This window comes from Cygnus atratus, chromosome 3 (genome assembly GCF_013377495.2).
Source record: "Cygnus atratus isolate AKBS03 ecotype Queensland, Australia chromosome 3, CAtr_DNAZoo_HiC_assembly, whole genome shotgun sequence".
Classification (NCBI taxonomy): Eukaryota; Metazoa; Chordata; class Aves; order Anseriformes; family Anatidae; genus Cygnus; species Cygnus atratus.
In genome coordinates, this window is record NC_066364.1 from 9796802 (window position 1) to 9868890 (window position 72089).

At 38.4% G+C, this 72089-nt stretch overlaps 1 long non-coding RNA gene and 1 other non-coding gene across 3 annotated transcripts; one reads left to right on the top strand and one right to left on the bottom strand.

The window, feature by feature from the left end:
• Window positions 1-13660: 13660 nt before the first annotated feature.
• On the top strand, window positions 13661-13744 carry TRNAF-GAA (transfer RNA phenylalanine (anticodon GAA)). The gene is given in 2 exon segments: window positions 13661-13697; window positions 13709-13744. It is a non-coding gene; the product is annotated as a tRNA-Phe (tRNA).
• Window positions 13745-26775: 13031 nt separating this feature from the next.
• LOC118254709 (uncharacterized) lies at window positions 26776-49729 on the bottom strand. Of its 2 annotated transcripts, XR_004780739.2 has the most exons (4): window positions 49652-49729; window positions 49129-49192; window positions 30838-30989; window positions 26776-28581 (listed from the first exon to the last, which is right to left on the bottom strand). It is a non-coding gene; the product is annotated as an uncharacterized LOC118254709 (long non-coding RNA). The 2 variants fall into 2 exon arrangements; XR_004780738.1 differs by lacking the exons at window positions 49129-49192; window positions 49652-49729 and adding an exon at window positions 42340-42731.
• Window positions 49730-72089: the final 22360 nt, after the last annotated feature.

A 72089-nucleotide genomic window follows, 5' to 3' on the forward strand; every position in this document is an offset into this window, starting at 1 on the left:
GACAGCCATGGGGCATGCCCTCAGTAACATGCTTTAACTTTTGGTTAGCTCTGAGGTGGGTCCCTTTCTGCTGAACTGCTATCCAGCCACTCATCTCCTAGCCTGTGCCTGCGTCTGGCATTGCTCTGTCCCAGGTACAGAAGACAGTACTTACTTCTGCTGTTGTTGAAGACAGTAGTTACTTCTGAGTACTAACTCCATGCTGTTGCTGGTTGCCTAATGCTCCAATCTATCTAGATCCTTCTGCAAGGCCTCTCATCCCTCCAGAGAGTCAACGTCAACTCCCAGTTTAGTGTCATCAGCAAACTTGCTAAGGATGCATTCAATTCCTGCATCCATAATATCGATAAAAATGTTGAACAGGACTGGGCCTAGAACTGAGCCCTAGAGAGCACTGCCACTGACTGCCAATGTAAATTTATTACCTGTTTTTTTAAATTCAGAATGCAAACATTTATTAAACAGGTCTTTATTTATTTATTTATTATTTATTTATTTCCTTTTCTAACAATGGATCAATAACACCATTAATTTTCTTCTTGTTTCTCAGAAAGCCCTTTTTTCACATTGCCCTAACACTACCCATCACATTTCCTCTTCACAGTGTCAATTTTCTCCGGCTTCCAACATAATATATGTAAGTATAAAATCATTATTCTTGCTACACCTGTTATATAGGTATTGTTACTGCTGCTTTCATTGCTAAGCATTTTAGTTCTTTTAAACAAGCTTCCTCTTTTTTTCAGTTGTGGGATTATACTGTTTGGGGTTTGCAGTAAACAGTTTTTAATTACCATTCACATTTTTCTGATTAAATTTTTCCTCCCAGATGACTTGATTCGTAATTGTTTTCAGCTTCATGAAATCGATCCTTTTAAAGCACAAAGGGTATGCTCACACACACACGCATGCAGACATTAATACATGCCTATATGTGTGTGAGCATTTCAGAGTGCGTGCGGGTGTGTTTGTGTATGTGTATTGTACAGCCTTACACAGATGGTTAGGATTTTATTATGTTTATACAAAGCAGCTATAATCAAGTCACAAACAATTGAGCTGAACCACAAGTGCTGGGAAATTCCTCTACAAACTTGATGCCTAACACAGAGCTGCCTCGCACTGTCTGCAACCCTCTCTGACTTAGGCAATCAATGTGTATGACATCCTGCAATGCTCAGTACATTCAGTACTGGCAGCGTACAACCACCAGCCAGCATTTCTCAGCCTTCTGACGTCCCCCACAAGAAACCCTTCATCATTCTCCATGCACTGAAGATGGCTGCTGCTTATTCTGTTTGGTGATAGCAACCAATGCTGCTGCTTCTGCTTGCTCTGCTGTCACACCAATCCATAAGCAACCAAAAGCATGTCTGCAATCAGCTACCGTAAAACAAAGCTGCATTGTTGTTTTTTTGTTGTTGTTGTTGTCTGTTTGTTTGTTTTTTACAATTAATGACATTAACCCCTTTTCTCCCACCCAGTTATACTCTGACTCCTTTGCTTGTTGCCTAAATTCTTGATGTTACTGTGTGGAACAGTTGAAAACTTTTAAAATGAATATACATTAACCTTAATTCATTACATAGGTCATAATATGTAAGTAGTGTGAGACAGTATTAGAAATAAACCAAGATCACAATATAGATAGCAGCATAGCAGAATATAAATTCAAATTACAGATTTCTCCATTACTGAATTATAACCATTTTAATAGTAAGTAAGATGATCGGAAAATATTGAAGAAGTTTAAATAAGCAGGGGATTTCCATGAGCAGAGATTGGAAATGGAATTTAATCAAACCTGACCAAAAGCTGTACATTCTATGGTGTCAGATAGATTAATTTTGTATTAAAAATTAGAAATAGATATGTCTGCCTTATGCATATAAGGGTAATTTAGCATTAGTGGTATCTGATTTTCCTGTATACAGTGGTATGCAAGTTTTTAATCTTTGATGAACTAGTAAAAGAAATGTTGGGCTCATAGCTGCTGTTTATTTTTGCATAGTTTCTATACATAAGGGAGCTTCAGCTGTTACCTAAAATCTGCTTTAAAACCCAGGGAGAGAAATGCAACCTTCCCCCTGGAAGGATTCAGTGTCATTTTAGGCACTGAATTATGTCTCACCTGGCCTCCATCTGCCTCTTCAGAAGGGAGCAAAGTTTCCACAAATCCTGAGACATTTCTCCCAGCTCCACTCAGGTATCTTAGATATTTTGAGGCACCTCAAATGTCCTTGGGTGCTTACATTTAGGGAACAGAATCCCACTCACAGCCTCTAACTTAGGATTGGGTAGGCAGGGTTTCTTTCTTAACAGGTTGGCCATCTGCTATGAGTTTTCAAGGTAAACAGCTTCACATTGAAACATTTATTCTCTCTTTTTTTTTTTTCTTAGCTGTAGTCATTCTCCTTTGTAATTGATCTGATGGTATATTTTATACATTTCATATTAGTGCCATATATGAATTCATGTCTTACCTATATTGTACTGATCTTAATTTTCTTATCAATTCTTGGGTTTCAGATCTAAGGCAAAACTTTGATCTTAGTGTTTCTAAGGCATCATTCTGTTTCCTGCCTTCCCTTCTTCCATTCGCTCAATGCCTCCTTCATTTTGAGATTCCTTCTTTTCCTTCTGCAGCAGTGCATGTCTGACACGCATCCGCTTTTCTGCACTAAAAGTGAACAAATGTTTCATTAAAATTCAAGACAGCCTTGCAAAGATTGAAAGTGGGATGGACAAGACAAAATATTCAACTCTCCTTCTCATGCAATAGCAACATCTCCACACTGTCTACACTGAGACCTGACAACCTGTGAGTGCCTTCAGCTCTTTCTTCCAGGCTGTTTTCTCATTGTGCTCAGAATACTCAGCATTTTCCTTGAGCTATGCAGAACACTGCCTGATCCTGATTCTGAGCATTTCATAAAGCTAATTTCTCATATCTGTCTTATTTGTTTGCCTGGTCATCAGTTATACTTTCTTGAATAATAATAAATGATGAAAAATGATAATGATAAGTGATAAATTCTCTGAAATATCACACTCTTTTTAATGTCTAATTGTTGAAATAGTTTCCAACCCTGATTATTCTCTGCATTATAACTAGTACTTGTCCTCCCAAACCAGAAGTTTTTTCATTTTACAAGTCAAGAAAGGGAACTGAGGACCACAATTACTCATCAGAGGAACTGCATATATGTCAGATGTGCTTTTAGCCCACTGTGATTTTGAACTAAAATGTTTATTGAAAGACTATATTTTTATAGATGTTAGTTTACTCAGAAGCAAATGTAGCCATGTTAAATGTACCTTTGCAGTATAATCTTCTTGGTGAGGGGCCAGGTAAAGATCAGTAGATTAATTGAAATGTGTTGTCTTGGGATCACTCAATAGTCATCAGAAAAAGATGAAGGAATCTCCAGGGAGGTTTAATTCCACTCATTTCAGGATGGAATTAAACAACTTTCTGCCGTGTCTACTTCCCTACAGGGAGCGTGCAGCTCTGGATGTCAGACACTCAGCATTTCGACAGCTGAAGTTAAGTGGAAAGAATTCCATCCTATACATTAAAGAGAGGAATCCCCTTTTCTATATGTCATTATAAATGACCACAAAGAAAAATTATGTCTAGCCTCTGCCTTTGTTAAGAACTTGATTTACAACAGCCCTTAGGACATTATCTGCTGATTATTCCGAGAGACTAATCAAGTAAAGTTTAACTAAATTTATGGTACACCATATCACATCTCCACTGTTACTGCTGTGGAGAAGACTGCGCCTTAATCTCCTCTTTAAACACAGTTTTCTTTAGGGCTCTTCTGATGCTGTAATGTCTATAAAACCAACTAGTAAATGAGGATGTATTTACCATAATGAATATGTACCAGCATACACAGTGGTTAAAATTACTGTTTTCATTAACTATACCAAACATCAAGATATTATATTTAAACTTTCAGATTTAATGTCACCAGGCACAGTGTATGCTCTGAAATGGACCTGTGTTAGCATACACTGATGTCGTGAACCATAATTCGGGCTTTTGGGAGCTGCTGGTAAAGCAGATTTTGTCACGATTAGTAGTAATCATGAGCTGGAATCAGCACGGGGAACTACCACACCTTTCACAGAATCACAGAATGCTTGAGGTTGGAAGGGATCTTTGAAGCTCCTCTGGTCCAACCCCCCTGCTCAGGCAGGAACACCCAGAGCAGGGTGCCCAGGACCACATCCAGGCAGCTTTTCTTGAAAGCAAAACTGACTGAATGCTCCCAGTCCCTGAAGCTGAGCTTTATCAGAACACAAAGCATTAAATGAGGAAAAGATGTTAAATGGTAAAAAAAGTTCAAAATAAATCTTACCTGAAATCCATTGTTGACCAACATGTCAAGTTCTTTCCTCCCATCTTGCTCTCTGACTTCAGCATTTCCCTGGTTCAAATGAACCACACCTCTTTCTTTGAGAAAGACTCATTCTTCATTAAACTCTGCAGTGTATTTATTCCTGTCTCCTCTGTAGTCACCACTTTGCTCTGCCTCTGGAAGGTCTCACCTGTCTCAGCTCACAGCTGCATGAACAAAGCAAAGGGGTTGCCTTCCTAGCAGAGGAAAATGTTAACACTGGATAAAACAGGGAGCAAACATTGTTATAGCACTGACACTAACAAGTTGTGAAATTCAAGTGGTGCCATACTGCTCCTCAGACCCCACAGAATGCTCTCAGCAGCATTTGTTTTAAGTGAGCAGAATTTGTACCTGCACTTCTACATTATGTTGTTCATAACATAATGCTCCTCTCTTGCTAAACACCAGCTTGCTCCTCATCATTTCAGAAGGGCAGGTTAGCGCTATACATGTTGTAAAGTTCAGAACTGGATGCAAAATGACAGGTTATGTGCCTAGACCTAAACATCTGTACCTATAAGCCTCTCTGCTTGCCTTTCTCTGTAAGCCTTCCTCTGCTTCATCTCCCAAGGGCACCTTAGAGGTTATTTCTTGTTGTATGCCAGCTACTATCTACCTCTCCAAAGTCTATTTTCCCATAAGTTGATCAGAAGATCCCATAAGAGAGATACCATGTTCTAGAGTGACATTCTGCTTGAAGAACAGATCAGAAGCTCCAAAAGTAATAAAAACACAGTGAATTGGATGAAATTTTAATCAAATCAAGCATTTCTGCATGTTTTCTAGAAGGAGAGCACTACATTACAAATTTATGGAGTAAGTGGCTGCTCCATCTGTGCTTCATCCTAGTCTTTAAGAATATTTGAATAGCTACAATGGATACACTTGTCATTTGTCTAAATTGAAGGGTAGTATTAGTCATGTTTTTGCCATTGAACTACTCTGTCATCTTGTGCAATTCATTTCACGCTCTGAACTTGTTTCCAAGCTTTTCTTTCTTTATTACTTTTTTTCTGCTTATGTAGAGATCTGGCTTTTGATTTCTGTTTGAGCAATGCTTGGTACATTTTGGCCCTGATGTTGGGTGGGTCTCTTATAAGCTACTGGAATATTGTCATCCACATCATCATGTCATACAGGCTGGTTTCTGACCTCATGTCCCACAACATGATTGGAGGCCAATGTGGACTCTGAAAGGAGTTAGACATTGCCCTGACATACATGAACATTACTCGCCCAGAAATCTCTGGGAGTTTTGTGTACAGCTGAGGGCAGAGTTCGGACCATAAAGTTTAAGTACAAGCATCTGGGCACAATTTTCTCCAGTGAGCAGGATTCCAAGTTTCTGTAACATCTGCTGTGGGAACTATAAGTACTTTATATTAATGTTTTACACTGTGTTAGCTATAATCGCCTTTTTTTATGGGAAAAATATAGTCATCTCCACCTGGTGATTCCAGTGATGTGGACACCTGTCTGCTAGGAATTGGACTGAGACCATAAATGCTTCTCACACAAACAATTGAAAGGCTATGAGATGGTAATGGCCTTAGGTTATGATTTTCAAGAAACCCATGCATGCTGTTTTGTTTTGCTTTGCTTTCCTTTTTCCAGCAGAACATCATTTTCAGATAAGCTCCCATTTCTTTGTAGGGATTCAGCTAGTTCTATCACTTCATATTTTGGAAAACGGTTTGGCTAAGAGATAACGAATGAACTCACACATAGGAAAGAATCCTTTAACAGTGCTGCTTGTACGTAACCCCCACAGAAACCAGAACAATACCGTATAACCTGTTGTTGTTCTTTTAATTCATTTCCTACTCCTATATTCAGTAACTTTATAGTTACTGAAAATGTTGTAATGTTTTCCAACAATGTCAGTCGTTCTTTTATCTGTTTATGGTTTCTTGTTGTTTGTTGTCAGTCTTGTGTATGTATATGGCTGAGGCTGTACAGGGAGAAAACAAGAAGGGCCAAAGACCACCTTGAGCTCAATCTCACTACTGCTGCTAAGGAAAACAAAAAATGTTTTTATAAATACATAAACAAGAAAAGGAGGACTAAGGAGAATCTCCATCCTTTATTGGATGTGGGGGGAAACATAATGATAAGAGATGAGGAAAAAGCTGAGGTACTTAATGTCTTCTTTACCTCAGTCTTTAGCAGCAAGACCAGTTGTTCTCCAGGTACTCAGCCCCTGAGCTGGTAGATAGGGACAGGGCGCAGAATGAAGCTCTCATAATTCATGAGGAAATGGTTAGTGACCTGATACTCCGCTTGGATGTATGCAAGTCTATGGGCTGGAGCGTATTGAGGGAGATGGTGGAAGTGCTTGCCAAGCCACTTTCCATCATTTCTCAGCAGTCCTGGCTATCAAAGGAGGTCCCAGTTGACTGGCAGCTAGAAAATGTGATGCCCATCTACAAGAAGAGCTGGAAGGAGGATCCAGGGAACTACAGGCCTGTCAGTCTGACCTCAGTGCCAGGGAAGCTCATGGAGCAGATTATCTTGAGTGTCATCATGCAGCACTTACAGGACAACCAGGTGATCAGGCCCAGCCAGCATGGGTTTATCAAAGGCAAGTCCTGCTTGACAAACCTGATCTCCTTCTAAAGGTGACGCACTCAGTGAATGAGGGAAAGGCTGTGGGTGTGGTCTACCTTGATTTCAGTAAGGCTTTTGACACCGTTTCTCACAGCATTCTTCTGGAGAAGCTGGCTGCTCATGGCTTGGATGGGTGTACGTGTCATTGGATTAAAAACTGGCTGGGTGGCCAGGCCCAAAGAGTTGTGGTGAAGTGGGTTAAATCCAGTTGGAGGCTGGTCACTAGTGGTGTCCCCCAAGGCTCAGTACTGGGGCCAGTTCTCTTTAATATCTTTATCAATGATCTGGACGAGGGGATCAAGTGCACTCCCAGTAAGTTTGCAGACGACACCAAGTTAGGCACGAGTGTTAATCTGCTCAAGGGTAGGAAGGCTCTGCAGAGGGATCTGGATAGGCTGGACCGATGGGCCAAGGCCAACTGTATGAAGTTCAACAAGGCCAAGTGCTGGGCCCTGCACCTGGGGCACAACAACTTCATGCAATGTTACAGGCTGGGGGAAGAGTGGCTGGAAAGGTGCCCAGAGGAAAGGGACCTGGGGGTATTGGTCGATAGCTGTCTGAATATGAGCCAGCAGTATGCTCAGGTGGCCAAGAAGGCCAACAGCTTCCTGGCTTGTATCAGAAATAGAGTTGCCAGCAAGAAGGACTAGGGAAGTGATTGTCCCTCTGTACTCGGCTCTGGTGAGGCCACACCGCAAGAAAGACATCGAGGCTTGGAGCATGTCCAGAGAAGGGCAACAAAGCTGGTGAAGGTTCTAGAGAACAAGTCTTATGAGGAGTGATTGAGGGAACTGGGGATATTTAGCCTTGAAAAAAAAAGGAGGCTCAGGGGAGACCTTATCACACTTTACAATTACCTTAAAAGAGGTTTTAGAGGGGAAGAGGTCAGTCTCTTCTCCCAAGCACCAAGTGATAAGAAGAAATGGCCTCAAGTTACACCAGGGGAATTTTAGGTTGGATATTAGGAAAAATTTCTTCACTGAAAGGATTGTGAGGCACTAAAACAGGCTGCCCAGGGAAGAAGTTGAGCCATCATCCCTGGAGGTGTTCAAAAGATAAGTGGGTATGATGTTTAAGCACATGGTTTAGTGGTAGACTTGGCAGTGCTAGGTTAACGGCTAGACATGATGATCTTAGGGGCCTTTTCTAACTTAAATGATTCTATGATTCTGTGGTCCTAATTGAAAAGGAGTCTTTGACTACTTTTCATAATTAAAGCTAATTTTTCTTATATAAGCAATCAATAGTGAAAAGAAGCAGATTCAAATAGCCCACACTCAGATGTATGCTGCCATTTGTGGACTGTTATCAGTACTTGAGTCATGTAGTTTAAAAGAAGCTGGAATAAATCTGCACTGTTACTTTTTTACTGTGGTTATGAAATATCATTATAATAAAACATAAGCTTTAGTTGAACTATAGATGGAGATATACAGAGTTATGTATATATTTTAACTGGATACATTATATCTGGATATATTTTAAGTAAAAATAAATCCTGCAAGAATCTTCCTATTGGAGGAGGAATATTTTACCTCTCCTACTCTGATGCTTACTTTAATTTGAAAACTATCCAAAAGGCATAATTTTCAGCTTCATTTTTTATTTAGTTCTTACTGTCTGGCCTGTGGAACATGGATGAAGGAAAAGTAAACTTTAGTGGATATTGTTCCATAATTTCCCATTTTTCTGTGATACCCTGTGTTGATAACCAATATACAATTCCCTATTAAAAGGAAGAATATATTTATGGAAATCAATGGGAATTCAGTCTGTTTCAGTACAAGAGTAAATCAAGCCCTAGATTAGTCAATCTATCAGTCTACAGTACCCTGATACAGTACCAGCATCAACAGAAAGGGTTCCTGAATGTAAAAAGTGAGGATATATAAGTATTAAGCATATAAAGATAATCTGTAAAATGGAATGTATGCATAAATTCCGGCATCCTATTAGAAAGCCATGCAGGAATCTTTATACCATAAGTAAAGAAGAACCACTGTGCAACCTTCATCTCCCCTGAATGAACCCCAGTATGAGCCTCCTGAAGATAAACTGAACATGCTAAAAAAAATTGGTGTTCAAGGGCATGCCATGTGTCTGCAAAATCCTGGGAAGAAATTTCTCTCTTCCTTTTCATTTGTAACTCTCAGGTCACAACACCTAAATGACTTGTAATATTGCCTACTTGAATGAACATCAATGCATTATGAGAGGTTTTTAATCATGAGCTATGTGTTTGAAAAGTTGCAAAGCCCAGTGGCAGAAGTACTTTTAATATTTGCCTCTGAGTCAGGGGTTAGCAGGCAGGCTACCAATATAGATGAAAAAGGGTGGTTTGCTAAAGAGAACTTAGAGCCAATATGGGAATACAATTTTCCTCTGCTTGTGATTTTCTTCCTGCCGATTCCAGCTCCATGCACTGACATAGATTAATGAATGCATGTTTTTGCTGGATAAGCAGGTAGGGAAGTCACAGACAAAAAATTCCACAAAACCTTTATTTTTACCATACTTGAGTTGTTGCTAAGGAGTAAGTTTTCTTGCATGCAAAGTAAAATGAAACTGAATAGATTCAAATTCTCCTGCTTAAACTGCATGTTATTAACACTGGCTAAGAAAAGTCCTAATTTTCTGGCACATTCAAGCAATATGCCTTCAAAAGGAAAAATTAATAACTTGCATCTTACCACAAGAATGGACTGTAAGTGGTATTGCCAATCAACAGCTTTAAGCTCTTTGGTTGTTTGGATGTGAATGGCCTACGAGAATCTTTCTGGATTCACCAGCATTGTGGGAACCTTCCATTTACACTTGGCTTGGGAAGTGTGAATTCTTATTTTGCAAAGAGCCTGGGGATGCTGCCAAAGCTAATATTCTGGGGTCCATATGTGTTAAGTGACCGGCAATTCTGGAATACAGCATCAAGAAGTCAAATGGGGAAGCCTCTCAGAGACACTTCAGCCAAGTAAAGGAATTTGAGTTTTGTCAAGAATAATGTAAAAGGAGAGAAGTGGCCAAGAACAGATCATTTGAATTTGGGGAAAATTTAATACAAGAAAACTTTTGACCAGACTATGTGCATTACAAGCTGACTTTTTACAGCAATTGTCTGTGTTGTTCTAAGTGACCTGCACTTGTTTTAACATTGATTGTGTAATATGAAAAGTCACTGCACTCAGGATTGTGACCTCTGAGACCACAAGAAGACACATTTGCTACTAAATATTTTCTGCATAGATTGGAAAGGCTATGTGCCAGCTAGTGCAAAAATCCTGCCAGTGATATAGAGATATAGCACCAAATATTTACAGATGATAGTTACCCATTCATTCTGTATTAAGGATATAAATCATCATTGTGTACTTTCTAATATTTTACCAAAATCTAGATAGCACTAAACATATATATATATACTTTTTCCTTTCACAGTTGTCCACCAAAGTTCTAGAAGTTGTCTCATACATAATTCAAGTGCTTAAAGTTGGATATATTCCTAACTCCGCTGTTCTGAAGTGTTGATGTGAAGGCGTGCAATGATGTATAAGTTTCCAAACATTGCTAAACACATATTCTAAAATATCTTTGAGATATGAATATAATTGAGTTCATAGAAGTGGCCAAAACTGGGAGAAATGTATCTAGCCTGTAGCATGCAAATAGCAGCTCTGATGAATATCCTTAAAACAGGACGTAAATGATTCCATCTCTTTTACATAGCAGTTAATTGATTTACATGTAATATAACGTGGGTTATTTTCAAGGAAGCTTCATGATAATAACCGCTGTAGTTATCACTGCTTTCCTGGTTTCCAGGAAAGGTGAACTGTTCTTAGAAAAACACTGACAAATATTAACACTGTGCCTGAGATCATTTCATGAAATAATGTTGATAAAAGCAGAGCAAATTAAGAATACAGTTGGCGATCAGGAAGGAATAACCATTAATTCAAATTTTCTGCAAATAAGGATATTGTACAAGTGTATTTGAAATGAAGAGGTACTTGAACCTGAAACAGATGTTTGTGAATCCTTTTTTACCGTATCAACAAATCCTGCTTATCTAAGTTCTTCCAGGTTATGAATAAAAAAGTTCACGAATACTTCAAATCATAAATCAGTAACTGTCAAATAATATTAATGAACATATATTGGGCATGAATTGTCATGGTCTAGTTGCAATCTGATTGTGTTAAGTAAACAGGAACAAAGGAAATCAGAGTTTGAAGAACAGTTCGGTGTAAGTACTAGTTCTAAACATAAATCATCTGTTCCCAGTCACTGGTACATGGCAGTGAACAAAAATAGGATATACATGTGCAATTTGTTAAAATGCTGTTAAATACAAATACAAAAGATTGTTTTTTCCATATTTTTTTTCATTAAATGAAAACAACAATTAGAAAAAAAAAATTTTGATTTTATTCATATTTAATGGCCTACCACATTACCTTTGTGCATAACCCATCACAAAATTTGGGAGCATGTAGGCTACTTTGAAATACTGTCATGTGAACTATCTATTAGGTAATCTGATAAATGTCAGTCCAGCATCCTTATGCTAAGTATTCTTTAGACTCTCTTAGTTGAATGAGTGGGACTGCTTTTATTGTGTAATGCTATCTAATGTCAGTAAATACATTCACAATAAAGTCATCCAAGTCCTAGTAAATGGTGGTCTGATTAGTCTGATTTATACCTAGGTTCTCAAATAGGAAGGCAAACTAGCTTTTAATGAAATTACACCAGAACGTGCCAGATATTCACCCTTTCCTTTAGCCAATGTTCTCTTTTTGGATATAACTTATATTCTTTTATCAGAAGAATGTCTATAAATGCCCAACAACTCTTGCTAAAAATGGGTGTTATCGTCACTCACTATCCTATGATACTGCTGTCTTAGCAAGAGCCTCTTATTTATTTTATATGATTAGCTTGGAATTTTATTCTTGAAGGATGGGGCCTAACCACAGTCTCTTCTATCTTAGTTAAATTGTCTTATATACTGGAAAATGAGCTTTCCCTTTGAAATACATGGAGCAAGCAAATAAAAGTTGCCTTCAGCTTTGTTAAATGCCACATGGCTTAAAACATCCAGGAATATTAAGCAAGGGAATATTAGTCAAGAAGAATGATCATGTAGAAGGATCATTCACCCTGCATTTATGAAACCAAGGTTCAATGCCCAATGTAGGGCTCCTATTACAGGTCTAATCCATCAGGGAGTTAGTTTGCTAAGTACCTCTGAGGATACAGATCTTAGTCTATATTCCTCCTCTTTAATGAGGCATTTATGCAGGCTTGTTAGCTGCTGCAGCCTCTCTCTCTAGTTGATGGACAGAAACAGACAACTCCTTGGGTGCTTTAACTCACTGAAAAATGGAATGACTTGGGAAGAGGAACCCCAGGAAGTAACTGAGGCCAGCTGAATGAGATAGAAGGAACCCAAGATCCTGTACCTCACTTCTGTATTTAAAAAAGATGTAAATAACTTGTGTATGTGTACTTTATAGGGAATTTGTGAAGATAAACACCATAAATGTGGCAAGACCCTGCGATCCTGTTATATCGGGTCCAGTAGAAATACTTAGAAACTGAACCCACTGTAACTGTTTCCTAGTTGTAAGAGATTCTTCTTTGTGGAAGAACAGCTCACATGTTATAGGAACCATGGCAATGTGGTTAAACTTGATACACTACCTCTTTGCAGCTCTCAGATCAGAACTTTTTGATTCAATAATTGTATCCAGAAGAAAACTGGACACCCAAGGCAATAGGTTGTGGTTTGTTCTTTGTCATTTTCTATTTCTTTCTTGAAATAAACTACCATCTCCTAGTTCGTTAATGACTGATCATAATTTTTTTCAGACTTGAGGCCATCTAAAGCTACTCATGCACAGTTGCCAAACAGGTAAAAGCAGATCTATAAGGATCTTGTGACCTTATCAGCCATTTCTGCTTCTGTATTTCATATGTTTCTGTTTAAATCTCAGTCTTCGTTTTACCTTCCTTAGAATGTATCATATGTTCTTTCACTGTGACTCACAGACCAAACTGACATGCCAGGATGCAACAGGACATGATGTGCCAAGCTGTGGAACACAACAGATTACAAAAGTGGTACAGAAATATGGCAGGGAAAACAAACAAACAAACAAAAAGCAAAGCACTTTTTTTTTTTTCAAAGTAAATGAAATATCTATGAAATATTGGTTGTTGCCCAGAGAGGTTGTGGAGTCTCCTTCTCTGGAGATATTCAAAACCCACCTGGATGCCATCCTGTGTAATGTGCTCTAGGTGATTCTGCTCGGCAGGGGGGTTGGACTGGGTGATCTTCAGAGGTCCCTTCCAACCTTTCCCATTCTGTGATTCTGTGATTCTACGAAATGTCCTGCCCCATTCCCCCTCATCTCCCCTTGTATGGCCTATCTTTCTATCTGAACATATGAAATAAAGAAAGAGCTGGAACAAGCCTCTCTGAAAAAGTGTTTAATCACTATTTACAATCACTTTACAATTTACATTTACAATTTACATTTACAATCACATTACAATCACTATTTACAATGAAAGATATTTATCTGGAACAGAATAGGGTTTAGAGACTTATTTCCCACTGTCCAACACATAAACTGGGCAGGGCTGAAGTAGCTCAGCTGGGCGAGCATTAGACTGAAGATCGACTGAAGATCTAAAGGTCCCTGGTTCAATCCCGGGCTTCAGCAGTCTTTCCCAATAGTTTTGTGGGGTTTTTTTGACCTGGACAAGCTTGAGAAGTGGGCCCACGGGAACCCAGTGAGGTTCAACAAGTCCAAATGCAAGGTGCTGTACCTGTGCCAGGGCAATCCCAGACATGAGTACATATTGAGAGAAGAACTTGTTGAGAGCAGCCCTGCAGAGAAGGACTTGGGGATTCTGGTAGATGAAAGGCTCAACATGAGCCAGCAGTGCAGGCTTGCAGCCCAGAAGGCCAACTGCATCCTGGGCTGCAAGAGCAGAGGGGTGGCCAGCAGGTGGAGGGAGGTGATTGTCCCCCTCTGCACTGCCCTTGTGAGGCCCCACTTGGGGCACTGCGTCCAGGTCTGGGGCCCCCAGCACAAGAAGGATGTGGGGCTGTTAGAAAGGGTCCACGGGAGGGCCACAATCAGAGGGCTGGAGCACCTCTCCTGTGACAAAGGCTGAGAGAGCTGGGGCTGTTCAGCCTGGAGAAGAGAAGGTTCTGGGGAGACCTTGTTGAGGCCTTTCAGTACTTAAATGGGTCTTGTAAAAAAGATGGAGAGTGACTTTGCTCAGTCAGATAATGACAGGACAAGGGGAAATGGTTTAAAACTAAAAGAGGGGGTATTTAGATTAGAGATTAGGAGAAAATTCTTCACTCAGAGAGAGTGGTGAGACAGTGGAACAGGTTGCCTGGATAGGTTGTGGATGCCCCAACCCTGGAGGTGTTCAAGGGCAGACTGGATGGGGCCTTGGGCAACCTGGTGTAGTGGGTGGCATCCCTGCCCGTGGTAGGGGGGTTGGAACTGAATGATCTTTGAGGTCCCTTCCAACCCGAGCCATTCTATCATTCTATGATTCTATGAAAAAACAGGTAGCAACCTAAACAGTTACTACTGACAGGCTAAATGTGAACCAGTGATCCAAAGGAGAAAAGTTCTGTAGGCAATCGCTACTTATGTCCTGAATTATGCAGACTGATTTGATCACTGAAACTGGCTGCTCATTTTCCCTGTGTAAGTCAAGGTTCTACAAAATCTAGATGAGTCTTAATTGTTGCATACAGTTGTGGACAAGGTGTCCAGCTCTTAAAATGTTCATTTCCCCCAATGTACAGAAAAAATCTACTTTAATTCTCTTTAGCAAATACATACTTAGGACATATAAATTTTGTTCCCTAGCCTCTATACCCTTTCATTCATCACCTGTTTCCCTACTTCTTCCTGCTCTCACATCTTTCTCATTCATTTATTTAATCCTCTTTTTAGCTTATACCTGACTTCTTGCTATTTGTTTTCCCTTTCTCATAAAATTAGGTCCTGGTTGCTTTCCTGTATTCTCTATTGCATCTTTGGAAATTCCTCCGTCGCTGTTACCTGGCAGTTCTGATCTCAGCTCTGCCTCTGATCTCTGCACACAGTTTCTGTTTCCTATCTTCCTCCTGATTACTTAGCAACACCTTCAGTTAAGCTGGCTCGTGTCCTAGGTTCCTTTTATGAGCATCTGGGAACAAGCTGAAGAGCTAATGTCATATAACCAGGCATTTTCAGCATAACATTCATAAATGCTAGGTTTTGGGGATTTCTTCTAGGTAGGTCCCACATAAAAAGTAGTTTGTTCATGTGTACAAACCTCATTTTGCTTATGTGCCATATTTGGATCCTCTTCAGTGTTAAGTAGTGCCTGAATTTGAGAAGATTGGTATGTACAGCATAAATGCATTATAGTTATTCAATCTGCTCTAGCACATGGCTACCTGTCCTTAGATTGGTTTTCTCAACAAAAGGGACCTATAAGACAAGGGTGAACATTACTATTAATTAACTAATTAGTCTGTCCTGTTTCACAATGTACATATGGCCCACATTAAATGAACTTAAACTTCATTTCCTAATAAAACTCTCTCACTGCATCAAAACTAACAGCTCATCAAACTAATAGTACAAAAATGTGCTCAAGCAGTTGGACAAATGCTGAAAGAAAATTCATTACAAATGTGAGATTAAATTAATAAATGAAAGATTGCAAGAATGCACTGGAAAAATTTTGTTATTGATTTCTGGCAATAGGATTTCATCCATCTTTAAGTGTTACATGTTTGCACAGCATGATAACATTTGAACATCTTCATTGTTATGAACAGTGATGACAAAATGTCTAGAGGGCATGAAGGACTGTCTGGGTCTCATCTCTTCTAAAACTGTTGAATGGTATCTGTGGGTTTCTGTTGAATAGTTATGGCCTGAAAAGATTGTTTGTTGCAATGGATTTATTATTATTATTTATTATTATTATTTATTTATTTACTGGTTTTTTGAGGATCATGACTCACTAGATGGAGTCTAGTGAGAATGGAGTCTGAAGCGAAAAAGGGTTTGGAACACTCCTGAAAAACAGTAAAATGGTAGATAAGCCATATTTTCTCTGCATGATCCTTCCTTTGCTAGACCCTTTGACGGTGAAATTTCTTTGTCTCTTTGTTCTTGTCCTCTACTTTGTCCTATGGGAACACAACAAACATGGTATTATACAAAAAATAAAAAATGAATTTTACCCCTTGAAAGAACTATAGAGTGGTGTGTACATTGGTTTCACTGCAAGAACCAATGCCTTGAAATTAGGCAATAGCGAGACAGTTGAGATGAACATGTCAGTTGCACCAGGGAAGCTAGCTATGGACATGTTACTAAGAGAAATATGTATGGCAAAGCTGTCAGATCCATATTACTCTATTTTCATACCATTGAAAATGGGGTAGCCACATCCAGTCTACGTAATGGGAATGGTCCCTGACCCATGCAAACTCCTCAGCAATGCTCTGGGAATTGTTTAAAAGATCTCTTTAGCCCAAATGTCTTTAACAATTTAACCATAGAGATGGTCAAGATTATACTTCTAGGAATGGTCCCTGGCAGAAGAAGGAACCAGAAAAACATTACTGGCATAGCTTTGGCTTTGTTTGTACCAAATACTATGACAAAATGCTCATCTCAAATGAAGGCAGAAGTCCAATAAAAATTGTGGGTGCTGTTAAATGTCAACTCAGAATGTCCTCTTTGGTTGTTTGTTTTAGGTTAGATGTTGGGGTTTTTCACTAACTTTGATACTAACTTTTTGCTCCTGTTTTGCTATGTCTTAGCAGTTTTGGATAGTATATGACAGTTTAAGACATAAAGACACATGTCACACATGCCCAGTGTTCATTGTCTAAAACTCAGACAATATGGTCCCAACTAGTTCCTTAAATGCTGTGGGTGGCAAAAGTAAACATCTTTGGAAGACAATCCCTTCTTAAGATAGATATCTAAATTTGGTGTATGAACCATCCTATGGAGGTATCCACTGCTTTTGATTGGCCTCAGTGGGAGACTAAACAACAAGACAAGATTAGCCATTTTTCTTTTACACAGCAAAAAGTTAGACAAGGCAAACTGTATTTTTAACTTAAGCTAGTTGTTTAGGTATTTCCAGAGGGCAATTAATTGTTTGTTTGTTTTTTGTTTGTTTGTTTGTTTTTGTTTGATTTTTGTTTGTGTATACTATTGGTATATTTAGAGTTCACCATTTGTTTTGGCTTTGAGGGCTTTGGACCAGAGAATCATAGAATCACTGAGGTGGGAAATCATCAGGTCCAACCCTTCTGTTCAAAGCAGGGTCAGCTAGACCAGGATGCTTAGGACCATGTCTGATTGGATTTTTAATATATCCAAGGATGGAGATTCCACACACATACACACACTAAAAAAAGGAATCCTGTTCCATTGTTCAACTGAAGGTTTTTTTCTTACATTGAAACAGAATTTTATGTATTTCAAACTGTGCCCTTTTCATCCTGCTCTGTCACTGGACACCACTGGAAAGAGCCTGGCACCATCTTCTTAACTGTCCTCCATGAGGCATTTATATACAGAGATAAGATCCTGCTGACCCTTCTCTTCTTCAGGCTGAACAATACCAACTCTCTCAGTCTCTCCTCTTACATCTGATGCTCTTATCCTTTAATCATCTTTGTGACCTTTTGCTGGAGTTGCTCCAGGATGTCCTTGTCTCTCTTGTACATTGGTTTTCTAGTCTTTATTGTCATTTTGCTATGCTGAGGGATGGACCTTCCAGACTAATGTGCTGGACACTTCTACTCCATCCAGTCACAAAAATCTGACTATTATTGCAGATATCCATCCTAAATAATATCCTTTTGTACGTCCAATATAAGTACTTCTCTTCCATTGCTTATATCCTTCAAAAATTTGTGCCTATCACCTAAGGTAGGTGGTGAAGCTGAACCTTGAAAGTAGGTACTAGAGTTCAAGCAATTTAATCTAAAATACACTTAAAGCCTCTGTGTCCTTGCCTACTTTTGGATTCAAAGTACTAATACCTTCTAAAAACGCATCTGTGATCTTAGTTGAACAAAACTCTTAACAAAGAAGGATAAGAAAATAAGGTGTAATTCTTAATGCTTACTTGTGACTGATTAATAAACCTATGCAATGGAGGAAGGCTCAGAGCAGATGGTCAAGAGCAATGTGCTCATCATATATGTATATATCCCAATATAAAGGGGATCAGAAGGTGGTCTCTGTTTTAGATAGATGGGGGCTGTGTAGATCAGCTGACCATATCAGTTGAGTGGATTGACTCGTTGTGTAAATGTTTGTTCCTGAGTTAATAAAATGAGTGCAAATGTCTTCCTGAGTCAGCCAGTTCAGCACAGGGGTGGAAGCGTACACGTCTCAGCCCAACACAGAGCATAAAAACTGAACAAAAGACCTTTGAAGAGAGCAACAAGCCTGAGATGATTTCAACCCATGTATTCCTTCACAGTGACTGGGGATGCTCAGTGTCAGAATGGTGAGCATTATACAAACACAGTTAATGAGAATCATGTTTGCATTGTGATTCAGCTATATGTTGCTGTTAAGAGTAATTTGTAGTTGTGATTTTAGTACATTGCTGTACCACCCTGCTAAATCAAAATCCCATATAGTGTCAAAATACCTTCAGATAAGTAAAGTAGGTGTTAAACATTAACCTATGTACATAGGGAGTACCTAAAAGAACCTGGTCAGAGAGTGTTGGATTTTGACACTACTTCAATATATGTTTGATATTACAGTGCTAGAAAAACACAATTAGTATTCAAGTTTCAGTTTGCTTGATCTTTGATGAGTATTTGGAATGAAAAGTAAATATTCTAGTGGTTCTCCATGACTGTAGTTCAACAACTGATATCATAAACAGCTGCATAACAACTGATGCCATCTATGCAATATATGATGACATTGGCTTAGCAAAGTTTGACATATACCATTCCATTACAAATGTATGGCTTCATCAAACAAAATCGTGTATCTTTCCTTAGTTAACTCCTTCTCCAGAAGTTAAGAATGCTTCTACAAAGGAAACAGTGGGTGGTTTTTAGGAGAAGTTGATGTAAACATGGTAACAAAAGGAAGGGCCAGCAAGCAGATGGTCTTCTGGCTTCTCATTTTAGAGCTACTGTAGCAGGTGTTGAAAAAGCTTTCCATCTTCCTGATGCAAAAATGGGGGGAAAACAACTCTTTTGGAAAACCACAGAAAAGAGTAATGACTGCATATTCTGTCATATATCAGTGGGAAACATTCAAAAAATGCAATTCCTTTCATGGAATTGATTAATATTTCAAACAAATGTGTACCAGGCAAAGGAGATGTGGCTATTCACAGTGGCCATAAATTACTGCAGATTACTCAGGAGAAAGGTCTGGGAAATGAACACCACTTTTCATGAGGGTCAGGATGCTGTCATGAAAATAGTTTGTATTTACATTCTAGCATTTTCATAACATCAGACCAAGCCATTTCAGAGTAAGCGTTCTTCTGATTTCACTGGATTGCAGCCCTTTGTTTTCCTTAGAGGCCTCCCTGCCACTCACAACAATACAAGTGTATGTACAGAAACACACACACACAGATAGGCAAACACAAAACCACATTGCATCCAATTGTTAGAGAACATTTAAAATTATCTGTTGTGAAAAAGCTACGAATATTAAAATGAAAAAATAGTTAATTCCTTTCTTTCTCCTGTTTTTATGTTTACTTGGAAAAAGGGGAAGCACACACAGAGGCTGGGAAAAGACGGAAAATGTTAAGAGCTATCATTCAAAGAGTTCTCCCTTACTGATTTTTTTTCAAGTCTAAAAGCCAGCTGAGATTCTAAATCTCTCCTCTGTCTTTCTTCTGCAAAACACCACTTTACAGTCATAACCTCCCTTTCTGAGATCTCACACACACTCATGAGGTCAGCTGGCTGGAGAGAAGACACAGTTCCTTCATTTTATTGACTCCATAAATAGTCAAATAAGAATGATTGTGCTCAAGTTTCAGGGAACATCTAGTTCACACCAGGTTGGCTCAGTGGATTACCATTATAAATCACATCCTTTACTATTCTTCATCATATTATTTCTATGGTTAATCTTGTAATTTGTAATTTGAGTATCTATCTTGATCAGAAATTAATATCTGAATAGAAAGGATACTGTTCATCTGGTGGTATAAATGACTGATGCATCAACTTCATTAGTATATTGATTACAGAAAAATCAAAACAAAAACAAAAACAACAGTATACTATACTTATTCTGATTACTCGATTTCACTTACTTCTGCTCATTAGATATTCAGAAATAATCTCAGATTTTGAAAGGTCTGGATTTGCATATCCAATTTGAAAAACTCACTTTTGATCTTCTGGACAAGTTGATTTATTTGATGCTTTTGTTAACTGCAATTGAGGTACTGCTGACTAAGGCCTCAACAAGATGTTCTATTTTTTATAATTAAATGAAATTGATTAAATAAATTTCAATTAAATTAATCTGAGACATCAAAATTTGTAGTCATGTCTAAGATCTTTTTGAAATGAGCATCATAATCCTCAGAACTAATACTACTTTACTTTTCTTTACATAGGAGAATATACTCCACATATCAAACTCAAAATAAGGACTAATCAGGATTTTATTTTCTTAGTATAAATCATGAATATTTAATATGAAGAGTGTGGCATTTTAGAAATGTAAATAAATCTGATGCAAATACAGGAACAAAAGTCCAAACAAGTAACAAAATACTTCCGCATTTAGAAACCTCAAGTACTAATAGCCTGTGAGGGAGAAGAGGACGAGCTTCCATTAGATTTATCTCTTGGTCATGATCATACACACATAGAATAATTTTGCCTGGAAAGAACCTCTGGAGACCTCTGATGCAAAACCCTGTTAAAAGCAGATCAGGATGCTCAGGGCTTTTTCTAGTCAAGCGTCAGTATCTCCAGGGATGGAGATTCCACAGACTCTTTGGACAACCTGGTACAGTGTTTGACCACCCTTAGGGTGAAAAACTGTTTCCTAATTTGAAGGATATAAACAATGGATGAGAAATACTCATTTACAGTTACAATGTGGGATGTATCTGAAAAAAATATTTAAGATGATCATCTGCAAGAACCGATGGTTGTGATTAGGTGGCTTAAAAGCCTCCAACCTAATAAGAGGGACGCTCTATCTCTTAGCACAGCAAAATGAATTGGACAGTAAAGACTAGATCCAGTGCTTTCTGAAGGCAGTGGAAAAATACATTAGAAATAACAGTATTAGAACTGTAAGGAGGAAATATTCTTGGCTCTAAGGTCAACTGGCATATCACAGCTCAGCATGGACCCTTACAGCTAAATATTCAAATCCCACCCACATCTGGTGGTGTCATCAGACTTCCAATTTTGAATGTTTCCTGGCCCACAGCAACCCCAAACTATACCCGGATATCGTTTGGGAAAATGCCATCTGGCCGAGGACTATGTGAACAGCTTAACAATAAGGATGCTTGCATGTCAGTGCTTGAACTGATGTCCTAGATCTGTTTCGTCTGCTGATATAGCCAAAGAATCCAGTGGAGTATCTTAAGAATTTTTCCTACCTCCCCCAGGTGTTTAAATCCAGAAACATTTAGTAACAGAGTTTAACGAATGTAAGTCATAAAGACCTCAAAGTAGAAATCAAAATCTATGTCCCACAAACAAACAACTTCTGTCCTTCTGCCAGCAAAAGTAAATAAATAAATCAATAAATAAATCAGAAAGAATGTTCCAAACACCTACAAATCAGTATTTTATTGGATGAAGTAGAAAAAATGTGTTTCAGTGAAGTAAAGAGTGTATTAGTAACAGGCTTTATCTTCCATCAGAGAACAACTAGTTGGAGCGTCCCTGAAGGAAAGAGAGACATCTATGTGGCGGTCAAAATCCAAAACATGTTCAGATTTACAGGCGGGAAAAAGAGAGCATCTTTAACTCCAGTCTGGAACTAACCAACAATCTGTGAAGTTGCATCATCTTCTTCCTGCGCAATGCACCACTAACCATAAGAACAGCTGTACTGGGTCACATCAAAGGTCCATCTAGTCCAAAACCTTTTCTCTGACACTGGCCAGTAGCAGAAATGTTAATAAAGAGGAATGGACAAAAATCAAAAGCAGGGATCTGAACAGCCATGAACTTTGAAATCCAAATCCTCAGTCAAGTCTTAAATTATTCAAAGAACTTCTATCCCTAAAACAGGTCCAATCCCTTCCCACCATCACAAACCCTCTAAAACCCTCACACTAGATTCAGTGTGCATCAGTGTGTGTGTCTGGAAAGAGGCAGGAAGCAGAGAGGAATTCCACAGCTTGAACTCCATGCTTTGTAATAAACTCTGCTTTTAAAACATTGTGGAGTTGGCCCAAGAGAGTTGTATCATTCTGCTGCTTGTTTCAATAATCTATTAAAGACATACACATATTTGCATACTCTCTCATTCTCCATCTTTTCATTTTCTGACCAGCTGAATAAATGTTGATAACATGGTAAATACCCCTGTTTTTAAAATAGCTCCATACCTCAAGGATGTGCATTTATAAGATTGTTGGACTTCTTCATGACATAATACAAAATCTTCTGCCAAAGGATGGACTTTATTCGAAGGCCAAATTTTAACTGGAAACACCCTTGTTTTTTAGCAGCAGAATGCCACACACTGTGTGTGGGAAGACTCTTGTCCAAGTCAGCCTTGCAAGGATTACTGAAATCCAAATGCTGTTCACAAAGAACTGCACCTGAAAATACTCTGATCACTTGTATAGTCGTGGATTAGTTTGGTTAAAAATACACATAGGCCTTCATCCTCCGCATAGCTGGGGTACATAGCAGAAACAGGAAGCCAGCAGTATGTAGATTCTTCCAACCTGGTGTTTCTGGTGCTGTAATTTACATTATAACCATCGTTGCAGAGCTTTGTTTTCAAAGTTCACACCTGTAAATTGAATCTGAGTGTGCCCAATTTGCTCACTTCTGCCAGTAACGAACCTCAGTCTTAACTTGAAGAACAAGTTGTCTTCTCTGAATAAACCAACAAAGCACCAATTTAGCAATGAGAACCTTTCCCATGCAAGCAAAAGAAAGCTCGAGCCCAAGTGTATGGAGGTGAAAAGCTAATGCTTCTTACTTCCCCCATCACATTGTATACTTCTGTTCTTTTTATTCTTACGGTAAGAAAAGATCTCTTTTGACAACACCCAGAATAATTGCTTGCATGCAAATGAAAACACTGTTTGGCCAGATACCTTCCTTTGCAGTTTCAAAGATAACATGGGCCTTATAATCTTTCCTTGAAAGGGAAAGAGAAAGAATTCCTCTATTTCAGACTCAGTTATGACCACAATGTTTTGCACCTGCAGCAATAAAAGAACCTAAGAAAGCCATTTTTTGCCTAAGAAAGCAGCTCCTACCGCAGCAAAGGGAGGGATGATCTGCTCATGCGAGTGAGTGAGGAGCCTACAGGCATGGGCAGGGGCAGATCTTACTCTTCTTACCCCAGATGGCCCAAAAATATTGGGCAGAGGATCAAAAAGAGCATGTGACAGTGTCTTTTTCCACAGAAAGAGCTAACACCACCTCCTTGTGAGCAGAAATAAGCTTTCAGTCCCCTAATTGTCACATACACATATGATGGTGTGTGTTTGTGTGTACTTCTGTATTTGTTTGTGGTCCAGAGGATGTCTTAGCAATGAAGTTTCAACTCTTTTCTCATCAAAAGACACCTGCCAACAGCTTCCCCTCTCACTATTTCCATTCTCCTGCAGCTTTCAGGCTTAGGAGATGGGCAACCAGACATCAGAAAGCATTTCAACAAAATGTTTACTCTTGTAAAAAAAAATCTAGCAGGAAGCAGTGCATTTTTATGTAATGCCCATGAACTCAAATCAATGAAAATTTCAGTTCCTCTATAAACATTTCAGCCAGCTCTGAGCAATATACAGCTGACACTTTCTTTGCTCCAGGAAGCACTAACCAGCAACAAAGGTTTCAGTCCAACCCATGACGTTAGCAGAACAACAGAGTGCCATGCCATCCAGTTGACTTCTGAAGGTCCGCTTCTGACCACCCCTGGCAGGGCAGGTGGCACTGATGCTGCTTTCGTTGCACAGACAGAAACTTCAGCAGTCACCAGAGGTAAAGTTTGGAGCCAGCAGGCAGAGAAAAAGGACTTCTGCTGAAGAGGTCTAGGCAAAGCCCCGGTGGTTCTCTTTGAGTCTCTAAAAGTTTACTTTTCCCCATATTTCGGAATTTTCAGTAGAAGCTAAAGTTTTTCAGCCCTGTCCTTTACAACTCCATAAAAACAGTGGGGGATCGACTCAGCTTAATGTATATGAAGGGAGCGGGGCTTGCTTTCCAACCTGGCAGTGTCTCTCCTTTGCTTGCTGAAGCCAAGCACGCTGCCAGCAGGCCCCAGGTGTGCGCCACATGAGCAGGTGAAGAAAATAAAATATGTTTATGTGTACTGCGATGACAGTTCTGAATCCACAGAAAGTGTAATACATGACAAGGAGTGCGGCTATCCCAAGATACCAACATTTTGCATGTGCACAAACAGGCAGAAATCCAAAGGCACTATGCGTTCACCTCCTTGGAAAATTCCCTGGACTTTTGCTCTTTTGAATGGATTTTTTTTTTCAAGTTGATTTGTTTGAATTGTATCGTATGAACATCACACGGAGCCATTATCTGCTAATGTACATTTTAGCAAATTAAAAAGAGTGATTTAAAATATATATGTTAGATATGGTAGAAGTACAACAACCAGAAGACCTTACCCTTTCAAAGTCTCTTCAGTATTTACATGACTCTATGACCAGACAGAAAGAAAGAGGTAAAGATGTTTTACATGTGGCTTGAGGAGATGTGGTCTCATATATTAGACCTGAAGATATTTTTATACACTAAACTCCTTCAGTTTGGTACATGCTGAAACTTTCTGTTAAAGTTAACACACAAAAATCACGAATACATCATCCAGCTCATTCAGATTCCAAAACTGAGGTTTGGAGCTAAAGATAAACCTTTCTTCTTTCATCTAAAGGATACTGTCTAAATATATAAGTGTACAGTCATACACCTGCTTGATCTAATGCCTCTTTCCAGCATGCTTGTTGACATGGGGGGCACAGGAGGACAGGAAAGAAAGCAAGATAGAGTGAGAAAGAGCATGTGTATGTATATGCTTTTCTCCTATCTAGCCAGGGCATAAACTTTAACCAGAAGAATAGGATCGTGCTAGGTTTAAGTTGAACAACAGAAAGCAAATCTGGCCTCCTGAGATTTTATTACCATCTTCGTTTTTTTTTAAAAAAGGACAGTCCTTTAAATTGCAATCTACAAAGTAAATAAAGTATATATCTAGAAGTCTATCTGTTTTAGAAACATGAAACAGTCCTAAGTTCAGGTTGGGAGGTAGAGAGATGGTGGCTTACAACCAAAGGAGTTACTAGCTACATTCTGTTTCCTGAATGTGCATTGACTGCTCTGCTCAGTGGATTGTTACCAGCTTCAGCATTTTTTAAATATTTCCCATTAGCCTTTATTTGATATTTTATGCTTCCCCTCATAAAACCTTTAAACAGATTAATTGTGCCTGTGATGTTTGTTTCTTAGTACAGCTGCTCTTCCTTCCAGTTTGTTTTATAATTGTGATGTCTCAAAGATATCCTCATAAAACCGACGGGTGGATCTGCAAACAACCAGAGTTTTATCAGAGAGGAAATCCAGATTAAAGTTATTGGAGAAAACATTTGAGTAATGCTCCATGTTACCAAAAAAAAAAAAGCTAAATATAAATATTTATTTTATCTCCATACATACTGCTAATCCTGTAGTTTATATTATTCAGAATATGCAAATATACAGTTCTGGTAAAGTAGGATGTCTTAGAACAAGTAATGAATCCAACCTTGGGAGTCTGCGAGTAATACAAATTGGTTTAGGGGCTGTCATGCTGTACCTTCAACAAGTGCTATATTTCAGGATTCTTTTGGTTATTAGTTGGAAAGGATGGGTGAGGCTTCTGACCAAAGCAATTGCTAACTATAAAACCAGATCAAATAAAGGCTTCAGTATGAAAGAGCACCTTTAAAGTCCATTTGTGAGATACACTGTTCAGCTGTTAAATGTCTTGTAAGTTTTCCAAGAACTTTGGTGAGCTTTCTTAATAAAATCTATATTATTTTAATTGAAGATTAATGATAGGCTTATTAAAAAATCAAAAACTTGGAGAGGCTTTCTGTGATTATGAGCAAGGGTCATCACACTACATTACTTTGGAATGTTTTTATAAGCTCTGTCAGTAGAACTACACTTTAAAAAAAATCTATAGACCAACTTCTTCAAGTCTGTTTTTCATTTTTAAAGGATATAATCTATTTTTTTCTCTTTCGTTTACAAGTATTTGCACAAAAGCAAAATATCATCCAGCCATGTAACACCATTGGGTCTAATTTCATTATCTTTTGTAACTGAACAACCATGGTCAAACTGATATCACTACACAGGTGTAAGACAGGGAAGATTTTGCCTGCAGACAAGCACCGGATTGTATAGAGCAAATGGAGACAGCATGTATGGAGGGAAAACAGACCCTGATCTTCCATTTGGTGGCACAGAGAGGGGCTACTGCCTGTTATTGGTCTGGATAAATACAGGAGAAATGGTGCAGCAACCTGTATCGTGCCAGGGTGTACTTGTGTCTCAGGACGGAAAGCTTTCATAAAACAGACAAAAGTCCTTTGGGGCTGCTACAGGTAGTAAAGAAGACCATAGAAGGCCACCAGCATGAATCAGGGCATGAACAGTTCTGACTGTCACATGGCAGACAGTCACCAACACAGTGCTTTTAGTGCTGACTGCTGTAGTTTGCTTTTTTTCGGGTGGATTAAAAAGTAGCATTGACTATTGTCATATGCTAGAGCCAAGCAACAAAATAGAGATGTCCAGAACAGGGGTCTGGTGGTGACTTGACATCTCTTTGTAACCTGCCTCCATGATGGAGGAGAGCATTATTCTCTCATTTATTGCGCAGCCATCTATAAGTGTTGTCTCTATCTGTTTAAAGGGACTCAGGATTCAAAAAGTGTCATGGGTAAAAGCATAAGCCAAGTTTTCCATAATGACCAATGCCCAATTTGGGATATTCTGAAAGAAGCTGAAAGCAAAGAAAGTCAGCCTCCTCCAAGACAGCAAAACTAGATACTCAGAATGTAATTAGCAATCTAAAAGTCTTGGTCACAGTGATCTGGATTCATGCCACATTGAGGCAGCACAGTCACAATTATGATTGCTTTTGCTTTCATCCATCAGTCAGTGCAAAGATAGGTATCTCCAGAAAGCAATTCAGGCTGTGCAGGGAATCCAGGTGCTGAAGCAGACTGAATTACTCCTGGTGGTGCCTATTTCTCCAGTAATTAGAAAGGGAACGTACTGCAGCTACAATCCTAACTCAGGCACCTCAAGTAGGTTACCTGAATCCAGGCCTCTGTGTTCAAATATCTTTAATTAAACATAAGTGACTTAAGAAACCACCTGTAATGGTATGCATATTTTTAAACAACTTCTTAAAGTGCGCAGTTATCAGTCATTGGTAGAGAGAGTACAACATTCAGCTGAGAGAAAGAATATAATTTAAAACAAAGGCTTCTATCACTTTTACCCAGATGAATTAATGTTCAATAGAACTGAAAAGGCAGAAGCACATGTGGACAATTCCTATAAGCAATGGTGTCAAGATATTCCCTTCTATTGCTAAGTGTTTGAGTTTGAAATTAAAGAAGAAAGATAAACATCCTAAAACTTCCTCTAAAAAAAAAAAAAAAAAAAAGTTTGCTAAAATCAGGGAGAATAACAGTCTTAAAGATATTTCAAAGAGGAAAAATGCAGATGTGGGTTGTGATTATGTAAAACCTGTGTTATTTTCGAGCATGCAAAAATTTTGTTAGCCTGATTGTTGATAAAAAACATTATTTATAAGATTAAAATTCCCAAACATGCCCTCATTGTTACACTTGCCCTTTTTGAAGGATCTTTCTCCCTCAGTGGAGGAACAGCATGCGCTTTTCATTCTTTGCATTTCCATGCCATGAGCTCTGTAATTCCCTTCCAGTTCCTCCCTCTCCTGATAACTGGGTTCCCCTTCTTTGCCAGTTCAGGCTGTTCGTGTCTGTGCTCCCTGCTTCCTCTTCTCCTCCAAATCAAACATGGTGATGCTCAGCTCCATCTGACCCAGGAGTCTGCGTGCCCCTTTTCTGGCCAATTGCAAATACGTTAAGGGAAGCTGTAATAAAATCGTCTCCACTGTGCAGCTGGTTCTTCAGTCTCTTCTTTCTGTTCCATAACATTTAGGCACTTCTCAGCAAAGACAGCAAGGAACAACCTTTAAAATGCCCAGTTCTTGTCTGCTTTTTATCTGAAATCAGTCACATTCTCTTTATTCTTACCCTGAAATTTTGGAAAGCATTAGGAACAGCATTTAAACATTAGCAGGAGAGATGGAAACAGAAAAATGACATCAGCTAGAGGAATAACACATTGTGAATTTTAAGCACCAATTCCCATACAATTATTTGTGTACTAGGCCTTGAGATGCTGCTCAAAATTGATTCCTTTTATGAAGCATGACTCAAATAATTGAAAAAACTTATTCTTAAAACTCAAAACACACAAGAAATGAAAAGGCAGCTATTTCCACTTCAGAGGTATTTAACTGAAACAAGGAAGACAAAATCTCTTAGCTAAGGCCACACAGCTTTCCTTCCTCCAACAAATTAAGTGCCTGGGCATGTGCTTGGCACCAGAACCTGATTGTCTGCACTGTCACGCTGTCAGAATGTCACTGGCTTGGCTTTAGTCTGGGTGAGCTAATATTTCTTTAAAACCATTCCCAAGCACACCTTAGGCATTAGGAGGGATCAGGGACTATTTTTTGCCTGAAATTAGTTTTGTGATGGTGCCCTGCTTTGGACAGTGAGAGAGCTGAAGAGTGTGGATATGAGCCATGCCAGCTGGTCTCAGAGACAGGAAATGGGCACCAGCCTTGTTTAGTTTCCCAGAGGCATAGACACAAAGAATCAGTGATAGACACAGGTCTGGAATGGATCAAATCCATCCATACATCTGAGACTTGTAACTATTTTCATTTTCCAGTCTAAAATCTATACCACTGACTAAAAACGCAGTGCTGTGTTGCTTTCCAAACTTGAAACATGAAATAAAAACTGAGAAAAGCTCTCACACTTTGGTTAGCTTTCTCATTATCCGTTAATAATTATGCCACATAGTTCTCCATCAGTGTGGCTATTTCAATGACAATTTGTAATGACAAGTCTGTTCCCTAATACTTCAGGCTGAGATTCAGCGATGTTCAATCTGCAGGAGCTTCTCCTGTCTCCCCCACAGCAGCAAATTCCTGACAAGCTCCTGGAGACTGCAAAATAAAAGCAATTGTAAAGTTCTGTGTGAGAGGTGCTGGGGTCCTAGGCCTTTGCAGCCACTGTTATGCTCTTCCCCTTGGTGACACCAATTCCTGCAAAAGTGACAACATTCTTTGGTCATCATGACAATTTAGCTGGTTTGGTGGTGGGCTCTGAAATCTAGAAGGCAGCAACCTATTATTAACCCTAGTCACATAGTCTAGCAATCATTTTGACTTACTACCAACCTAAGCCATATTTGAACTGCTGACCAAGAAGTGAAAGGCTCTGTATCCTGTTACCAATATCCTAAATCATCTAGCCTCCCCTGCAACTATATTTTTTGGATTATTATGTAGGAACAATAATAGAATACCCCATAAACAGGTTCTTTAGATATTCAAACATGTCAGGTTGTACTTTCTAAATTTTCAGATAATTGTGGAGTAAATATTTGTTAAATGAAGTATTTTACATCTGTCTTGGAGCAAAGCGATCTTTCTGTCAGTAATACCACTGAACACTTGTAAAAGTATGCCGGCCATTACAGAGTTATGCACTCTTGGCAAATACAGTCTTTGAACTCATGTTACTGTGCTGCCAATAAAAAATATGTTCTTTTTTATCAACTGGATGTCTTTCAATTATACAATCATTGTCTGACAGAAAATCAGTTGAAATAGATTTTAAAATAGCTTTTTTTTTTTTTTTAATTTCACACCAGTTGGCAAAAGGTTGACATTTGTTTGCCTAACTCTCAAAGAGACATTTGGTGTAGTTCAACAGTACAGAGAAAATACTGTATAAAGATCAAAAGGGAAAAAAAGCATGTACACTTTTCCATGAAAGACAACACATGGTCCTTACAGAAGGAAATGCTTCATTTCTTTCCCATACATCAGAGCTAGTCCTTCACCTCATCATTATGTTCATCTGCAGGCAAAATGAATGGTGCTGGATCTGGAGGCCTGGGCTGACCGATGTTTTCATAACCCCTTTTAATACTATCAGAACACAAACAGCAAACATCTAAAAATCAACTGTTCTTATGACCCTGGCCTATTAGAATAAAATAGCTGGATTAATGTAAACTGACATATACACAACCTAACTCAGATTATACTTTAAATTGCTATAAGATCTTTCCTATCATTGTAATCACTGAAACTCAATGGAATTACTTTTTACTGATTTAACAGCAGCTAACCACCCCCCTTCCCCCCGCCCCCCCCCCCCCCCCCCCCAATCCCTCCATTCAGAATTGCACATAACAGAGCATATGCACCGCCACACTTTATTCATCCCAACATGAATCCTCAGGTACTCAGTATCAAAGCCGTTCTGGGCTCCAGGCACACTTTGCTCATGTTGAGTTTTTCATCAGCCAGCACCCTCAAATCCTTCTCAGGCCTGCTCTCAATCCATTCTCCACCCAGCCTGTAATATATGCACAAATAAATTTTATTTCATCCATTGATTTGTAACTGACAAAATATACTTCCAAAACCAAAGATGTACAGTGTCTACTTTTCTGAAATATATGCAGCTCTATAATTTTTACAAGCAGTGCTATTTTCTATGTTTACACTCATTTTCTGAAAGTTACTTTCAGCTATGTCCCTCCTATGAAGAAAGGACACACTTTTATTTTCAGCCATGTAATCACCCTCTCCATCTACTCTTCTTTCTGTGTGCAATTATGCTACTAATTGCCTAAGTGTGACTGCATTGATGTGGAATTATGCACTTGACCACCCTTTATGTAAGTTAAGTTCATTTTTAACAAGGGAATTCTCTTTCTCTTTATGAGTTGTTCCTCTTTGCAGTGCCCAGGAGCACCACGAAACTCATATTTTCTGCCACATCTATTGTCCTATTTACCTGCATTTTAAGCAGTAAATTGCCTAAAATTAGACAAGATGAAGCTGAACCTTAGAGTAACAGTCACTTATGAAGAACAATTATTCCTACCTAGCTAAGAAACCAAGATCACCTCTGACCCTGCTGTTTCACTATCTTGTATAAGTAGAGAATATAGATGACTATATTTGTATTTGAAATATAAAACGTAAACTGTCTTATTGACAAGAAAGAGAAATAGACTCTTTTGGAAAGTGATTCACTTCACTTCACTTAACTTAGTGGTCTGTTTCGGTAATTGTATCATAAAAGTCTCTGTTCCTCTCCACTGACTGTAGTAGAAGTTTTGATGATTTGCTCAGGCTTGTCTGCATTATAGATACATACATTTGGCTATATGAATGCTGTCCGAGGTATCTACACCCTTTGACAGGAGGCTTGTGGGATTTAAAAAGCCAGAAGCATATCGCTCGACCCTCCTCAAATAACACACTGCAGCTCTACCAATAAATCTATAGCCATAAAGGGACCAGCTCCAAACTTTTTCTCATTTGTATAACTTCTCTTCTCCGTACCTAAAAAAACTTTTCCATTTTTTCTAATTTACTTGTGTCTTGAATCACTGGAGATCTTACCTTTCTTACCTTTTTTTTTTTTTTTAATTTTATTTTATTTTTATGGCATTTGATGTGAGGCAGGCTTCTTTATGCACAGCTCAGTGGTCCAAATGAATGCAGTAGTCACTAAAATAATTATACCAAACAACTAAGTATTGATTAGGCATGTTTATATCACAATAACTCAGCTCAGATACAGTGTAGATGGTAGAAAAAGAATCAAATTGTGCTCTGATTCATTATGTCTCCTACAGGCCTTTGTCATACTTTACTCATTAGATATGAGATGCTCTGTTGATAGAAAAAAAAGGAAGGATAGAAATGCAGACCATAATCCTGCCAGGTGCTGAATGGTGTTGAGCATCCAGTGAGGTTTTATAGCTAATGAAAACAATGTGCATTATGCATCCATAGAGACTAAGTTCATATGAAACATGTTATATCTGTATCTGTATAACTTGTGAGGACATGGTCATCAGGTTCTAGGGCAACAGAATGTCTCTAAGAAATTATCCTTCCAGGAAATGCACACTAGAGATGTTCCTTCAAGTCTTTTATTTCCATCTTATTCAATAGTGAATTGACCTGAATGAATTTAATGATAATGAGATATACAGTCTGTGGAGTGGAGTTTCTTTCCCTATATCATTGAATAAAGTTCTATTATACGCTGGCTTGCAGTGTCAAGCCTCAAAAAAAAGGCAAAACGTCTTTTTTTTTTAATGAATGAAAATATTAAATATATTATGAGCAACAATTCAGGTAGATTTTTTCATGTATTTTACCAGTGAAAACAAACGAGAACGAAAGTCAAGTAAAAATTTTTTAACATTGATATACTTCTGGATGTTTGCCAACTTTAATAATCTAACCTCTGTTTAAATTAAAATATCGTGTCAGCTTTTAATACAAACCCTACATGAGTTGCAAATTCGCAATATGTGTTAAGTCTAAAAAAATCATCATCTATCATTGCACTATTTCAGCAGTGGCAGCTGGGTGTTTTTAAAAGGTTTCTATGAACACAGATCTTAGTTTAAATGTAATATTATGTTATATTACTCACACTTGAACTGACCTTCATAAATATCAAATCCTTACAATTATAAGTCCTGACATTTAATACTTTCCTGCAGACTAAGCGGGACCATGTTACATTATAAGGTCACTTGTCATCTGCAGCTTTTAGAGAAACTTATCATTTTAATGAAGACACTAACTCAGACACATACAGTAATGAAATTGTAGACAAACATACTTCAGACTGGCTCAAGGGTGTGTATTCTCGCTGTACCATACAGCACTGGAAGACTTTAAAAATGCCTTGCTTGTTCATTGCTCATCTGTATTAACCAGCAGCATATGCTTTGCATTGTTGCCATAGGAAATGACTTCTTAAGTGGTCCTAGTGAACACTGAAGGGTTAATCCTTCGCACTCTCCTGGGATGGAACTAACAGGCTTCCCCAAAGGTCTGCTCTTCCCCAAGCAGTAAGGAAGGAAGCTGTTCTTGCTCCCTTAAGCATTCATCAAAGTAACTGGGCAAAATACCAGATGGATCCAAAAACATGTTGTACCCATAAGCCTAAATTATGCCACTTAACTTTAAGCACTTTACTGAACCACCTACACCTTGTTCTCCCTCTAGAGTCAATGGCAAGTTGGGGCATTTCTGGGCAGCAATTCAACCAGCTAAGAGTGGAATACTTCAAATAAAAGACTGGCAATTCTAGCAAAACCAAGGCCAAAACATGGTTAGTTTCAGTGCATCCACACTTCATCCTACATTGACCACAAACCGTTTGTAATGCCTATAATGTTCAGGTCTAGATAATAATAGAAAAACAGTGCAAGAAAGAGAGATTTTCTTTCACATGTGCTCCACCACAAAGCTGAGTTCCTGCAGATCTTCCTACTATAAATTGATCCTATATTTGCATTTGCTTTTGTATTTGTGAGAGAAAATAAGTCAATAATACAAACAAGCAAATATAGGTAATGTTATATGCGACAGAGTAGAACCGCAAATATAAATATCCAACACACTAAAACTAGAAATGTCATTCCAGATTGCCACTGGCTAGAAGGTGCCCTTCCACAGCAGAGATTATAAACTTTGTGAAACTTTGCACTATCTACCTGTTTTTTACAGTTCAACTTTCAAAAATATTAACCCTCTTTTAGCAAAATGTGAAAAAAAAAATAACCCCAAAACATAGCTGCTAAATATATGTATGGTCCAAACAAAGAGACCTGAAAGAGAGGAATAAGAGATCACTATTTTTCAAAAAATGTCTTTGCTTTCCAGACCTTCATCTATCACCAATAACAAGAGTGGAATGGATGACAAAAAAAAACAGAACATAAAGATGTCAGAGATGTGTCCACCACATGAAAGTGATATTCTTTTCACATTAACAAGGCCCATACACTAATAGGCCTTCCAGATGTGCTTAAATTAGTGATAGTAAAGCTTGAATTGGTCCAGAGATGGAGTCACATCAATGTGCAGGCATGATAATCTTTCATATGGTGATCAAAGTGATAATCATTAGCATTTGTATAACATATTGCACTGATAGTGCATCCAACATTTTTGGAAAGGTCTTGGACCCACGCACACCTTATTGACTTGATGCACCTAAGTGACTTCCTAAGTAAGGATATCAGTCATCTTAGCATCACTTCAAAGTCAATGGAGAGAAAGAATAAGGATATCAGTCATCTTTGCATCACTACAAAGTCAATGGAGAGAAATAAGTGCCTGAAGGCTACTCCTATACACGGAGCAGGGCATGAACACAGACAGTACAGCATTACCAACCAAATTATTAAATTACTAGTCCATGGAGCATTGTGATCCAAATCAACTTGTACTGTCCCAGACAAATTCCAGGCATAATTTCAGAATTACCACAAGCAAAGATCCTTTTGCCGTTGGCACTCTGGCTGTGGGCATACTGTTTTGGAGAATAAGGGAATTTATTAATATGGACACTATCAAAGAGTGCCAGCTGGCCTAAAGGCCAAAGAGAGAGCCTTGGTACTGTTTACTAGTATATGTAGCCCTAGAGGGCAGTTCATATGGGATGCTTGCTGAATTGTTGCCTGGAATTGCCTAACCCTAGATTAGAGAAGCCTACTTTGACCACTAATCCTATTTAAGGGCTTTAGATAAGTAATATCAGAACACCACTGATAAACAAAGAAATATAGTCTAGAATTAGGTCTAATACCTAATATCTCTGAGCTGCCTACTGTTCACCTTTACATATCTCAGCAAGTTTGGCACACACCAGTATTCTGAAAACAACTCCTGTATATCTAACTTTGAAATATCACAGCAGCGAGCACTATAATGACTCTGTCCCTTTCTGGATCTCGTCCTGAGTATCCAACAACAAGAAAACACATAAGGACAATTTTATTACCTGTGGACCTTGCTTGGTAAGAAGCCCAGTAAGAACAATTGACTGAGTCCTTTTTCATGATCTTCCTTTCCCAATGAATACGAGCTAAATGAATTGATCAGGTAGAAAGCAGGCCCACGTTACAGCACTTAACTAAAACTTCAGAGGGAACTACCGAGAAAAAGAATAATAGGTGGACGTGACCTTTTCTTCAAGGATGACATAGCACTGGAGACAGGGTGTACTGACTGGGAAAGCCCTAGGAGTTTATGGTTACAATGTTGTCCCTCAACACTTCATTCATAACAATGTACAAGGCATGATCTAACCCTCAAGTGTGTGATGTATTTCAATAATGAGGACAGATTGTGTGTTCCAGTTCCTATAGGTGATTGATATCTGGGTAACATTATACTGTTGCCAATAAAGCAAGCAAGTCCTTTGCCTGAAACAGTTTTCAGATTAATGTGTATATAGATACTTAGTTAGGACACCGTACAGAGAAAGGGTGGATATGTATTAAATTTTGAATATTTTACATTGTAAATTAATAATAATAATAATAATAATTCAATTTAAATAAATAAATAAATAAATAAATCTGATCTTCAAGTACACACCAGGTTCTAAATGGAGGCAACCTGTATTATTTATATGAAGAATAACTGTGTGTTGAAACAGAAGAAAGACAGGTAAATCAATGCTGCAGTGTTTGCTGCAGTATTTGTTACAATAAGCCTGTGGCTGACATTCTCCTCTAGGAGTTACATCTCCCATAAATTTGAAAAGTCCACCTAAAATGCTAGCTCAGAATAAAAAATAATCAAAATAGTCAAAGGAACTGAAATGAGATGCCTTAGGCTGGAAAAAATCCTACTTTGTAGATTCTATTGCAGACTTCCTGATAGTGCTTTAGTTAATTCAATTTTTCAGAGTCATCCAATATAATTTATCTCTGAAGGTGTGACCTTTGTGCTAATAAGGTAATTCAATGTTTATATAACTAAAATCAGCCATACTTTACCATTACTATTTACTAGTATCAGTTCATTGTGTTATATGTGAAATCTGAATTTACTCACACAAGTTGTTTTCCCTTTACTCTACACTAAAATGTGACTGAAGTATGTTGCTTCAGAGGAGAAGCATAATCAGGTTGAAAAATAACAGAGAACTCCAGGAAGAAGCGATAGATATTTAAAAAAAAAAGAACAAACAAACAAAACAAACCACTGAACAGAGAAAACAAAGATTGAGTAAGAGGAAGCAGAGTGGTTATGATAAAATGTATAATGGTCATACAGTGGTTTGACCTTCAACAGTAATACTAGTCATTCTTTTTTTAAAAACAAAAACAAAAACAAACAAAGACTTTAGACAAGGTTATCAGTGAGTAAATTTGTAGTAAAAATTCAAATTCCTTTTGCTTTTGCATGGCTAACCCTCTAAGTCTGCTACTGCCAATAATCATTACACATCACCAGACTCTGAAGATGAACAAAATTTCTTCCTTTGTATGCAGTCTAAAAACAAATACTTGTATAACCTAGTGATATTCTAATGATGGCCTTACTTACAATGAGATTGATCAATCAAAAGAGGTTTTCTAGTGTCTTCTTCAGAACATCTCAAAATTACCATCAATGACAAGTGTTTGTCTAGCAGTCATAATCCTGTTATCCAAAATATCACTTGCAGGATACCACTATGACATGTGTACTTAGACATAACTGTTTTTATGGATCAAGGTATGAAAATATACAAAATGGACTTTAAGCATACTTAACCCTGTGTAACCCATCCTCTTCTTTTCTTTTCCCCATTAAGTAGTGATGCTGTGAGATGCTGTGAGATTCTGCATTTCCATTCAAAGCAGAGGACTCTGTGGAGCGCTCTGACTTGTGACCCTTATCCTTGCCACACATCCTTGCTTAGGAGCAGATCACTTTGGACAGCCTGCTGTGCCCCATATTGGGATTTACAGTAGCACAGACTAAATATTATCCATTTAAACTTATACCTATATCCCAAGCAAGCAAAGCTGGAGACATTTCCTTCTCAGCTCCGAATATCAGAATAAACTAACAGGAAATTTTACATATATGTGTGTGTATATATATATATACATACATATATATATATATAGTATGTTGTTGATCCCTTCTTTACGGTCTACACTGGTGGCAGTATTTTCTGTTTCTAATCGCTGTGGCCTTGATGATACTGTACTTAATGAATTATGCTCCTCAGGAGGAGGTCAGTGAAAGAATTAAGCTAAAAACCCCTAACAGTGTCGTTGGCCAGGAGCCAGCTCTTTCGAGGCTGTGTTTCTGCATGAGGTCTGCCACAGCTGGAGCGAAACGACTTGCAGGTGGCTCAGTGGGCAACAGATCACACAGTACTGCTCTGTCCGCCCCTCGACAGCAAGGAGGGAGTCACCTATGCTTGCCGTTGGTGGCTGAAAATGAGCAGGAAATGTCTGACAATCTTGATTAAGAACTCCCAAGCACTGAACTTTCCATAAGGAAAAGGCACACTCAGATCTCTCTGCTTTGACAGTCCAACTTCCAATTTAAAAACTGCTTGGGGTGCAGGAGAAAATGCTAACACTTATCCTTATGATGTTAGGCCGTGGAGACCTTAATGGATATGATATGCATGGCCCAAGTCAGCACACCAAAGCCCGGGTAATGAAGTAGGTATGCTTGGTTTTCCCCACAAGTTTCATTCATAGAGAATTTATAGGTTTTATTTAAAAAGTAGCTGAAACATACTAAGTAATTTTCTGGAGTGTTTTTTAACTATTAATTTCTAAATTACATGAACAGATGCATAGGCACAGTGGAAAATAGCATCAAATGGCTTGGAGGAATGGAGGAGCTCAAAGAGTGGGCCAAATAACTGAGGTTCTACTAAGAGCCTGTTTGGACAACTCCTTTAATCTCCCTGGGAATCCCATCATTTGTCTGTTCAGCCTCATTTTCTTGCAGATAAATCATTTGTGCCTTTAAAAGTATATAAATCTACAGAAATTGAGGAACAGAAAGCTTTTCCACACCTCAAGTCCGCCTTTCCTAGGCACTTCATACAGAAAAGCAGGCAGTGGAGCTCCTTTTCTGGAGATATTCAAGGCCCACCTGGATGCTTTCCTGCCCAACCTACTGTTGGGAACCTGCTTTTATCAGGGAAGTTGGACTCAATGGTCTCCAGAGGTCCCTTCCAACCCCTATGATTCTGTGATTCAGTGAGCTGTGGTTGTTCTGCTCTTCCAGCAATCTCAACAGCTGTGTATTTTGCTCATACTCAAAGCTGGTTGTGGTCAACTGAAATGACGACACTTCAGAAAAATAAAAAAACTACGTGTGGCTGTGGGGAGGCCTTTGATCTGTCATGTCTGGATGTCACCGCTGGAAAAAGAGAAAGATAGCTCCTTGTGTCATGTTTCCTGAGAGGAGGCTACCACAGAACCACAGAAATGCTGAGGTTGGAAGGCACCCCTGGAGCTCATCTGGTCCAACCCCTGCTCCAGCAGGGACACCCAGTGCAGGTAGACCAGGACCATGCCCAGATAGCAATGACGTGCTCACCTGCAAACATCCTTAGCAGGGAAACCTAGGGACCAGAAAATATGTGGTTTTCTCCAGAAAATACTAAGTCAATCCCATTCTAGAGATGTGAATGCAGTGTGAGGAACAAGCATGCTATCTTTGGTGATGGCAGTCCTTGATTTTGGTGGGAGAACCTTTAAATTTGGGATCAAAAAATAGTGGCAAAGTATTTTCCTGAGCATACCCAAGCTGCAAATGACTCAGGTCAGCACTGATATCATGATCCAGAAAAGAAAAGGCCTTGATTCCTATAATATTTTCCTAATTCTTAAAGTAGCTTCTACTCCTCCTGCAAACTTAAAAAGGAATGGCTTGGCCAGTGGCCTTTTGTTCTTTATCAGCCCTCCTTACAAATTACCTTTATCAAACATGAACAAGAAACAATACCATGTCACTAAGGTGACAACAGGATGGTTAGAAAAAAAAAAGGGGGGGGGGAAAGGGGAAAGGGGAAAGGGGAAGGGGGAAAGGGGAAGGGGGAAAGGGGAAGGGGAAGGGGAAGGGGAAGGGGGAAAGGGGAAGGGGAAGGGGAATGGGAAGGGGAAGGGGAAGGGGAAGGGGAAGGGGAAGGGGAAGGGAAGGGGAAGGGGAAGGGGAAGGGGAAGGGGAAGGGGAAGGGGGAGGGGGAGGGGGAGGGGGAGGGGGAGGGGGAGGGGGAGGGGGAGGGTAGGGGAGGGGGAGGGGGAGGGGGAGGGGGAGGGGGAGGGGGAGGGGGAGGGGGAGGGGAGGGGGAGGGGGAGGGGAGGGGAGGGGAGGGGAGGGGAGGGGAGGGGAGGGGAGGGGAGGGGAGGGGAGGGGAGGGAAGGGAAGGGAAGGGAAGGGAAGGGAAGGGAAGGGAAGGGAAGGGAAGGGAAGGGAAGGGAAGGGAAGGGAAGGGAAGGGAAGGGAAGGCAAGGCAAGGCAAGGCAAGGCAAGGCAAGGCAAGGCAAGGCAAGGCAAGGCAAGGCAAGGCAAGGCAAGGCAAGGAAAGGAAAGGAAAGGAAAGGAAAGGAAAGGAAAGGAAAGGAAAGGAAAGGAAAGGAAAGGAAAGGAAAGGAAAGGAAAGGAAAGGAAAGGAAAGGAAAGGAAAGGAAAGGAAAGGAAAGGAGAAAATATGCAGAGGAGAAATGAATAAAGATCACCAGTATGTGTATGAGTTGATATTTCTTTAGTAAGTGATTACAACCACCAAAAAAATTCACAGATAACTAAGACTGTGTGCAAAGAACTGGATAATAGTCTACAGAAAATGACATATTTGGCAAAATTTAATAAGCACCCTGTTCTTGCTCCTGATTTACCTGCTGAGTTTCACAGCTTTTATAACAGTCTCTTCTCTGTTTCCTTCAGGCAAAGCCATGAAAATTCACAGGGACCCAGCCCAAAGTTCCACACATCCAAGAATTTTATTACATTGTAGACGTGCCCACATGAGAGCAAGTCACGCAGAGCCAGAAGAAGCTAACAATAATAGGTGTATTCTTAATTATCTTCACACTGATCTCATGCTGTGGTACATGTAGTACTTACGGGAAGGACAGGCTCTGGGTTTAATGACTAGAAAGGGTGAATGGCACAGTGTGTACAGCAACGAGTCCTCAGCTCTTCCCATCTGGTCTCTAATCCTCATTCCTGCACCCTTGATCATTAACTCTTAATTTATTGCAGTTTAAACAAACAAAAAAAAATTATAATGAGTAACATACAACCTTATGTTCCTGGTAGCTCTCATTCCCTATAAATTCCCACTACACCTAGGAAACTGTGGTTTGATTTTCTGTGTTGCTAATTGGTGAGTGCAGCCAAAGCAATTGCTAGCAGGTTTTCATCCCTTGAATTTATTTACCACCATGGCAGGGGAAGGGGGCCATTCCTCTGGGAAGGGGAGAGTAACTGGAAGGATTACATTATTTTGACCTTACATTTGAGCTGACATCTAGCACGGTACTAAATCAATGATTTGGCACAGGAGACGGGATTAGCACGGGTGGGTTACAGGCAGTGTGCAGGGCTGCAGCTGTCCCGTAGCTACCAGTGGATGTCAGTAGAGGCTCCACTTGCAAAAGAGCCAAATGGAAAGAGACAAAGGAAAGAAAAACCCTCCAGGTTCTTTTAGTATAGGCAATGCACAATATACAAGAACTCCAAAATGGCTAAACTCTCCCAGCTAATGATTTAGGAGTACTAGCAAGCAGTAGTACATTACAGGAGAGAGCAAAGCTGGTCGGGCTGCCTGTAATTCTTTATGCTTTCACCTTTCAAAAGCAATATTTTTTCAGTTAATTTAAAAACAATGAACAAAGTCAGGAGGCCCACTGTTGGAATAGTAGTGATGCTGGACGACAGATTAAAAAGAAGCAAAACATATATTATCCTCTCCCTCTCCTCCAGCAGAGCAGCCACTGCTCCAGGGACACTTAAATGCAACAATAAAAAGCGAAGCTCTCTAATTATTGCTTTGCAGGGGTTGGGCTGCAACCTTTTAGTAAAGCAAACAATCTGGACAAGCTAACAGCAAGTTTTTTAGCTAAACTCTTAACAATTTTATCCAGGACAGACAAACAAACAGCACACAAATGGAAAGGATTTCACAAACAGAAAGGATCTCCTTTGCTAAATTATGGCCCATCACCTTGTACAGCAAAAGTTGACCTCACCTCCCTAGGGAACATTCCTGGCAGTGGGCTCACTGCTATGAGTGACTGAGCTTCCCCATTTGGGGACAGATTCTGATGCCATCACTTACTCTGAAAAACACGGATCTTATGTGCAATGAGGTGCTACTGCACAAGGGAACAGGCATCTCAGAGAGTAGGCACTTCATCCAAGAAAAGTGGTGGAAATATCATCACTGTAAGGTTTTTCTTCAAAGTAAATGTGGATTTTTTTGGCTTTTCTATCCTGAAGTAATGCAAAATAAGTTCTTTTATTGGGTAGGAACCTACAGTTATAAAATGTTGTTAGAGGATGAAAGCTTTCCAAGGCCCTAGCTGGTAGAAAGCACTGTCCTGTGACATAAGGACTGATAATTCCTCTTAGTTATTCTAGCTTGGGTGGATGCTGTTTGGTTTAACATTTTCTGCTTTTTTAGTCTGCCCAGATTGTAAATATGAATTATTATAGCTCATGTGGTCACTAGAGCTGTTCAACTACTTCAGTTTATTTATTTATTTTTAATCAGAAAAATGCCAGTCCTAGAAACCAACATGTTTCATGATAGCATACAAGATTAACAAACTTTTGTTGGGAAAATTTCTTAGGTCCAGGATGGAATTTTTGGTCAAAACCACAAAGAGAGACAGAGAAAGACCTACCTCATAATAACAAATACCATGGTGATCATCTTTCCTGATTAATCATTTCTTCTAATCAGGCTTCTAATTATTTTTCAGCCTAGTTTCCTACACAAATGAAAGTTACATAATTGTAGGATTGTTTACCTCGCAGACCTCCCTTAAAAACATTTGAGCCCATCAGCCAAATTCAGTATTTGCAGAGGTTTCTCTGTGCTGTTGGGGTGTCTTGGAGAAATTGGGGTCTGAGCAGAAGAGAAGGATCCAGCCAGTCTGCCCACTGTGGGAAAGTCTTCAGCATGAGAACAGATGTGATGTTTCCTTGCTAGCTTGGGAAAGAGTCAGGCAGATGTGAGGCATGGAGTGAGAAATGCTCCAAAGATACTGAGGGGGAGGTGATCACAGACAGAAATGAAGGAAGAAAGATAATTGCAGTGGATGACTGATGAGAAGAGGCACATGACTCGTCCATAGGAAACTTGAATGCCCTACTAGTTTTTACCAGAGCAACTTGCATTATTTTTCTCCCTTCTGCCAGTATTTATTGGCAATGCTGTTTTCAGACCTGAGTAGCACGGGGGAGAAGACACAGAACTACACAAAGAAGATCCACTACTTTTTTTTTTTCTGTGTCCCAAACTAATTTTCTGTATCATTTAGCACTGCTCCTTGAGAGCAATCCCTCTCTGTTTCAAATATTTTCTAATTTTATTTTCCCTATGACTTTTAGCTTGATTTTTTTTTTTTATTATCTTTGGTATTCAGGGCAATATCTCAGGTACCCTGGAAACATTACCTTCTGCTTTTCTAATTCTTTTGATTTCTTCTAATAAGAGAGGAATCTCACATCTGAGCTGTGTTGCTCTTTGGTTATTTCTTCCCTCACTTTCTGTAGATGAAGGTGTACATGCACTGCAGACTGTGACGCATGAAGAGACATCAGCCAGAGGTATAGCAGCATTTTAGACAGGAGAAATAGGAACCTGAGAGACCAGCCATGTCTCACTGGAGAAAGAAAGCAACAAGCCTTTTATTTAACATGAATGAGGAAGCTTCTGTGGAAAAACACTGGAGAAAATTATTTAAATGAGCAGGTGTATTGCTGTAACTCAAACTGTTTTGATACCAGTTTAGCCACAGAACAGGGTGTTCAGCCTGGATTCACCCTCCAAGGATTTACATGTTAGGAGCAGATTTTGCACGCTAGGCTGAGCTTCAGTCAGCTACAAGATACACTCTCATCAGGGCCTGAGCTAGCTTATTTAAAAGTGTGATTGACATATGTTGGCATCTTCAGAGGAAGCCAGATAAATATGAAATAGGCCTAGAGCCTACTCCCTGGTTCATCTGAAAATATTTTATCATTGGAACAGGATTTTTCTTGTAGCCCTCAGCACTAGAGTGGGTGCATTGTCTCTCTTAAGTAAACTACATTATCAAAGGGATGTGCAAACCCAAAATAACAAGAAGAGAGAATCAGCATTCTTCATAATGAGTTATTTTATAGGGTGTTGCCCATCTTTAGCTTCGGTGTTCTGGTAATTTGACACATGGAATAATACCAGTTAGTAACTTTGGCTTTGAATGTTGTTATTTTATGTCTTACGAAAAGTTAATTGCATCTTAGACACAGTCAAAAAGGAAAAAAAAAAAAAAAACCTGTGATATGGGACAGAGTTCTTTATATTGCTGCTTTCTATTCATTCAGCCCAGTCCATGCTAGACCAAGCAGAACTGCAAATGAGACAAAAAAAAAAGTGAACACAGCAGGTGTAACAGAGAGCTCAGAACACAAAAGGGTGCTATCATTTTATAACATGAGCTAGCCTTCCATAGCGACCTGAAAAGAATGTGGCCTTCGAAATAGCTTCACTAGAATTAGTAGCCTTTCAGGAAATATCACTATTGTTCTGAATTCCACTCGAAAATTTAATTTGCCCCCTGTTATTTTCAGGCAAATTCCAGCAGAGCTTTATTCTATGAAATCTGCGTAGGTGCATACGGAACATTGCCTTGACTCAGGAAATTCATATGCCTTTGTGCCCAGAATGATCTACTTAGCATGTGTTTATTTATCTGCTCATGGAGAGAGCTTTTGCAGATATAATTTACTTTTAGGTGTGTGTGTTATATATTGAAATCATATGCATGCTACAACTACATTGTATTATACTATAAAATGCCTAATTAACTAGGAAGTATTTAAATGTTAGCTAGCAAGTATTGAAATGTGAAACTTCAAAGTCTGGGCTTAAGAGCATGTACAATACCAGTCCTTCAGTATAGAAAAAACCATGACATGATGCAGATTTCATACAGACAATACTCCAGAAAAGCAATTGCCTCCTGACTAGAAGTCAGATTTCTGTTCTGACCGCTCTTCTTTGAGGAGCGTAAATCAGGTAGCTCTGAGCTGAATTCACTGGTGGCTATCTCGGACAAAGGCAGCCAGATGTTATTAAGGATGTCTCCGTCATCCTTCCTGCACTGTGCTGGGAAGGAGGGAAGTCTGGCCGAGTCCGTGGCTTTGGCAATCAGGAGGTGTGTGGAGACCTGCTCAAGGTTGTTTTACACCGGGTTATCCAGAGACCTTTGACAGCATGAGATGTCTGGTGTGTCACCGCTCATTCAAGCGTGTCTCCATGGGCTGGAATCACACCTCAAAACCACACTGAAGACACAGCCAGGACTTCAAAGCCAGACGGTGTGACTGATGGAAATGAGACATTTAAATGCACACGCACTGCTAAAGGGCAGCGGCTTCAGTTGCAGATAGCACGTCCTTTTAGTTTACTCAGACCTCCGTGTTTAATAGGGAAAAAAAAAATAGATTTTTCACCCACTAACAAATATCTGTTTAAACTATTTTATGAAGCTAACCTTTTTTTAATAATATGAAAAATACTAGTTGTGGGATTGAATTTCAGAAATAAGTAGCCATTTTTCTGCACTGAAGGATGCCAACGTTTAGTTAAATATGTCAATAGAAATGACAGTCTAGCTATATGGATCATCTGTGTAATTCTGAAATTTACTACTTTACTTTATAAACGTAAAACTGATTTTGCATTGGATTCTGATGAGATCAGCTAAACAGTGAAATCTCTCATTCTAGCTAAACATGAAGGTAAAAAGATCTTTCATTTATTGTTTTGAAAGAGTAGATATTGTATTTTTCTTTAGAGAAATATTCAGCAAATATAACTGCTCAAAATTATTGTGCAATAAGATTACTGAATTTTATTTTTGTGTCACGTTAACTTAAATTTTTGCTATCTGAAGTGATCTTCAAAGGGAATTGTGAAAGTCTTTTCTTCCCAGTTGTACAACTTTTCCAGTTATGATTGGCTACCAGCAGTCATGCTGTGTTATTTCATATTGCTGTGTCTGACAAAAGGTAGCAAAATATGACAGAATACAAGACATGCCATAAATTCAGGAGCTGAAATACACATTTCTGAAAAAAAAATAATATATATATATATATTATATATAAGTATTATGTATATAAGTATATAAATATTATGTATGTAAGTATATATATATATATATGTGTTACCAGTTTGCTGCAAAATCTTACCAAGCAGCAAATATGTGACCAACTAGTTAATGGCTAATTTGGAAAGGAACGTGTACCACTTCCTTCCTTCTCCACACAATTAGTGGTTGAGAGAGGTCTATCAGCAGGGGAAGAAAAATGTGAAACTAAGGGCAAGAAAGTCCACAAGAGCTGCATACATGGCCTTCACTTTGTTTTGGGTTTTGGTTTTCTTTATTTTCTTTTTTTTTTCCTCTGCGGAGATAAATTAATAGATCATGACATTTTCCCTTTTTTGTGGAAAATGTGGGTCCAAAGAGATTGGACATTTTATGACTTCTAATCAATTCCAACTAATTGTTCATTAACCAGAAAAAAAAAAAAAAAAAAAAAGGAACAAAGTACTGGAAAATACCCTAGAAGTTGAAAGATTTCTGGATTTCTGGTTTCCCGTTTGTTACGACTTTTATCTTTGAAATATATTTCCAATGCATTATTTCTTCAAATGTCAAAAAATGTCTTAGAAATCCAAATAATTCATTTCAAGTGCAACAAAGCATTTTTGACTCTGAATATTTTCTATTTTTTCTGTCTGAATAAAAAGCAAAATAATTTAAACTGCTTTGACTCAGAATTATTTCTGTGTTTTCCAAACTGCCAACCTAAAACAAAATCCATTATTTTCACTGTAATGTATTAACACATACATAACTCTATCTAGCTTTTCTGTTGGATACCTATCAGGAAAAGCAGGTGGAAATTCAAATTGAGTCTGTAAAGGGACAAAAAAGGTACAGATTAACCAATAATCTGTGATAGATATATACATAAATTTGGGGGAGCATAGCTTGGAAAATAGCTTTTTCTCAAAAGAGCTTGTTAGAATTTCTGATAGAAATGATATAAAAAAGCAGAGCACTTATGGGCTTTCTCTGACTTGATTGGAATTAAAACCCAATAACAATATGACAAAAAGCACCGTATATATACATACCTGTAATTTGATTATACTCAAGTGTTACCTTTGTTGTAAAGTTTTGCTGTAGCACAAGCAAAGGACAAATTTTCCAGCCACCTGGAGAGACACGCTTACCCCTTCTCCCTTTCTCTTGTAGTGAAGTCACTGCTCACTCATCACTACAATAATAATGCTATAACCACAATAAAGCTTGTAATAATCAAGGTAGATAAAAAAAAAAAAAAGTAATTCTTAATAACTTAATTTGTCTTTTCATTTTCTTCACTGGATAGAGAAGATATTTACAGTTTAGCAAGGATTAAATTTCCTACCTAAAGTTGCTTGGTGAAGCTTGGCAAAACTATGAAGAACTAGTGGGTCTACCCCTTTCCAGTCTCCGACATTTGTGCACGTCTGATCAATTTTCTTTCTGAGGTATGTGGCAGAATGCGTGCAGTGTGCACATATATGCCCTAGTTACAGCAATTTTGATAGCACAAGGTCCATGCACCAGATAAGTTTATAGATCCATGTGCCACTAACTCTGGGATCCATGCTAACCTTTGGATATGTCTTCCTTATGCAGTAGGATGTGAGACAAATCTTCTAGACTTTGTTAGATCCAGAATCAGCAGCAGTTCAGCAGTTTTGGGACAGAGCACCGTACAAGATGATGAGCCCAGCTTCTCAGTGGCAGAGACACACTTGGCTCTAATGCGACTCCCCTGCTTTTAGATCTGACCTCCTACCTTCTCAAGGGGCTAGACTGGAGGATGTGCTTGTATCAGATGATGTAGGTCCTACCTTAGGTGTCTCTGGACATTGCTCCAATGCCTTCGTACACGTCCTGTGTGAGACACACCTCCAGTCCTTATGCCTGAGCTTCTTCTTCCTGTAGGCTTTGCTCCTGGTCTTGTCTTTGCTGATACACAACTAAGTCCCAGCCCTCAAAAATGTCCCTTGGCAGTGACTAATGTACTACCATGGGCATAGCCATGGAATTCAAATTGCCACATCTTTGTAGCACTTAGCTGATCTAACACATCTAATCCATCAGACAAATGTGAAGTCAATTTGTACATCTGCAGTGGCCATTTGCTCAGGATATCTGAGCACAGGGCAGCTTCACTGGAGCTATTGCAGCTTCTCCAACAAGCCTGCCGATTGCCTGGAATTCCTAGAGTAACAGCCAAAAAAGCAGCAGGATGGTAGATAATGTATAACGATCTGCTGCCAAATATGGTGGAGTTGGCACCTGTGACTTTGGCTCAGTACTTCAGTTCCCACTGTGAAGATCAATGATTATTGCTTTAATAAGCAGTTCTTAAGTGAGGTACCTGATATCTGTTGTTGCAAGAGCTGGAGTGCCAATGGAACAAAAGATGGGGAAGTTATAAAAAAATTAATCCTTGGGGCTCACCATTCAGTTTACCTTGGATTTTATTATTCTTGGAAAAAAAAAAATCTTTCAGTTATTTCACCAAAAAACAGTACACACAGAGATTTCTCAGTGGGTTGCATATTGGGTGAAATTTAACAAGTCGCCAAGAATGCCCAGATTTCTGAGTCTCATTTTACAAGAATCAAAACATCAGAATGTCTCCAAAACTTGATTCTAACCTGTTCACAACAGCACAATACTGTTCTCCAAAGAAAGAGACCACCATGGCAGTGGCTCATGACTCACTGATGCCACCAGGACACCAAAAAGATTCTTATTCAAAATCTCCATTAACGCCCCAGTCTCTTTTAACTACAGAAGTGGGCACACATTTATCCTAACATGTTAAAGGTAGGTCAGTTCTGTGCAAGGTTCCTCAAAGTTTATTAATGTGACGTTCAGCAACAGGACAGTAGTTTCACATTTAGAACATTAACTGAGACTCAACTGTAAATAGTCTACATGTAATTCAAGACTCTCTGTCTTCGAATCTGTCCCATGTTTTCAAATGTGTGTAGATTAGTGAACTATTTTATATGACTCACAGTCTAGTAATTGGTCACATATTTTTCAGTTAATACATATATATAACTAGAACATCAAGTTTGGAGAAATGGGTAAAAGTCTTTTTTTTATAAAAAAAAAAAACAACAAACAAAAAAGCAGTCTTTACAAACAGAGGTTGGATCTTTCTGAAACAAATGTCTCTTTCTGAAACAAAGATCATATTCTGTAGTAAAGTAAAATTTCAAAACAATATGACTTGTGGCATATGTAACTATTATTCCCTAGTCCTGTGCAAGTCTCTAGAGAATGTTGCCATTACTAAATGGTGAACAGAAGCTTACAAAGGTAGGTTTGTCTCAGGCTTACCAGCAGATGGAGTTGGAAACAGGGTCTTGACATGCATGATCATTAACTTGCATAAGGTTCTTTTCTGGAATAGCAGCACATAGCTGGTGTACTACTGACATCTCAATTTATAACAGAACATGCAAGGTATAAGTGGAGAGAGATTTTTTTATTCAAACGCAAGTGAGAACACCCTTATAAGTGTGGCATCTGTGCTGAAATAGCTAACACAATGTGGAAAAGGTAAGAAAAAGGACAAATATGGCTTTTTCCATTCACAAGCAACTGACTGGCTCATGAAAGTGATGTATAAGGCTTTAAACTACTTCCAGAGAAAGTAAGCTTCTAACAAAAAAAGCACCCTGCCAAGGAATACATTGTCACAGATCCTCTTTACATACAGCTAATCATTATAGTGAAATTCTCTCTGACTTATCTACATTAATAAACTCAATGACAAATGTTATTTGGAATGTTTGGGACTGAAAACTCTAAGAAGTCATTTAATGAAATCAAGAAATTAAGATTTGGGAAAAAAACTTACATTTCCCCTTCTTCCACCTTAGTTCATGATGCTTCAGCTGTAGGCCTAGATGTTTCTCACCTAAAAAAATAATGAAACAAAGAGGCTAATTGCTTCCACTTTCATGAAACATGTGAAACAAGACTCACCCTCTGACTATTGCATTTTGGTATGAGGACATTCCATGAGTCTTTACATTGGAAGAAGCTGTTCTGATTGCACACCACAAACCTCTCGTTAAAATTCTTGGAGCAGAAACTGATTATCTGGCTGATACATTACAGAAGTGGACATTGCGGCAAACTTCTTATCATTATGCTATCATGGCTAAGATATCTGAAAAACAACCTAAAGCTGTACTTTTCCTGTTGACTATTAGAAGTGGAAAGCTTGCCTCAAAGAATCCGTTCCACATACTTCTCTCGCCTCCCTCCCCTTCTGGGGAAGTGGGACTGTGTACCTTCAAATGAGTCACAGCAAAAGTGGAAAAAGTCCTGCTGTCCTGCAGATTGTGTAGGCTTTAAAACCTGGGCAAAGTAGGTGAGAAGTGTTGCCATCTGGACTGGCAGTTTTTTACACTCACTTTGTACAGGTGCAAATGGTTACAAGGTGCTGGGCAGCCAAGGAGCAAGATCATCCGGTTCACAAAGATTAAGAATTTGTGTACAAACCAGTCAAGCTATCCTGCTCACCAGCAGCCCCCAGATGTACTCAGCCAGTCACTGCCGCACTGGCTCCCTCCAGGTGTTCTGGTAAATAGGTAGGAGCAGGGCCAGGGACAACCCAGCCACCAGTGCTCTACCTGGGTACCAATTTTGTTGTCAGGGTGACTGGAACTGCTGCTAGGAAGATGAGAAAGGCTTTCTTTTGAACACTGAGAGGCTTAACTGCACCTGAATGGAAACCTGTGTGGCCACCTAAACCTCTTCTTTACTGTCCTCTTCCCAGATGCTTTAACTGGCCACCGGGGTTGCATCTAAGAGCATGCCATCACAAGGCAGAACAATGCACTCTGATTAAGTGGAATGTAGCAAAACCCAGTGGAAAGACACGTCACTTTGTCATTTACTGGGAAGTAATCCAGCTGTCTTCAAGACTATGATGGAGGTAAGCCTTTAACAAGCCTCTGAAACCATTTGAAAACTGCATGCTTCTTTGTTTTCACATCCATTCTACCTCTGCTGTGGAATTTCTCCCTTAAAGATAAAACCTGGAGTAAACAGTTTGTGATCAAAAATCACCAGCGCACATCCATGCCTGCAACACTTGCCCTGAACACTGGAGTCTCTTTAACCCTGGAAATGCCCAGTGGTGCTCCTTTCCTGTTTGCCAAGCATTCAGCTTCCCACCTGCTGTGAAGGGCAAGCATATACCTGCTTCTCTCACATCTCTGCTCATCCCACGTAGGCTTTCCTACAGTGTTTAATCTAAGAGGAACCATATGGCTGCATCTATACTTGTACCTTCAGCAGCACCAGCACGCTGGCATGCAGGATGACACTCGATTGCCTACTCTGTGAATTTATTAGAGTACTCCTGGAATACTCCTAGCCCCAGCCAACTAGCCCTCTCCCAGATTTCTGGGCACAGTCAGGAAGTTAGCAAAAGCCAAGAAACATTCCCAACAGACTGTTTGCATTTGACCATCCCGTTTAATATGAAGACACGGTCAGACTGTGCCAGCTGGCCTGCAGGTTACTGAGCACTGTTACATTCACAAGCTGAGATGTACACTTAGAGCTCACCTGCAAGACAGGAACCCAGTCCAAATGCTGCAGATCAAAACCTTTCTTGAAAGAGACAAAAAGAGGAAGAACTCCTTTGGTTTTACTCAACTGCTCAGAGGCAAAAGCTCTCAATCAAGGTATCTCTGGGCAACTTCCTTATTTACTAGGCTTTAGACTAACTTGGAGCAGTCACTTTTTCACACTACATTAAAATATGTTTCCTGTATGAAGAAAACACTCTGAATGTATTTTGGTACCAGCACTTTGTTGGATGCCCACATGTTGCCCTGAAGAAAAGGGACATTAAGCTCCTTGGAAGACTGCACTCACCTGTACATGGCTGTAGGGAATCACACTCACTCGTGGTCCGTTGTAGTACAAGAAAGTGTGAGGACCTGTATGCAAAATGGCATAAATTCAGTTGCACCCACTGCAGAATTGCCTGGCACCTGATTTTTTTTTTTTAAGTGATTTCGCAGGGGACTGGGGAAGACTGGATTTGGTTGTGCTTGCATTTCCTACACTGAAAAGTCCTGACCTACCACATGAAAGAGGGCACCACACACACATTCTATTTCAAAAGCAAAAAGAGAGATTTGCCAAGATTAAAAAAAAAAAAAAAAAAAAAAAAAGAGCTATTTCAACAAAGACAACTAAACTACAGATCCTGAAAGAAGGGATTCTCATTACTAATTTCAGAAACACACAAGTGTTCATTGCTGACAAGCAATGGCAGCTCAGACTGGTGCATACTGGGATCTAGCATCTGTACACAGGGTGCTTGGGCACCTTCACAAGCCTAGATAGTCTCTCCAAGAGGCCAGACCCCTTCAAGAGTGTTAAGTGTAGCAGGACATGGATGTTCTTTTGTGGATTTTAGGTCAAAACTTCACTGATATCTAGCCTTTTCTGCAAATTCTTCCTATAAACTCCTTTGGATGCTTTGCAGCTCCACATGTTCCTATCATACACACTTGAAAAAATGACAACCCAATTTCTTATTCATGTGAATATAAGTCCAGTGCAACTCCAGTGAAGCCAGTGAAGCAAAAACATACCTAAAAAAAATGGGAAAAAATCAAGCTCTGCATTTGTGGGTTACAATTCTCATATGTGACAAATGATTCTGCGGGCCCTATTTTGGAAGTACCTAACTTGAAACAGCTTTTCAAACTGAAGCACTTAATACTGTCTAAAGATCAGTTTTCTGTAGGGCACCCAAAAGTGAAGTTCCCAGTATTGCAAGTCACTCTTAAAAATCTTGGCCATTTTTTCAAAGGATGTGTCAGTGTCTCCAACAGATGCAAAAGCAATGAACACTCAAATAGTTTGGTGTTTACAGGTTCATCAATCAAAAAGAAACACTTTGATCACCTGACATGATTCAAACAACATACTTGATATCTGATACCAGACCTGGATCATACAGATCTAATAAACTTTTGGCTGCTGCAAATTTCTTTTAAAAAATATAAAAGAGGATCAGTTATAGAGAAGTTGATTAATATGCACTCTACTCAAGCAGTCTTGAACATCTGTGTATTAAATTCATTTATTAAATTATACCAATCTGTATTTTAATGAGTAAAAGATACTTATTCTGCCATCCATCAAAATAAACTCAGGAAATACTTAACATTATAATCATTTTTCTTGTTTGAACATGAGTTATGAAATATGAATCCCACACTAAGAATGCTGTACTTGCCATTATGATCAAATATGTTTTTACAGGTGCACCAAATATTCTGTTTTCATTTCATTCTCAAACTGTTGAAAATATAAACCATGTTTTATATTTCTTAGGTAGGTAATATTGCCTTTTTCCCCCCACATGGCACCCATTATTAGTGAGTTATTACCATGCCTTTTTTCAGACACACACTACATATCCTAAAGTTGCTTAGTAATGAAAATACAGATTTATGTAACATCTAGTATCAAATAACATTTAGGGCACACTTTGGTATTGAAAGGTTTGGGGCACTAATAACTTTCAAGTGCATATTAATATTACCAGATAAGGTGTATACAATCTGTCAGGTCAAGTTCAGTCTTTTACCACTTTGCTTTTTTTTTTTTTTTCTTTTGCCCGAGGAAAGTTAACTTTTAGGTATAACAGGATTTAATATATGCAGGCATTAAATTTTTTGTTTCTTATTGTTCTGATGACTGTGATTTTTATTTCCATTTTATTGATCTACTTTTATTAAATGAGGAGAGGAGAGGAGAGGAGAGGAGAGGAGAGGAGAGGAGAGGAGAGGAGAGGAGAGGAGAGGAGAGGAGAGGAGAGGAGAGGAGAGGAGAGGAGAGGAGAGGAGAGGAGAGGAGAGGAGAGGAGAGGAGAAAAACCTGGCACATGAACAGCAAACCCAGCTGGGATGGCAGGTGAGCTAAACTGTAGACTTCTTCACAGTATCAGTTTGACATCATATCAAACACTAAGTACAGTCATTAAAAAATTCTTTCCTTCTATTTGTACAGAGTGAATAGCTGCTTAAAGACAAAGCTTAGTGCTGGAAACCATATTCTCAAAGGAAAACAGTATCTGGGAAAGTGCAGTGAAGAAAAGGAAGACATGACTGTGAGGCACAGAGATTCTCAGGTGGTATTCAATCTCCTTGCCTCTGGTGACTTCAGTGGAGCTACAAGTCCAATACAGAGGTTTGGCACCGGACTGTAATAAACAGTAAAACTACCATATTAGCAAATGAGACTACAAAAATACTTTCAATAAAGAAATGGGAACTTCTCCACCAATTTCAAGGGGAGTAGATTCAAATCATAAAAGAGCATATCAGCAGTAGAGCCAGCATACTGTAAAAAAGCAGTCTAAACAGTAAATTTAACCACATATTAATACCCTCCTTTTTTCTTTTTTTTTTTCTTTTTAATTTTATTTTATTTGTAAAACAAATTAAGAGGGTAGGATAGGAAATCATTTGTCATTTTACTGGCAAGGGGGAAAACCCCTTCAACAAAGCCATCACTTCATACAGGTGCAACTTCAATGTAAGTTACCAACACACCAAAATTACAGCTGAGGCAATGTCAACCCTTTTCATGGGGACATGGAAAACAGCTGATATGAGGAAAAAGGAAAACTTCAAACTTAAAGATGGTAAGCAGAGAACTAATTTTCTTACAAGAGTCCTCATTAATGTCATAGCATTTACGATTTTTGCTCACTGTTTTTCTAATTAGTCTGTATAATACATAGCATTCTAGCTCATTTCCTGTTTGATAAACAAACAAACAAACAAAACAAAAACACCCACCCACCACTTTTGTCCCATACCAACAATTTGTGTACACCTAGAAAGTGAAGAGAGAATGAACTCAAAATATGCAGGACAAAGGGCTTGTACAATAACTAGTACATCACATTCCTAACTACTGTTAGCCCTGAACTTAGCATTCTTAGAAAGATGTTCAGTCTCGACTGAAATACGTACAATGATAATAAGAAGCTATTACATCCTAATCCGTGTTATTCCAAATATTACTTATGTGCACTGCATAACTTTCCACCTTAGTTTTAAGCACAATTATCTATCATTGTATTCTGAATTCTAAGCTCCACTGAGAACACTTACGTACAGTCTTCAAAGATCAGAAGAAAAAAATGACATCTGGCAGAAGAATATAGCGAGCACCTGATCTACCAGAAGTAGATGGAAATCCAGGAAGTTCCTATCTATTGCACATCTCCTTTAAAAAAAAAAAAAAGTAGAAAATCCTTCCAGTTGGCAAAACCTACATCCTTTATTGACTTTCCAGTACAATAAAGAATAAAATATGTGCACATGTACCTGTGTAAAAACAAACAAACAAACAAACAAAACCCCAAGGAGTAGTTTGTTTAACCAGAGATGAAGAGATGGCATTTTTCCTGGCAGTCATGTAATTCTTGACTTTATTATTTGAAAAGAACTTTTCTGACTTGGTTTCTTCCAATAGGTTGGAAATATTTGAAATGTTACATTTATTGTTTAATTGGTATGATCATCACAGACTTATTATTAAATGCAAATAAATTATTCACAGAATCTTCTCTCCATTGGACTATTTCTAATCAATACATCAAAAAGAAAAATTTCAACAGGAGTTAGTGGAATGATTCCTGCACCCAGTGGTTCCAAAAGATTTTAGGAGGAATCCCTACCAACATAGAAAGACACCTTTATCAGATGTGATCAGGGCTTTAACAGTCAAGATTCTTACAAACAACTAAATCACAGAAACTGAAAAAATTAAATTTGTATTAAATAGCAACCCAAAAACTGAGCAAAGGCAGTGCGCATACTAGAAATAATACTTAGCAAAATGCTGAACAAGGTTGTGTCAGAAATACTGAGGACTCTTTAAGTTAATTACAAGTCATTGAATTCTTTTGTTGAATGTCCTTCACTGAAGGTCTCTCAGTGTTCAACTTCAGGACTGATAATCTTTTTGAGGTCTGCAACACATATGTAAACTTAGCACCTATCTTAACAGAGAGCAGAAACTTCACACTCACCTAGCAATTTGTGAAAGCTGGAATAGTTTGGTAATTTCTCCTCAGTCTCCACCCTGATTCATAAACCAGCTGGCATAAACCAACATAACATTTTAGGCTAAACTGGTAAAAGAGCGAGTAAGTAACTCCTGCACTATTTCTTACCTGGCCCATGTCTGGAAACTAAATTCTCTGCACTATACTGACAAGATTGCTCAACCTTTTGCCATCATAATGAAACTAAAGTAGAGAAAAGATGCAATTCTGGGTGTGGGTGGCTATGCTGTTCACATGAAAAATTGGCAGAAAGCGTTTTCTTTCTTTTACTCGGTAGGACACCAGACAGCCGCAGAAGATTTTCATGGGAAGGATTTGTTAATTTAATTAATTTTTGAGACATTAAATTACAAGAAGGAAATAGCACCATGTTTATCAGTGTTCCACAGAAGTAGTAACTGCAACATTTACAAACAGAGGAATACCATCAGTGTTTAACTCCCAGTCCAAAACACTCAGACATATTGTCCCCACACAAGAATGCAACTAAGTCTTCAGAATCAAAAATGTGATTTTCTGTTTGTAAGTCTTTTCCTCTGCCCTTTACAGGCTATCATCAGCATCTGAGACATTCTCCATTTTGGTGTCTAGTGGTCATGAAGTTAATATAAGTTTTGAGTAGAGAAAAAATGCAAGCTAAAAATCTTAAGTGAACTGTCTACCACCAAACTACTATATGTATTGGGTTTTGCATTATTTCTATTTTTCATATTTTAAGATTAATGTTCCTTGTGATCTTTGTGAATGAGAATTTAACTTACTTATGTCCCAACATATACTTCACCAGATTTCCATTACTCACATACCTGTTTTCAACAGCAATCCCAGGCTTTTGGCGAGAAATATATTACTGAAACTTTCTGAGAATTAAATTACTTGACAATTTTAAGACCTCCTGAATGCAACTAATTAACAGAAGGGTACTGTGGAAAATAAAAAACCAAGATAAAATATAAGTTAGTGTTATTTAACATAAAAAAAAAAAAACTTCTAGGACAAATAAACCAGACCACAGACACTCATTTCACAATGAGGAAGATACCTAGCAAGTAGTAATGCTGCAAAGACTTTGGTATGAGAGGCAAATGCAAATTTAATGCAAGTTTACAAGGTTATATGACCATAACAAGAGCAAGTATAACTCTGACCAACAAATACATGTATATGGAAAAAGGAATGTTCTTTTTCCTTTTATCTCCTTGAGTTTTCCATGCTCCTACCCATCTTGATCACTGGAAGCTATTGACAAATTGGAAGGAATTCATAGGAAAGTATGTAAAGTGTCCAAGGTTTTATAGCAGTTGATTTAAAATGAATGTGTGAAAACAACAGAAGGTTAAGCGCTTAACAAAGAGAGAATGTAATAACAACATATAAATATTTGAAAGTCCATAACATGGAAGTTGTAACAGAATTATTTAGAATGATATGAAAAGCTTGAGTGGAGGAGTGGGATGAGAACAAGTAAGTGAGAATTGAGGCAAAATTAACTGAGACCCATTTAACCATGCAACAGAGGAAGTAAAGGAAGCTTCAAGACTTGGAATATTTAAACAATGGGGCAACTTAATCTATTCAAAGTTATTCTTCAGTGATTCATTTGATTTTTGCAAGGGAATAGACTAGATCACTGGTGTCTAATTATTCTGATTGGTTAGGTCACATCTTCTTTTGTCAATACTTGAAAGAACATATGTGTTACCATAAAAGATGTCTTCATATCAGTATAGGTGCAGAGCTCCCAGAAATCAGCAAAGGTACTATATATTTGTGAATCATCTGAACTGTACATGTGATATTTCCACATACCTGAATCCTGGATTCATGCTACTCTTGGAACCTGCATACTTATTGCATGTACATTGCCCAACACAAAGTCCAACTGGAAATCTCTGGGGCTCCTGCTTATCTGTCAGAGACGATTTCTGAGAATGAGCTACTTCTGCTATTGACAGACTACTCCTGGCTGGCTTTTTCTTCCAAAGGCAACTTAGGAGTACAAATGTTTTGAGAGCAATATCAGTGGCTTCCTAGCCATCATCTTTCTTCAGGAAACATCTTATCCTCTCAGCTTTAATGAGAGGAACATTGCTATTGCTGCAGTAGATCGCTTGAAATATTTATATTTTTTCATAATATCTATGAGATCTATGTATGTATCTCAGAAGCCATATATTATAATATCTGTCTGCTAATGAGACCATTGTCTTTTATTTCCTGTATGCTTTCTTTTTTGTTTACTAAATGGAGAAAAACAATTGGGAAAGAGACAGACACAGCAAAGATAATGCAACACTAGAGAAGACATTCATAATTGATAAATATTATTTACCAATTTACCATAAAAATTTTAAATGAAATATCAACTGAATTTGTCTTGGTGATAGATGAAAATTCCCCCTTAAGACAAAAGAATAAGAGATTGTTTATAAGAGCTGGTTCTCAGCAGAGGTTTTGGGAAGGAAATAAGCATTCTTCACCAGTTGCACAGTATATTGCCTTAGGCAGAGTACATTGATACTAAAACAGTTTGTCTTATTATTCATCTCTGTTCACTTCTGCAGTTGGTTTTGGTGCTGACATGAAAATAAATGAATAACAGAGTATCTAAACAAATGTTTTGTCTAATGGAGAACTTATAAATGACATGCCAGTTACATAAAATGTCAGATTCTCTTCTGTCGTTGTGTTTTGCATCAAAACAAAGTATGTGATTTATGAGAAAAACAATTAAATACAACTCAGAGAGCATGGAAAGACTCTCCCTAAATTCCACAGAGCTTCAAAATGGATTTTTTTGAGAAGAAATTAAAGTTACTGACATAAAAATTTTAACCTCAAAAGGCACATGGGGATACTAAGGAACTGACACTACAGTGAAAAGACCTAATGGAAGCTCCACAAAACACTTAGAGTGAAGGATGGCAAAGCAAGAACCACCCCCCAAAAGGCCCTTAGAGTAGATGCTATTCAGTAATGTAATCCATTAACCTTACATACACAAGAAGACAAACACAAAAACTCACCAGTGTAGGTATGAAATGTTTCCTGTCACCTAGCTTACATATTTCTAATATCGGCAGCAGGAAAGAGAGACTACCTCAAAGAACAATTAAAAGCACCTAAGATAGGTTTCTGCCCTGAATTCTTAAATGGAGTGTAGAGAAGGACTTGGTGGAGCATGGATTTGCAAAAAGTAGCCCTAAGTATCTCTCCTGCTTGCAACAGCTAGGAAAGTGGGCACCCATGTCTGCTCATATAGGGTGATAAACACCTTGTGAAATGCTTTTAACATCAAACTTTCATTAGGCTTGAAGTAGGTTATTACAAATACCCTCACTGTATCTTGTTGACTGGACTTCATTTCTGACTGGTCACCAGTTGCTCTTTCCCACCACTGAGTATGAATATTACAGATACTCCCAGCATCCTACATCATTATGCAAACCCATGGTGCAACTCATCCCCCAATCGATAAATCACTGCTTCAGAATGTGTTTCTAATTCCTCCTCTTCCAGGGGCTCAGGCTTGCCCAGACATGTGACTTCACAGAACACTGAATGTGTTGCATAAAATGTCACAAAACTTAGTGCCTATAAGTTAGGTGGCCTGAATTCCTGCTGTGAGAACATAAACGAAGTCTTTTTGGAACACCCTTAGATCCATTTGGTTTGTGCCACTCAATGCAAAGCATTTTATTCTGAACAGTTCCCTTCAATTTTTTAAAAGGAAGAGGGTGAGTAGACCACTGTATAGGAATCGCTTTCAAAAACCTCTGAAAACATTCTGGACCAAGTCAGTAAATGAGGTCATAAAGCTGAAAGCTGAAAACTCTTCTTGGAATAAAGCAAAGATTGTTGATCAACACTTTTGTTGGGGCATATATCCTTGGTTCAAATGCGATATCTGTTGTCAAGGCCATAAAAACACAGAATAATCTAGGTTGGAAAAGACCTTCAAGATCATCAAGTCCAACCATTAGCCTGACCTACCAAGTCCCATCACTAAACCAAGTCCCTTGGTGCCACATCCGCAAGTCCCTTAAATGCCTCAAGGAATGGGGACTCCACCACCTCCCTGGGCAGCCCGTTCCAATGTTTGACCACCCTCTTCATGAAGAACTTCTTCCTGATACCCAATCTAAACATCCCCAGCCTCACTTGAGGCTGTCACCCTTACTCCCTGCCCATGGCCCCAGAAGCCCCATTTCAGCTCAGGCCAGAGCCTTCAGTTCTGCCACGAGCTACACTGCAGATGTACCTGTCTCCATGTCTGACCAGGAACCTGTTGATTCAGACTCAGGCCCGTGGACCCAATTCCTTGCTTACCCTTGGACCTGCCTCATCACCACAGGGATCACTGGACTGTATCTGACCCTGGTTACCATGACCAAACCTGACCCTGACTCTCTGACTTGCTTCCTGGCTTCACCTAGGCCTAGCTTGTCACCATGGCATTGCACTATGATCTGGACTCTTGGTGGATCCCACCTGCCATCCCCAGGCCTGCCTTGCTTGGGGGAAGTGGGACAAGGTTGGCAAGGCCCCTGCACTGCTGGCCGTGTTACCACACTTGGCTCCTACCTACCCAGCCCTTGGGGAGCAGCTGACCAGATATCAGGATGCAGGTACCAGTAATGCAGTCTTCCTAGCATAAATGCCTAAGTTCCACTCAATTCAGGCTCCACTGAAGATCATAAAAGACCTCTTTGCACAAGTGGTAGTAGTATTGTTCTTCCCCACACCCTGTACCCTGCTTGCCTTACACAGATCTTCCTCCTGTGTAGAAAATTTACCTCCAGATTTAACCTGAGGGAGCTTAAAGCCTCATCTATGTTTCAGGACAACTCCCCTCAAGTGTATTGTTAAAAATTTTCCATGACTACTTTGGAGCTGAGTCAATGTACTGGCAGGAATGCAAAAGTCACAAGACCAGAGGGGCAGAGGAGAGGATTATCAGCTGTCCCCTTGGAAGGGGCACATGTGGGTCTCCCACCCAATTTCCCCAAACAAGCATTGCATTAGACCATCTCTAGATTAAAAAAAATAATAATAATAATAATAAAAAATAGAAGCATTCCAGAGATCAGACATCGTCTGTGTTCTACTTTTGTTCTAATTGCTCGATGAAGATGAGGGTTGCTTCCACCTTTTTTCTTTCTTTTCTAAGACATTTGCATTCATAGCTACACAACTGGAAGGTTCAAACGTCTTCAGCCTGAAGAAGTCCTGGTTGAGTTCTTACTCCTGAGTGAGTTACCTAAGCAGCACAATTTTATACAGAAGAGTCAAGTGAGTTAGGTAGAGTTTGCACATCTCCTTTCTCTGAAAGGTTAATTTGTTTATTTTAGGATAGATGCATTTCAGAGATGAATTTACAATTAATTTCGTTGTGACATGTTAATTTAATAACCTGAACAACTGGAGAAAAACAAGTGCAGGAAATGTCTTACACATTCTAAATAATGCTTTTTAACTCTAAACCATTCAAAGATGTGAAAAAAAAAATGTGTCATAGAATCATAGAACCATAGAATCATAGAATGGTTTGGCTTGGAAGGGACCTTAAAGATCATCTAATTCCAACCCTCTTGCCATGTGCAGGAATGTACACACAAATATACACACAAACATAAGCAGACCCCGCCCCCCCACCCCCAACTTGTAGAGTCATCTGAAACTAATCACTTCTCAAAGAAAAATAAAGGAACTTGACTTACGATGGGATTGAGTTATAAACAAATGTATTTCCAGTTGTTTTAAAATTTCAACAAATAAGTATTATATCAAAATAAGTTAAGGGTAAATTGCTAGTCATACCTACCAGTGAGTTAACACAAAGCAAAACAAAACTTAAAAATTACAATTTAAAGTAATTTTTAATCAGAAAGACATAATATAGATTGATTGATTTATTTATTTTTACCTGGGAAAATCAGGGCATATTCTACTGTAACCACTCAACAATAATTTTACCTATACTTTATTGTGTGTGTTTGTTTTGTTTTGTTTTGTTTTTTTAACGTGATTTTATTCTCAAGTAATTTCCAAGAAGATTCACTTATTCTGGAACCATATTCACCAAAGGGCTTTAATTTAACTATTACTGAACTGCTACAAAAGAAGAATTAATACTAAATGACTATGTTTTATATACCAATAAGTAGATTTTAGAATAACAGTGGACTGCTTTGCCCAGAAGAAAAAAAATCATGGCCTTATATTCTTAAGATTTAAGAATACATATTTGAACTGATTTAAGTAGTTTAAATTTCTAACATTCAATCATGAGGTTTCTCCTTAACTAAATTATTGTTAGGATTATTGACAGTCCCATAAATTCTAAGCATCTGAAAACCCTGCTGGCAACCTGAATAAAAATCTGGATGGATGACATGATTTCATGTTTCATTTTAATATCAAAATTATGACTTTACAATGCTACAAAGTTAGGACAGATATACCACTGAGCTCTACTGTTTTAAGTAATTTGATTTACTAAGAGATCTGATATAATTAAAAATATCATCCTTATTTATTCATCTTTAAACTCTTTTTACTTCATGGAGTTCCAAATTTCTTAAGTTACAAAGTAAGTAAAAATTAAAGAAATTCATCAGAAACTTGTTATGGATAATTGCCTAATTAAAATTCCTGAAGCACTATGGGTGTTTTGTATTGCATTTACCCTAATATTCACCCCTGCACATATTCATTAATCTTTTATTTGATTCTGTATTTTCTCTCTTTTTATGGGTTACATATTACAAAAACAACATTGCTAGTGCTCATTTACATAATCTGAATATACAGTATTCCCATGATTTGTGCATTTCTTTTCTCTTGCTTGACGAGGTTATTAAAATTATAGGCCAGAATATGGCACGATGATTGGTGAAGAGTGCTTTCTAAAAGACTCTGTGCTAGTTAGAACTGAAATTACCCTTTGTTTCAAAATGTTCCAGGGAATGATTGCCCACTGAGATAATGTAAGTTAAGTAAAGAAAACTTCAAACAGAGTTTAACGATGAAGTTGTATTGTGTATTTAAGATAAATTCGATGTATTTAATATAGTGCCCTGTGTTGCAGTGTAATACTAGTCTCTTTAAAAAGCTTTTTCTTCCTATTTTCTAACAGTACCATAAAAAAATCATTGTTACAATTCATCATTCTAAACAGTCAAAGCTAGTATTTTATAGAAGCACAAGTAATTATAAGAAAAGGATACGCTATAGAAATAATAAAACCTCAGTATAAAGGTCAAGCCATTGTGAAGTAAAAAGCTTTTATTAAAGAACCTGTAGTTCTGACCTAGGGACCTTCAAGATCATTATGATCACCTCTACCTCTATTAAAATTAAATGGTTAGGTCAAGAAGTATCTTTTAATATCTTCAGCATAACTTTTATTTAGAATGCACACTTGAAGGATCGAATCATAACAACATCATGGGGATATACGTACAGAATATCAGTTGCTATGAATAGCAACTGCACCTAGTCTCTATTTTACTCTTTTTTGTGCTTTCAGTCATTTACTTTTGAGAAGGATTTGGGGGAAATATTTAGTTTACTCCCAGTCTGAATATTATTGAGACAAGTTCACTCTGGATTAACCTCTTTATAGAAGTTGCTAGAGCATCTAGAAGCTTCAAGCTCATCAAATTGAATATTACAAACTTACATAGAAACAACAGTAACTGTACCAAAAAGCATTTAGTCTTTGGCAGGAGATGGTAAGTTAATGAGCCCAAGAGAGAGAGAACATAAAGTAGCAGTGAAAGGATTATGGACAACAATTGCTCAGTGACCATAACTGATCTGCAAAACAAAGTGTGACCACAAAAAAAGGGATACAAATGTGTATCTGAAGAGAACACAAATGAACATAGCAGTCTGACTACAAAGGGCAGCGCATTGACAGCTCAACAAAATATGCTCTGCGTGATCTTCCCACTTACAATGTCAACTCCTATGTAAAGTATTTGCAGATTTTTTCTTAGTTTGTTTCATAGTAAAAGGCAAGGGAAAAATATAATGTTAAATGTAAAACTTAAGACATTCTAAAAGAAATGTGTCATTCAAACATGATAGACAATGCTGAACGAGGCAAGCACATGAATGAGTGTAGAACTGTGAACTTATCACTTTTTTGCTAAGCTCTTGGAAAAGCATTATTATTTAGGAAGTCAGCTGGACTTCAGTGAAACACGCTGATCTGTAATGGCTATGGGAAAATCTAAGGATAGGACTTTTTGAACATTGCCTAAAAGGTTCAGCAGTTGATGAGAATGGGAAATCCATGTCTCATTTCCAGAAGTGGACTTCAAAAGCATTATAATAAGTGCACTTTTCAACCGAAAATGTTAAGCATTTTAAATGATGGAGAATGAAAGTCTGTCCATGTTCTTGTATAGACCTCCCAGGACACCAAAGAGAACATCCTTTCATATTCTCCCCTTGTCTCCATCCACTTCATCCTTCCTCTCCATTCATAGACACTCTTTTTCAGCATAACCTCTATGTTTTTTTTTCTGTTTTCCCATCTTTTTTTCTCTATCAATTATTGTACTCATTGACAGGTGAGCATTTTTTATTGAAGATGCATATCTAAAAAATAACATAATAAAATACATTTTTAAGTCTCATTCAAAAGTGAAAGCCTACCAGAAATAACCTTGTCCATACAACCTCAGCTGATTTACCTTGAGCATATACATTTTGATACAGGCTTTATTTATGTGATCACAAACTTTTTTCCATAGCACCCCAGTCATTTCATTGTCCAGATTGGATGGTGCTTACTTAATGAACAGCTGTTCAATATTTAGTTCATTGTTCAATACGTGGTCCCATTTTTCAATGCATGGCCTCATGCCATCTTTGTTTCACACTATTCAAACCCTTCTCTAAAGACATTTATTAACTTTCCCATGAGTTTTCTTTTATGACACTCATTGGTATAGTTTTGAAAGCTTTACAAACATTAATTATGTCCACAACATCGTTGTGAGATAATGGGTTTTATGCCCATCCTACAAATACAGAACTGAAGCAAAGAGATTATGGTTAATAATATCCATGAATTTTGAGCATCCAATCTGAAATACCTTGAATTTGATTTACAGCTCCCATCGAGCTAAGTTGCAGCTGGGAGTCTTCAGCACTTCGTCAAATTTGTTTCCACGCTCTCAGGCTGGGTACCAAGAAAATGAAGCACATTCTGTTAGCAGCAATCTACGAAAAGTTTGTTTAAGTAACTGTCCCAGTATCACATATCTCAGGTTGAGACAGAAATGGAATTCAATTGTCTAGACTAGCATTCACGCCTTCCTCATGAGGGTCTCCTTTTCTCTTACTGAAACCTCTTGCTTCAGCTTTACATTCCTTCCCACTTCTGCAACAAACGGGTGATGAAGACAAATGTATCTGTGATGCAAACTACAGAGAATCTCTACCCTCTGATTGGAACAGGGATCCCAGAAGAAAAAAAAAAAACTACAGATCTCAAACTAAAAGTTGTGCCATAATGCATAGGCTTTATAGTGGAGTTTCTTATATTTTGATGTCCTGAATTTTCACTTCCCACTTCCAGTTTTTACTACTATTCCTAGTTCTAGACTGTTTGCCCAGACAATCTTAACTTCCTGTCTTCAGTTTCCTGAGTTTTCTGTTCTCTCTCCCCTAGGCCTCCGTCCTTGTTCTTCGAGATAGATTGTTTCTGTCCAGCCCTTTTCTTCCTCAAACTCAGCTAGTGCATCTGAACACACTGTTCCTTCACCTTTTTGTGTTAGATGAAAGTTATAGTGGAAACCAGAAAACTTTCATAAAGAATATAATGCAAGACCGGTTTACTGCTCTTATTTTAGTGTCCATGTAAGCCAGAAAGCCCATCCTTGCCTGGTACTGTGAGCTCAGGCTTTTGGTCAGGGATGGTGCCTTTAGAGTAAAGAAAAATCTACGGATATCGATACACTTGATCATGCTTTGGAGATTTGAATCCATTAAACTCAAGTTTTTTATCTGCATCTCCACTGAAGTAGCAAAAATTACCACCAGAGGCATACCTATTCATGCCTAAACAACCCCTGAAAATTCTCACTTTTCTTTCCCAAGGTTTCAGTGCACTGACACATATCGAAGCAAGGATTTCAATAACTTCAGTGACATGGGCAAAAATACATATTTTTTCCTTGCATCATTCCTAGAAATGGCTGAGCTATTTTGGCTGGAGCTTTCCAGAGAAGTACAGCTTGAGACAGCTATTTGGCATTGAAAACTTCAGTCAAAACAGTTACAGTTTGGCACTATTATAAATGGATTAAATCAAGGTTTCATAATAGGAAGTATTAGGTAATTTTAATAATAGGCAGTTCTATCACCTATAAAACCTTTAAACATAACGAAATGTTATGTGCGCAAAAAAATATTAACAGAAGTTCTATTAAAAAGTGTCCCTGTGAAATGAAAAGGAGAAAAAAAACAAACATGCAAAAATATGAAATATCACATCCTGACTGTGAAAAATAAAGACACTGGTGCTTCTCCACCTTAACACAACAAATGTCTTGAGCTTTTTCCACCTTAGTCCTAAAGCTGAAGAACACAAAACATAACTTTGATCTGCCAGGAGAAAAAAAAAATAAATGAAAGAAAGAAAGAAAGAAAGAAAGAAAGAAAGAAAGAAAGAAAGAAAGAAAAGTAAATATTAAGATAGCATCCTTCCTTGTTTCCCTATATTAAAGTGTGGTTTTAGTCCGGGCCTAACCTTTGACATTCTTCTGGATGCTTTAATGTAACATAATGAACCTCCAGATAACCTATTTTCCTTTCCACTATGTATTACAATCTGGTGAAGCTTCCTTTCCATCTCTCTCTCTCATGTTCCCATTCTGTCAATACACAAAATATTGAAGAACATCTGATTCCCCTGGATTCTGATCTCATTGGCCAGCATTTACTTCAAAACTTTAAAATGTCTTTTACTGACTTTTTATCAATTTTATTATGAAACACTGGCCTGGAATGAAGTACAGTAGTGATATTCAAGGAATATCAGGGTCTCCCTGGGGTGCTTAAGATAGTTAAAAATCACATTTATTCTATATTTCCTTCTTTTTAAAGACAAAGAAGGTTTTACAATTGCTTAATATGACTTGCACAACAGACTATAAATTTCCCACAACAATTTCTGTATTACTCACATAATTATTTTATTTGCTACAGAACGTGATTCAGAATCATATTGACTCTGGATTTAAAATCTTCACGTAATGGCAAATATGACATGTCTTTGGAATGGTGGATTTAGTCATGAAAAACAGACAATCCAGCATTAGCCCTACATTGAAAGAAAACCCATGAAGTCTGTTCTGTTGTATTGAGTGCATCAAAGGATTGACTTGAATAAAACTGATCACAGACTATGCAGATAGCTCAGAATTCATGCCAACTAGCAGAAAATCCTTAGGATGAAGAAAGAGTTATCTAAATTAAAGGTTTATATAGATATATGCAATACAATATAACTTGTAAATACTGCTTCTATTGTTTACCATAATCCTAGGCAGTAAACTCACAGGACCTTGCTGGTTTAAATAAAATGCAAGAAGGAATTGACTGAAGGATACGTTTTAATAGCCCTCTGTCAGAGAGAGTTAACACACTTGCACCTCTAACAACAGCATTTTTATTAAATCTTTATTATGTTGTATTAAAAAAAAAGTCCCCTTAGCCCTCAGGTAGTTGGTTGATGCTGAGTTTTCAAATGAAATATTTATGAAGCTCTTTGTTTAGAAGTTTAATTGTATCTTTAAATGACTTTCATATGTTTATATGCTTTACCCGCCTATATAAATGCCATATGATGCTCTATCATACTGTCCGGAATAGTCATTATGCATTTCACCATCACAACTGTTACATAACAATAAGCAGAAAAAAAGGACAAAAGGATAACTAAGTTAAACCAGATCCTATACATACTTATTTTGTTGGTAACCCAGATCATATCTCCAGCAAAATGTGCTTCTAATCATGTAACATAGCATAGTACTATAATACTTTCCATATTTGAACTCTCAGTCAATGTATAATACTATAAAAGATACTAACGTACACTGCAATGACCTTTCTATTTCGTTGCCATGGGTGGGAGGAAGTAGAAGACTCTTCTGGATAAAGAACAGGGGTAGAACTAGGAAACCTAATGTCTATGCCTTAAATGAAATTCAGTTTTGCTTTTATAATGGCTTCAGAGATCCATCACTTTTGTGACTAAACACTAAAGAAAAGAATGATTTAGATGATTTATTATCTTCCCAAGTAATGGATGACAATTTTGAAATCACCTTCCTGATTTAGGAGCTTAAGGGACATCCTCTAACGTGAAAGCATGTTAGCATGTCACTTCATGTGAAAGTGTTGTTACATTAACTCTGGCCCTGCTGCCTTGCAGCCCTTCAGCTGTCTCCTGTAGTGCAGGTTTTGGCCATCTGCTCCAGGCTGTCTCTGTAGTTAGTCTCCAGGGGGCTTAAGCCACCTAGATACCATGATAGGAGATGTCAAATAAAGCTGTCCACAGTTTTCACAATGGTACTCATCCATGCATCTGTGCAGCCCTTCTCTGACCCACAGCTAGGGAGCAGTGTCATGAAACCATCTCAGTTTTGTCGTGAAAAGTGACACCCTCCTCCATGCACTGGGTGGGCTGGCAAATCATCAGAGGCAGACAGCAGGGGAAAGAAAAACATATGAAACATATGCTAACATGAAGAAATAAAGGAAATTGTGGGTTTATTACACATAAAAGGTGAGACACTTGCTTTGGTAGTTGCCAGAGGGGATGGTGAAGGATAAGATATCTATGGCTTATATTAACCATATACTGTTATTATACAATTATAGATATTAATACAATATATTAGGTCATGATGCTACTTGAATACGCTCTGCAGATATCTGATTGGTTGTTCAAGCACTACGTTAAAACCCTTCAAGGGGAGCATCAGTTCACAACCCAGGAAAGCCATTAGTTTTGCAGAAATGGCATTAAAGAAATAACTGTTCATCAAGAGAAGAGACTGTCAGTGTGCGAATGTGAATAACATTCCCTGCTTTTGAAAACAGCAAATACTGCCTTGCTAAATTTGTTCTCTTGATGACAATTTTTATTGTAACAAATGGCCACTAAAATCTGCCTTTCCCCATACAAGGAAGCCCACCTATTCCAGTTCTACTAACAGGAAACAACATCTGAGAAAGCATCTTTCTTATCATTTTGGGTAGAAAACAATATTTTCCTATATAATATAATAAAATAAAGTCTATGTGAAATAGGAAAAGCTTTGGACTGTATCTATAAGGACCATTAGTTTCAGAATGTGAATTAATGAGGGTTATTTAAAAAAAAAAAACTGTTGTGAGCCTATCACAAAGTCCACCTGTGAGAATCGACAGTTTTGCAGGTTTATTTAAAATTCCTCCAGCAACAGGCACGTGAATTTGAAGTCCTGAGTGTTAATTTCATTGGCTGAAAGTTAATGGAACTTCTCTCATCAAAATTCCTATTTTGGAATGCCAGGCTTTTAGCAAGACATGATCAAATTTGGCAACCTTTTATATCACACAAGAAATAACCACAAGTTTTTTCAACATTTTTATGTTGTAAACAAGATTTTTCTGCTATAATTTTAAATAAAATTGACAAAAGTATTTCATCAGTTTCAGTAACTGGTTAGTTAAATGCATCACATATAAAAGAGAGCTTTTTCTCCCTATTTTGTTCTCATAAAAAGGCTGGATTTTATTCTAGTCTCATTGATATAATTCTATTTATTTTACAGTCATTACTTATTAACACCAATGGGAAGAGAAACAAAGCCATGAAATCAGAGTTTCCTCTTTTTTCCTTGATGCAACCTGATCCTATTTGGTTTACCATGGAATGGTTGCATGGTGAGAGAGACAGATTTTCTTGTGTTTTTAATAATGTGTTCTCTGCAGAGAGAGTCAATATTTGCCCTTCCCATTTGGCCGGCTTCACTTTAAAAATCATTATTTCTGGCTGAGGAAGATTAGAGATGGTAAAGAACACATTCTTTAGGACATTGCTGCCATTGGGAATGTGTGACCTAAAGGAACATCCATTTTTGTCAGAGGGAATTATGTTATGCAATTTCTTTCACAAAGTGAGCAAGGTCTGTCCAAGGTCTATGCTATGTAAAGCCCTTTACAATTACCAGAACGTCATCCAAGAACACGATGCTTAGAACCCTTTCAATTCGCTGTGTCAGATTTCATGACCACTTCATCTCAGTTTGTTCTTATGCCGACACTGTCCAACAGTCATTCCTTGTGTGCATGCTTCCTTTACAAATACACTACCAGACCGCAAGTGCGTGCTCCTTGCCTCTGTTTCCTGCACTGAGTAAGCTTGGTACTTCCATCTCATCTGATAAGAACTTAATCCCCCTTATTGTCCTAGACTTTTCTGCTTTCTTGAAAATGCTGACCAGAACAGTACATGCTATTCCAGATAAAGTCTTATCAGAGAGCTGTATCAGGACAAATAGCCTATCTTTGTGGAAGAACTGTTTTGGAAGTATTTCAATTGAAATTTAATGGAAATGCCATTAAGCTTTGTTTGGCTTTGTAAAAGGTGATACAAAATACTCTGAATCAGTGCAGCTGAAAAAATACAGTCATCAGTGATGCTCACTGAGAAAAATCCCTTTTGAGAGGACTTGGTTAATTATTTTGCTTACTTGTGACACAAAATGAAAAGAAAAAGCAAAAAGCTCTGTCATTACTCATTATGTACTCAATTTATCACAGAAGAATACAGTTCTGCCCCTCTGCCTATTAAGCCTTTCCCAGACATTCTTTTGGGTTCTGGGCTTCTGAAAAAGCCTTAAGTAAAACTAATGCTACCTAACTGAATCACTGCAGTCTTCTGCAAGCCTCACTGCTGTTTACCAACCAGTATATCAAAGCTGACTGGGGACGTTAAATGTTTCTTGTGCTGCTTGAAACAAAAGAACTTGATTAGTCATGCATCACATGGGTTTCTCTCTTTTTTATTATGAAACAAAAGAAATAATAGTAATAATTTGTACTTCTTGTAATGGTTCATTGTGCTCAGGCAGGAGTGTATCCTGCTGACCCAGCAGTTTTCTGTTAGTGAAATATTATATACAGCATGAATGGGCAAGCAAATTTAACACTTGAGATTGCAAGGGATTGCTTTGCCTTTTTTTTTTCTTTTTTTCTTTTGGCATTTGGCAGTGCAATTGCAGTCCTCTGCTGCCTCAATAGCGTGTAGGTCCATCAAAAAATCCAGGTGGGCTGTGTTCAAACGAGCTCAGGAGACAAAGGTTAAGTGCCCAGTGATCCATGGAAGCCCCCTGGAGGGAGTCAGCTCCAGAGCTAGCCAGGAGCAGAGGGCAGGAACAGCCCATCAGCATTTCTCAAAGGAGACATCAGTCAGAGAAGGAGTTTGCAGCTGTAGAGCAGGGAGATGCTGTTATTGCTCTGGTTCTTCCTTTTTTTTTTTCCTAATATAAAATAAAGTATTATTTCTCTGTGACTTTTGTGCTTTAAATAAGCCAGGCACAGCCACGTTAGCTTTTCAGTTCATCTCTGAGCACTATGTTGGAGCTCCGTGCTCTGATTTTCAAAAAGCCTAAGGAATTTGGACAGCCAGAACTCAATTAAAAGCTGAGATATTTTATGTCAGCATCTTTTGACTGATTTCCACAGTTGTGCAGATGAATCAGAGTCTGCATTTGCAGTGAGACATAAACAAAAATTAAACTGCATTCTCTTTCCTCTGGGCTACCTTTATGCTGCAGAGAACAAAAGGGAAGAACCAAGCTGTGTTGTATCAGGCAATGCTCCTTCTCACTGTCTTCCTTCTCCCTTCTTTTCTCCTGCTTGTTCTACAATGAAGGGGAACTTCTTCCTAACCCCACTCCCAAGGTGCCTTTACTGTGCCTCTGTCTACTCTAAGAACTTCTGAGTGTAGGCCCACAGATGGGACAGCAGGTCCCCCATGGGGACACTGACACTTCTGACACAGCCAGGAATGGCTGCTCAATTTCTAGCTTCTTAGCAAAAAGGCAATGAACTTTCCTAGTTAAATTTTCTCCTTGTTTTTGTAAGCCAACACCTTCCCCTG